Below are 67,221 nucleotides of genomic sequence, written 5' to 3'. Positions count from 1 at the left end.
GCGAACCCTGGGCTCCCAGGGCCTCGCCGATGTCGGGAGACGCGGCCTCCTCCTTGCAGCAGCGTGTGTCGCCCGGGGTGGCCCCTCTGCGCAGACGGCCTTCTCCCGGGCTCGCCGGGGCCTGGCCTCTTCCTCTCGCGTTCCGGCCGACTCGGGAAGAGGCCTGGGGCTTCCCGCGCAGAGAGGAGAGGCTCCAGGAGCACTGCGCACCGCCCGGGCCCTGGGACGGGGAGCCTGTGGGGGGACTGTCCCCGTGCCTTCCCCGGCCGCCCCTGCCACCCAGAACGCTGCCCCACCCTGGAGGGAGACGGGGGCCGACGGCCCGCTGCTCCAGGGAGTGGTTTCTGCGCTTTCAGGGGCTGGCGCCTGGGAGCCCCCCCAAGGCTGCCCCAGGGACTGCTGGCCGAGGCCCTGCTGTCGCCCTGGGCCTCGAGGCCCAGGACGGGCCTGCCTTCTGCCCAGACTGCTGGCTCAGACCGGAGCACGCGCCCCTGCCCTCATCATCCCCCCGTGTCTCCTTGGCAGCCAGGCTTCCGGCGCCGGGCCCCGTGAGTGGGTGACACTTGTCCCCACCCCCCGACCCACTCGGGCTCAGACGGCAGGCTCTCCTGCTTGGCCTCACTTGCCCCAGCGCAATGCCAACGGCTCTGCTGCCCTGCCGGGTTGGCGTGCTGCGCTCTCCCCAGACATGCTCCTGGGGACCGAGGGGACAGGCGTGTCCCTTTTCTGAAGGCCGGTCCCCCAGGCGCGACCGGGCTCCTGTCTGGGGCAGGCGGGATGTCCCGGCAAGGAGGCGTTCACTCCGGGGTAGTTTCTGCCAGAGCGCTGCTGAGCACTCGGCTGCGGCACCCAGCAGCAGCTCACAGACACGACCCTGATTCCCCAGCGAAGGCAGAGCTTTCGCCTAGGTTTTTCGCACGAAGCGGACCGCGCCTCGCTGCTGCTTCCTCGCTCCGGCTTTGGGCGTTCGCTCTCTCGCGACAGGGGAGAAGTGTTGCGGGAGAGTCGGTGCTTCTGGGGCCTCGCTTCCCGGGGCCCCGGTGCGGACCCTGGGCTCCCAGGGCCTCGCCGATGTCGGGAGACGCGGCCTCCTCCTTGCAGCAGCGTGTGTCGCCCGGGGTGGCCCCTCTGCGCTGACGGCCTTCTCCCGGGCTCGCCGGGGCCTGGCCTCTTCCTCTCGCGTTCAGGCCGACTCGGGAAGAGGCCCGCGTATTCCCGCGCAGAGAGGAGAGGCTCCAGGAGCACTGCGCACCGCCCGGGCCCTGGGACGGGGAGCCTGTGGGGGGACTGTCCCCGCGACTTCCCCGGCCGCCCCTGCCACCCATAACGCTGCCCCACCCTGGAGGGAGACGGGGGCCGACGGCCCGCTGCTCCAGGGAGCGGTTTCTGCGCGTTCAGGGGCTGGCGCCTGGGAGCCCCCCCAAGGCTGCCCCAGGGACTGGTGGCCGAGGCCCTGCTGTCGCCCTGGGCCTCGAAGCCCAGGACAGGCCGGCCTTCTGCCCAGACTGCTGGCTCAGACCGGGGCCCGTGCCCCTGCCCACGTCGTCCTCCCGTGTCTCCTTAGCAGGCAGGCTTCCGGCGCCGCGCCCCGTGAGTGGGTGACACTTGTCCCCACCCCCCGACCCACTCGGGCTCAGACGGCAGGCTCTCCTCCTTGGCCTCACTTGCCCCAGCGCAATGCCAACGGCTCGGCTGCCCTGCCGGGGCGGCGTGCTGCGCTCTCCCCGGACAGGCTCCTGGGGACCGAGGGGACAGGCGTGTCCCTTTTCTGAAGGCTGATACCCTAGGCGCGGCCGGGCTCCAGTCTGGGGCAGGCGGGATGTCCCGGCAAGGAGGCGTTCACTCCGGGGTAGTTTCTGCCAGAGCGCTGCAGAGCGCTCGGCTGCGGCAACCAGCAGCAAACACAGGCCCGACCCTGATTCCCCAGCGAAGGAAGAGCTTTCCCCGAGGTTTTCGGCACGAAGCGGACCGCGCCTCGCTGCTGCTTCCTCGCTCCGGCTTTGGGCGTTCGCTCTCTCGCGTCAGGGGAGAAGTGCTGCGGGAGAGTCGGTGCTTCTGGGGCCTCGCTTCCCGGGGCCCAGGTGCGGACCCTGGGCTCCCAGGGCCTCGCCGATGTCGGGAGACGCGGCCTCCTCCGTGCAGCAGCGTGTGTCGCCCGGGGTGGCCCCTCTGCGCAGACGGCCTTCTCCCGGGCTCGCCGGGGCCTGGCCTCTTCCTCTCGCGTTCAGGCCGACTCGGGAAGAGGCCCGCGTCTTCCCGCGCAGAGAGGAGAGGCTCCAGGAGCACTGCGCACCGCCCGGGCCCTGGGACGGGGAGCCTCTGGGGGGAATGTCCCCGCGCCTTCCCCGGCCGCCCCTGCCACCCAGAAAGCTGCCCCACCCTGGAGGGAGACGGGGGCCGACGGCCCGCTGCTCCTAGGAGCGGTTTCTGCACGTTCAGGGGCTGGCGCCTGGGAGCCCCCCCAAGGCTGCCCCAGGGACTGGTGGCCGAGGCCTTGCTGTCGCCCTGGGCCTCGAGGCCCAGGACAGGCCTGCCTTCTGCCCAGACTGCTGGCTCAGACCGGAGCACGCGCCCCTGCCCTCGTCGTCCCCCCGTGTCTCCTTAGCAGCCAGGCTTCCGGTGCCGGGCCCCGTGAGTGGGTGACACTTGTCCCCACCCCCCGACCCACTCGGGCTCAGACGGCAGGCTCTCCTGCTTGGCCTCACTTGCCCCAGTGCAATGCCAACGGCTCGGCTGCCCTGCCGGGGCGGCGTGCTGCGCTCTCCCCAGACATGCTCCTGGGGACCGAGGGGACAGGCGTGTCCCTTTTCTGAAGGCCGGTCCCCCAGGCGCGACCGGGCTCCTGTCTGGGGCAGGCGGGATGTCCCGGCAAGGAGGCGTTCACTCCGGGGTAGTTTCTGCCAGAGCGCTGCTGAGCACTCGGCTGCGGCACCCAGCAGCAGCTCACAGACATGACCCTGATTCCCCAGCGAAGGCAGAGCTTTCGCCTAGGTTTTTCGCACGAAGCGGACCGCGCCTCGCTGCTGCTTCCTCGCGCCGGCTTTGGGCGTTCGCTCTCTCGCTACAGGGGAGAAGTGTTGCGGGAGAGTCGGTGCTTCTGGGGCCTCGCTTCCCGGGGCCCAGGTGCGGACCCTGGGCTCCCAGGGCCTCGCCGATGTCGGGAGACGTGGCGTCCTCCGTGCAGCAGCGTGTGTCGCCCGGGGTGGCCCCTCTGCGCAGACGGCCTTCTCCCGGGCTCGCCGGGGCCTGGCCTCTTCCTTTCGCGTTCAGGCCGACTCGGGAAGAGGCCTGCGGCTTCCCGCGCAGCGAGGAGAGGCTCCAGGAGCACTGCGCACCGCCCGGGCCGTGGGACGGGGAGCCTGTGGGGGGACTGTCCCCGCGCCTTCCCCGGCCGCCCCTGCCACCCAGAACGCTGCCCCACCCTGGAGGGAGACGGGGGCCGACGGCCGGCTGCTCCAGGGAGCGGTTTCTGCGCGTTCAGGGGCTGGCGCCTGGGAGCCCCCCCAAGGCTGCCCCAGGGACTGCTGGCCGAGCCCTGCTGTCGCCCTGGGCCTCGAGGCCCAGGACAGGCCTGCCTTCTGCCCAGACTGCTGGCTCAGACCGGAGCACGCGCCCCTGCCCTCGTCGTCCCCCCGTGTCTCCTTAGCAGCCAGGCTTCCGGCGCCGGGCCCCGTGAGTGGGTGACACTTGTCCCCACCGCCCGACCCACTCGGGCTCAGACGGCAGGCTCTCCTGCTTGGCCTCACTTGCCCCAGCGCAATGCCAACGGCTCGGCTGCACTGCCGGGGCGGCGTGCTGCGCTCTCCCCAGACATGCTCCTGGGGACCGAGGGGACAGGCGTGTCCCTTTTCTGAAGGCCGGTCCCCCAGGCGCGACCGGGCTCCTGTCTGGGGCAGGCGGGATGTCCCGTCAAGGAGGCGTTCACTCCGGGGTAGTTTCTGCCAGAGCGCTGCAGAGCACTCGGCTGCGGCACCCAGCAGCAGCCCACAGACCCCACCCTGATTCCCCAGCGAAGGCAGAGCTTTCGCCTAGGTTTTCCGCACGAAGCGGACCGCGCCTCGCTGCTGCTTCCTCGCTCCGGCTTTGGGCGTTCGCTCTCTCGCGACAGGGGAGAAGTGTTGCGGGAGAGTCGGTGCTTCTGGGGCCTCGCTTCCCGGGGCCCAGGTGCGGACCCTGGGCTCCCAGGGCCTCGCCGATGTCGGGAGACGCGGCCTCCTCCTTGCAGCAGCGTGTGTCGCCCGGGGTGGCCCCTCTGCGCAGACGGCCTTCTCCCGGGCTCGCCGGGGCCTGGCCTCTTCCTCTCGCGTTCAGGCCGACTCGGGAAGAGGCCTGGGGCTTCCCGCGCAGAGAGGAGAGGCTCCAGGAGCACTGCGCACCGCCCGGGCCCTGGGACGGGGAGCCTGTGGGGGGACTGTCCCCGCGCCTTCCCCGGCCGCCCCTGCCACCCAGAACGCTGCCCCACCCTGGAGGGAGACGGGGGCCGACGGCCCGCTGCTCCAGGGAGTGGTTTCTGCGCTTTCAGGGGCTGGCGCCTGGGAGCCCCCCCAAGGCTGCCCCAGGGACTGCTGGCCGAGGCCCTGCTGTCGCCCTGGGCCTCGAGGCCCAGGACGGGCCTGCCTTCTGCCCAGACTGCTGGCTCAGACCGGAGCACGCGCCCCTGCCCTCATCATCCCCCCGTGTCTCCTTGGCAGCCAGGCTTCCGGCGCCGGGCCCCGTGAGTGGGTGACACTTGTCCCCACCCCCCGACCCACTCGGGCTCAGACGGCAGGCTCTCCTGCTTGGCCTCACTTGCCCCAGCGCAATGCCAACGGCTCGGCTGCCCTGCCGGGTTGGCGTGCTGCGCTCTCCCCAGACATGCTCCTGGGGACCGAGGGGACAGGCGTGTCCCTTTTCTGAAGGCCGGTCCCCCAGGCGCGACCGGGCTCCTGTCTGGGGCAGGCGGGATGTCCCGGCAAGGAGGCGTTCACTCCGGGGTAGTTTCTGCCAGAGCGCTGCTGAGCACTCGGCTGCGGCACCCAGCAGCAGCTCACAGACACGACCCTGATTCCCCAGCGAAGGCAGAGCTTTCGCCTAGGTTTTTCGCACGAAGCGGACCGCGCCTCGCTGCTGCTTCCTCGCTCCGGCTTTGGGCGTTCGCTCTCTCGCGACAGGGGAGAAGTGTTGCGGGAGAGTCGGTGCTTCTGGGGCCTCGCTTCCCGGGGCCCCGGTGCGGACCCTGGGCTCCCAGGGCCTCGCCGATGTCGGGAGACGCGGCCTCCTCCTTGCAGCAGCGTGTGTCGCCCGGGGTGGCCCCTCTGCGCAGACGGCCTTCTCCCGGGCTCGCCGGGGCCTGGCCTCTTCCTCTCGCGTTCAGGCCGACTCGGGAAGAGGCCCGCGTATTCCCGCGCAGAGAGGAGAGGCTCCAGGAGCACTGCGCACCGCCCGGGCCCTGGGACGGGGAGCCTGTGGGGGGACTGTCCCCGCGCCTTCCCCGGCCGCCCCTGCCACCCATAACGCTGCCCCACCCTGGAGGGAGACGGAGGCCGACGGCCCGCTGCTCCAGGGAGCGGTTTCTGCGCGTTCAGGGGCTGGCGCCTGGGAGCCCCCCCAAGGCTGCCCCAGGGACTGGTGGCCGAGGCCCTGCTGTCGCCCTGGGCCTCGAAGCCCAGGACAGGCCGGCCTTCGGCCCAGACTGCTGGCTCAGACCGGGGCCCGTGCCCCTGCCCACGTCGTCCTCCCGTGTCTCCTTAGCAGGCAGGCTTCCGGCGCCGCGCCCCGTGAGTGGGTGACACTTGTCCCCACCCCCCGACCCACTCGGGCTCAGACGGCAGGCTCTCCTGCTTGGCCTCACTTGCCCCAGCGCAATGCCAACAGCTCGGCTGCCCTGCCGGGGCGGCGTGCTGCGCTCTCCCCGGACAGGCTCCTGGGGACCGAGGGGACAGGCGTGTCCCTTTTCTGAAGGCTGATACCCTAGGCGCGGCCGGGCTCCAGTCTGGGGCAGGCGGGATGTCCCGGCAAGGAGGCATTCACTCCGGGGTAGTTTCTGCCAGAGCGCTGCAGAGCGCTCGGCTGCGGCAACCAGCAGCAGACCACAGGCCCGACCCTGATTCCCCAGCGAAGGAAGAGCTTTCCCGGAGGTTTTCCGCACGAAGCGGACCGCGCCTCGCTGCTGCTTCCTCGCTCCGGCTTTGGGCGTTCGCTCTCTCGCGACAGGGGAGAAGTGCTGCGGGAGAGTCGGTGCTTCTGGGGCCTCGCTTCCCGGGGCCCAGGTGCGGACCCTGGGCTCCCAGGGCCTCGCCGATGTCGGGAGACGCGGCCTCCTCCGTGCAGCAGCGTGTGTCGCCCGGGGTGGCCCCTCTGCGCAGACGGCCTTCTCCCGGGCTCGCCGGGGCCTGGCCTCTTCCTCTCGCGTTCAGGCCGACTCGGGAAGAGGCCCGCGTCTTCCCGCGCAGAGAGGAGAGGCTCCAGGAGCACTGCGCACCGCCCGGGCCCTGGGACGGGGAGCCTCTGGGGGGAATGTCCCCGCGCCTTCCCCGGCCGCCCCTGCCACCCAGAAAGCTGCCCCACCCTGGAGGGAGACGGGGGCCGACGGCCCGCTGCTCCAAGGAGCGGTTTCTGCGCGTTCAGGGGCTGGCGCCTGGGAGCCCCCCCAAGGCTGCCCCAGGGACTGGTGGCCGAGGCCTTGCTGTCGCCCTGGGCCTCGAGGCCCAGGACAGGCCTGCCTTCTGCCCAGACTGCTGGCTCAGACCGGAGCACGCGCCCCTGCCCTCGTCGTCCCCCCGTGTCTCCTTAGCAGCCAGGCTTCCGGTGCCGGGCCCCGTGAGTGGGTGACACTTGTCCCCACCGCCCGACCCACTCGGGCTCAGACGGCAGGCTCTCCTGCTTGGCCTCACTTGCCCCAGTGCAATGCCAACGGCTCGGCTGCCCTGCCGGGGCGGCGTGCTGCGCTCTCCCCAGACATGCTCCTGGGGACCGAGGGGACAGGCGTGTCCCTTTTCTGAAGGCCGGTCCCCCAGGCGCGACCGGGCTCCTGTCTGGGGCAGGCGGGATGTCCCGGCAAGGAGGCGTTCACTCCGGGGTAGTTTCTGCCAGAGCGCTGCTGAGCACTCGGCTGCGGCACCCAGCAGCAGCTCACAGACACGACCCTGATTCCCCAGCGAAGGCAGAGCTTTCGCCTAGGTTTTCCGCACGAAGCGGACCGCGCCTCGCTGCTGCTTCCTCGCTCCGGCTTTGGGCGTTCGCTCTCTCGCGACAGGGGAGAAGTGTTGCGGGAGAGTCGGTGCTTCTGGGGCCTCGCTTCCCGGGGCCCAGGTGCGGACCCTGGGCTCCCAGGGCCTCGCCGATGTCGGGAGACGCGGCCTCCTCCTTGCAGCAGCGTGTGTCGCCCGGGGTGGCCCCTCTGCGCAGACGGCCTTCTCCCGGGCTCGCCGGGGCCTGGCCTCTTCCTCTCGCGTTCAGGCCGACTCGGGAAGAGGCCTGCGGCGTCCCGCGCAGAGAGGAGAGGCTCCAGGAGCACTGCGCACCGCCCGGGCCCTGGGACGGGGAGCCTGTGGGGGGACTGTCCCCGCGCCGTCCCCGGCCGCCCCTGCCACCCAGAACGCTGCCCCACCCTGGAGGGAGACGGGGGCCGACGGCCCGCTGCTCCAGGGAGCGGTTTCTGCGCGTTCAGGCGTTGGCGCCTGGGAGCCCCCCCAAGGCTGCCCCAGGGACTGCTGGCCGAGGCCCTGCTGTCGCCCTGGGCCTCGAGGCCCAGGACGGGCCTGCCTTCTGCCCAGACTGCTGGCTCAGACCGGAGCACGCGCCCCTGCCCTCGTCGTCCCCCCGTGTCTCCTTAGCAGCCAGGCTTCCGGCGCCGGGCCCCGTGAGTGGGTGACACTTGTCCCCACCGCCCGACCACTCGGGCTCAGACGGCAGGCTCTCCTGCTTGGCCTCACTTGCCCCAGCGCAATGCCAACGGCTCGGCTGCCCTGCCGGGGCGGCGTGCTGCGCTCTCCCCGGACAGGCTCCTGGGGACCGAGGGGACAGGCGTGTCCCTTTTCTGAAGGCTGATACCCTAGGCGCGGCCGGGCTCCAGTCTGGGGCAGGCGGGATGTCCCGGCAAGGAGGCATTCACTCCGGGGTAGTTTCTGCCAGAGCGCTGCAGAGCGCTCGGCTGCGGCAACCAGCAGCAGACCACAGGCCCGACCCTGATTCCCCAGCGAAGGAAGAGCTTTCCCCGAGGTTTTCGGCACGAAGCGGACCGCGCCTCGCTGCTGCTTCCTCGCTCCGGCTTTGGGCGTTCGCTCTCTCGCGTCAGGGGAGAAGTGCTGCGGGAGAGTCGGTGCTTCTGGGGCCTCGCTTCCCGGGGCCCAGGTGCGGACCCTGGGCTCCCAGGGCCTCGCCGATGTCGGGAGACGCGGCCTCCTCCGTGCAGCAGCGTGTGTCGCCCGGGGTGGCCCCTCTGCGCAGACGGCCTTCTCCCGGGCTCGCCGGGGCCTGGCCTCTTCCTCTCGCGTTCAGGCCGACTCGGGAAGAGGCCCGCGTCTTCCCGCGCAGAGAGGAGAGGCTCCAGGAGCACTGCGCACCGCCCGGGCCCTGGGACGGGGAGCCTCTGGGGGGAATGTCCCCGCGCCTTCCCCGGCCGCCCCTGCCACCCAGAAAGCTGCCCCACCCTGGAGGGAGACGGGGGCCGACGGCCCGCTGCTCCAAGGAGCGGTTTCTGCGCGTTCAGGGGCTGGCGCCTGGGAGCCCCCCCAAGGCTGCCCCAGGGACTGCTGGCCGAGCCCTGCTGTCGCCCTGGGCCTCGAGGCCCAGGACAGGCCTGCCTTCTGCCCAGACTGCTGGCTCAGACCGGAGCACGCGCCCCTGCCCTCGTCGTCCCCCCGTGTCTCCTTAGCAGCCAGGCTTCCGGCGCCGGGCCCCGTGAGTGGGTGACACTTGTCCCCACCGCCCGACCCACTCGGGCTCAGACAGCAGGCTCTCCTGCTTGGCCTCACTTGCCCCAGCGCAATGCCAACGGCTCGGCTGCACTGCCGGGGCGGCGTGCTGCGCTCTCCCCAGACATGCTCCTGGGGACCGAGGGGACAGGCGTGTCCCTTTTCTGAAGGCCGGTCCCCCAGGCGCGACCGGGCTCCTGTCTGTGGCAGGCGGGATGTCCCGTCAAGGAGGCGTTCACTCCGGGGTAGTTTCTGCCAGAGCGCTGCAGAGCACTCGGCTGCGGCACCCAGCAGCAGCCCACAGACCCGACCCTGATTCCCCAGCGAAGGCAGAGCTTTCGCCTAGGTTTTCCGCACGAAGCGGACCGCGCCTCGCTGCTGCTTCCTCGCTCCGGCTTTGGGCGTTCGCTCTCTCGCGACAGGGGAGAAGTGTTGCGGGAGAGTCGGTGCTTCTGGGGCCTCGCTTCCCGGGGCCCAGGTGCGAACCCTGGGCTCCCAGGGCCTCGCCGATGTCGGGAGACGCGGCCTCCTCCTTGCAGCAGCGTGTGTCGCCCGGGGTGGCCCCTCTGCGCAGACGGCCTTCTCCCGGGCTCGCCGGGGCCTGGCCTCTTCCTCTCGCGTTCCGGCCGACTCGGGAAGAGGCCTGGGGCTTCCCGCGCAGAGAGGAGAGGCTCCAGGAGCACTGCGCACCGCCCGGGCCCTGGGACGGGGAGCCTGTGGGGGGACTGTCCCCGTGCCTTCCCCGGCCGCCCCTGCCACCCAGAACGCTGCCCCACCCTGGAGGGAGACGGGGGCCGACGGCCCGCTGCTCCAGGGAGTGGTTTCTGCGCTTTCAGGGGCTGGCGCCTGGGAGCCCCCCCAAGGCTGCCCCAGGGACTGCTGGCCGAGGCCCTGCTGTCGCCCTGGGCCTCGAGGCCCAGGACGGGCCTGCCTTCTGCCCAGACTGCTGGCTCAGACCGGAGCACGCGCCCCTGCCCTCATCATCCCCCCGTGTCTCCTTGGCAGCCAGGCTTCCGGCGCCGGGCCCCGTGAGTGGGTGACACTTGTCCCCACCCCCCGACCCACTCGGGCTCAGACGGCAGGCTCTCCTGCTTGGCCTCACTTGCCCCAGCGCAATGCCAACGGCTCTGCTGCCCTGCCGGGTTGGCGTGCTGCGCTCTCCCCAGACATGCTCCTGGGGACCGAGGGGACAGGCGTGTCCCTTTTCTGAAGGCCGGTCCCCCAGGCGCGACCGGGCTCCTGTCTGGGGCAGGCGGGATGTCCCGGCAAGGAGGCGTTCACTCCGGGGTAGTTTCTGCCAGAGCGCTGCTGAGCACTCGGCTGCGGCACCCAGCAGCAGCTCACAGACACGACCCTGATTCCCCAGCGAAGGCAGAGCTTTCGCCTAGGTTTTTCGCACGAAGCGGACCGCGCCTCGCTGCTGCTTCCTCGCTCCGGCTTTGGGCGTTCGCTCTCTCGCGACAGGGGAGAAGTGTTGCGGGAGAGTCGGTGCTTCTGGGGCCTCGCTTCCCGGGGCCCCGGTGCGGACCCTGGGCTCCCAGGGCCTCGCCGATGTCGGGAGACGCGGCCTCCTCCTTGCAGCAGCGTGTGTCGCCCGGGGTGGCCCCTCTGCGCTGACGGCCTTCTCCCGGGCTCGCCGGGGCCTGGCCTCTTCCTCTCGCGTTCAGGCCGACTCGGGAAGAGGCCCGCGTATTCCCGCGCAGAGAGGAGAGGCTCCAGGAGCACTGCGCACCGCCCGGGCCCTGGGACGGGGAGCCTGTGGGGGGACTGTCCCCGCGACTTCCCCGGCCGCCCCTGCCACCCATAACGCTGCCCCACCCTGGAGGGAGACGGGGGCCGACGGCCCGCTGCTCCAGGGAGCGGTTTCTGCGCGTTCAGGGGCTGGCGCCTGGGAGCCCCCCCAAGGCTGCCCCAGGGACTGGTGGCCGAGGCCCTGCTGTCGCCCTGGGCCTCGAAGCCCAGGACAGGCCGGCCTTCTGCCCAGACTGCTGGCTCAGACCGGGGCCCGTGCCCCTGCCCACGTCGTCCTCCCGTGTCTCCTTAGCAGGCAGGCTTCCGGCGCCGCGCCCCGTGAGTGGGTGACACTTGTCCCCACCCCCCGACCCACTCGGGCTCAGACGGCAGGCTCTCCTGCTTGGCCTCACTTGCCCCAGCGCAATGCCAACGGCTCGGCTGCCCTGCCGGGGCGGCGTGCTGCGCTCTCCCCGGACAGGCTCCTGGGGACCGAGGGGACAGGCGTGTCCCTTTTCTGAAGGCTGATACCCTAGGCGCGGCCGGGCTCCAGTCTGGGGCAGGCGGGATGTCCCGGCAAGGAGGCGTTCACTCCGGGGTAGTTTCTGCCAGAGCGCTGCAGAGCGCTCGGCTGCGGCAACCAGCAGCAAACACAGGCCCGACCCTGATTCCCCAGCGAAGGAAGAGCTTTCCCCGAGGTTTTCCGCACGAAGCGGACCGCGCCTCGCTGCTGCTTCCTCGCTCCGGCTTTGGGCGTTCGCTCTCTCGCGTCAGGGGAGAAGTGCTGCGGGAGAGTCGGTGCTTCTGGGGCCTCGCTTCCCGGGGCCCAGGTGCGGACCCTGGGCTCCCAGGGCCTCGCCGATGTCGGGAGACGCGGCCTCCTCCGTGCAGCAGCGTGTGTCGCCCGGGGTGGCCCCTCTGCGCAGACGGCCTTCTCCCGGGCTCGCCGGGGCCTGGCCTCTTCCTCTCGCGTTCAGGCCGACTCGGCAAGAGGCCCGCGTCTTCCCGCGCAGAGAGGAGAGGCTCCAGGAGCACTGCGCACCGCCCGGGCCCTGGGACGGGGAGCCTCTGGGGGGAATGTCCCCGCGCCTTCCCCGGCCGCCCCTGCCACCCAGAAAGCTGCCCCACCCTGGAGGGAGACGGGGGCCGACGGCCCGCTGCTCCAAGGAGCGGTTTCTGCACGTTCAGGGGCTGGCGCCTGGGAGCCCCCCCAAGGCTGCCCCAGGGACTGGTGGCCGAGGCCTTGCTGTCGCCCTGGGCCTCGAGGCCCAGGACAGGCCTGCCTTCTGCCCAGACTGCTGGCTCAGACCGGAGCACGCGCCCCTGCCCTCGTCGTCCCCCCGTGTCTCCTTAGCAGCCAGGCTTCCGGTGCCGGGCCCCGTGAGTGGGTGACACTTGTCCCCACCCCCCGACCCACTCGGGCTCAGACGGCAGGCTCTCCTGCTTGGCCTCACTTGCCCCAGTGCAATGCCAACGGCTCGGCTGCCCTGCCGGGGCGGCGTGCTGCGCTCTCCCCAGACATGCTCCTGGGGACCGAGGGGACAGGCGTGTCCCTTTTCTGAAGGCCGGTCCCCCAGGCGCGACCGGGCTCCTGTCTGGGGCAGGCGGGATGTCCCGGCAAGGAGGCGTTCACTCCGGGGTAGTTTCTGCCAGAGCGCTGCTGAGCACTCGGCTGCGGCACCCAGCAGCAGCTCACAGACACGACCCTGATTCCCCAGCGAAGGCAGAGCTTTCGCCTAGGTTTTCCGCACGAAGCGGACCGCGCCTCGCTGCTGCTTCCTCGCTCCGGCTTTGGGCGTTCGCTCTCTCGCGACAGGGGAGAAGTGTTGCGGGAGAGTCGGTGCTTCTGGGGCCTCGCTTCCCGGGGCCCAGGTGCGGACCCTGGGCTCCCAGGGCCTCGCCGATGTCGGGAGACGCGGCCTCCTCCTTGCAGCAGCGTGTGTCGCCCGGGGTGGCCCCTCTGCGCAGACGGCCTTCTCCCGGGCTCGCCGGGGCCTGGCCTCTTCCTCTCGCGTTCAGGCCGACTCGGGAAGAGGCCTGCGGCGTCCCGCGCAGAGAGGAGAGGCTCCAGGAGCACTGCGCACCGCCCGGGCCCTGGGACGGGGAGCCTGTGGGGGGACTGTCCCCGCGCCGTCCCCGGCCGCCCCTGCCACCCAGAACGCTGCCCCACCCTGGAGGGAGACGGGGGCCGACGGCCCGCTGCTCCAGGGAGCGGTTTCTGCGCGTTCAGGCGTTGGCGCCTGGGAGCCCCCCCAAGGCTGCCCCAGGGACTGCTGGCCGAGGCCCTGCTGTCGCCCTGGGCCTCGAGGCCCAGGACGGGCCTGCCTTCTGCCCAGACTGCTGGCTCAGACCGGAGCACGCGCCCCTGCCCTCGTCGTCCCCCCGTGTCTCCTTAGCAGCCAGGCTTCCGGCGCCGGGCCCCGTGAGTGGGTGACACTTGTCCCCACCCCCCGACCCACTCGGGCTCAGACGGCAGGCTCTCCTGCTTGGCCTCACTTGCCCCAGCGCAATGCCAACGGCTCGGCTGCCCTGCCGGGGCGGCGTGCTGCGCTCTCCCCGGACAGGCTCCTGGGGACCGAGGGGACAGGCGTGTCCCTTTTCTGAAGGCTGATACCCTAGGCGCGGCCGGGCTCCAGTCTGGGGCAGGCGGGATGTCCCGGCAAGGAGGCATTCACTCCGGGGTAGTTTCTGCCAGAGCGCTGCAGAGCGCTCGGCTGCGGCAACCAGCAGCAGACCACAGGCCCGACCCTGATTCCCCAGCGAAGGAAGAGCTTTCCCCGAGGTTTTCGGCACGAAGCGGACCGCGCCTCGCTGCTGCTTCCTCGCTCCGGCTTTGGGCGTTCGCTCTCTCGCGTCAGGGGAGAAGTGCTGCGGGAGAGTCGGTGCTTCTGGGGCCTCGCTTCCCGGGGCCCAGGTGCGGACCCTGGGCTCCCAGGGCCTCGCCGATGTCGGGAGACGCGGCCTCCTCCGTGCAGCAGCGTGTGTCGCCCGGGGTGGCCCCTCTGCGCAGACGGCCTTCTCCCGGGCTCGCCGGGGCCTGGCCTCTTCCTCTCGCGTGTAGGCCGACTCGGGAAGAGGCCTGGGGCTTCCCGCGCAGAGAGGAGAGGCTCCAGGAGCACTGCGCACCGCCCGGGCCCTGGGACGGGGAGCCTGTGGGGGGACTGTCCCCGCGCCTTCCCCGGCCGCCCCTGCCACCCAGAACGCTGCCCCACCCTGGAGGGAGACGGGGGCCGACGGCCCGCTGCTCCAGGGAGTGGTTTCTGCGCTTTCAGGGGCTGGCGCCTGGGAGCCCCCCCAAGGCTGCCCCAGGGACTGCTGGCCGAGGCCCTGCTGTCGCCCTGGGCCTCGAGGCCCAGGACGGGCCTGCCTTCTGCCCAGACTGCTGGCTCAGACCGGAGCACGCGCCCCTGCCCTCATCATCCCCCCGTGTCTCCTTGGCAGCCAGGCTTCCGGCGCCGGGCCCCGTGAGTGGGTGACACTTGTCCCCACCCCCCGACCCACTCGGGCTCAGACGGCAGGCTCTCCTGCTTGGCCTCACTTGCCCCAGCGCAATGCCAACGGCTCTGCTGCCCTGCCGGGTTGGCGTGCTGCGCTCTCCCCAGACATGCTCCTGGGGACCGAGGGGACAGGCGTGTCCCTTTTCTGAAGGCCGGTCCCCCAGGCGCGACCGGGCTCCTGTCTGGGGCAGGCGGGATGTCCCGGCAAGGAGGCGTTCACTCCGGGGTAGTTTCTGCCAGAGCGCTGCTGAGCACTCGGCTGCGGCACCCAGCAGCAGCTCACAGACACGACCCTGATTCCCCAGCGAAGGCAGAGCTTTCGCCTAGGTTTTTCGCACGAAGCGGACCGCGCCTCGCTGCTGCTTCCTGGCTCCGGCTTTGGGCGTTCGCTCTCTCGCAACAGGGGAGAAGTGTTGCGGGAGAGTCGGTGCTTCTGGGGCCTCGCTTCCCGGGGCCCCGGTGCGGACCCTGGGCTCCCAGGGCCTCGCCGATGTCGGGAGACGCGGCCTCCTCCTTGCAGCAGCGTGTGTCGCCCGGGGTGGCCCCTCTGCGCAGACGGCCTTCTCCCGGGCTCGCCGGGGCCTGGCCTCTTCCTCTCGCGTTCAGGCCGACTCGGGAAGAGGCCCGCGTATTCCCGCGCAGAGAGGAGAGGCTCCAGGAGCACTGCGCACCGCCCGGGCCCTGGGACGGGGAGCCTGTGGGGGGACTGTCCCCGCGACTTCCCCGGCCGCCCCTGCCACCCATAACGCTGCCCCACCCTGGAGGGAGACGGGGGCCGACGGCCCGCTGCTCCAGGGAGCGGTTTCTGCGCGTTCAGGGGCTGGCGCCTGGGAGCCCCCCCAAGGCTGCCCCAGGGACTGGTGGCCGAGGCCCTGCTGTCGCCCTGGGCCTCGAAGCCCAGGACAGGCCGGCCTTCTGCCCAGACTGCTGGCTCAGACCGGGGCCCGTGCCCCTGCCCACGTCGTCCTCCCGTGTCTCCTTAGCAGGCAGGCTTCCGGCGCCGCGCCCCGTGAGTGGGTGACACTTGTCCCCACCCCCCGACCCACTCGGGCTCAGACGGCAGGCTCTCCTGCTTGGCCTCACTTGCCCCAGCGCAATGCCAACGGCTCGGCTGCCCTGCCGGGGCGGCGTGCTGCGCTCTCCCCGGACAGGCTCCTGGGGACCGAGGGGACAGGCGTGTCCCTTTTCTGAAGGCTGATACCCTAGGCGCGGCCGGGCTCCAGTCTGGGGCAGGCGGGATGTCCCGGCAAGGAGGCGTTCACTCCGGGGTAGTTTCTGCCAGAGCGCTGCAGAGCGCTCGGCTGCGGCAACCAGCAGCAACCACAGGCCCGACCCTGATTCCCCAGCGAAGGAAGAGCTTTCCCCGAGGTTTTCCGCACGAAGCGGACCGCGCCTCGCTGCTGCTTCCTCGCTCCGGCTTTGGGCGTTCGCTCTCTCGCGTCAGGGGAGAAGTGCTGCGGGAGAGTCGGTGCTTCTGGGGCCTCGCTTCCCGGGGCCCAGGTGCGGACCCTGGGCTCCCAGGGCCTCGCCGATGTCGGGAGACGCGGCCTCCTCCGTGCAGCAGCGTGTGTCGCCCGGGGTGGCCCCTCTGCGCAGACGGCCTTCTCCCGGGCTCGCCGGGGCCTGGCCTCTTCCTTTCGCGTTCAGGCCGACTCGGGAAGAGGCCCGCGTATTCCCGCGCAGAGAGGAGAGGCTCCAGGAGCACTGCGCACCGCCCGGGCCCTGGGACGGGGAGCCTGTGGGGGGACTGTCCCCGCGACTTCCCCGGCCGCCCCTGCCACCCATAACGCTGCCCCACCCTGGAGGGAGACGGGGGCCGACGGCCCGCTGCTCCAGGGAGCGGTTTCTGCGCGTTCAGGGGCTGGCGCCTGGGAGCCCCCCCAAGGCTGCCCCAGGGACTGGTGGCCGAGGCCCTGCTGTCGCCCTGGGCCTCGAAGCCCAGGACAGGCCGGCCTTCTGCCCAGACTGCTGGCTCAGACCGGGGCCCGTGCCCCTGCCCACGTCGTCCTCCCGTGTCTCCTTAGCAGGCAGGCTTCCGGCGCCGCGCCCCGTGAGTGGGTGACACTTGTCCCCACCCCCCGACCCACTCGGGCTCAGACGGCAGGCTCTCCTGCTTGGCCTCACTTGCCCCAGCGCAATGCCAACGGCTCGGCTGCCCTGCCGGGGCGGCGTGCTGCGCTCTCCCCGGACAGGCTCCTGGGGACCGAGGGGACAGGCGTGTCCCTTTTCTGAAGGCTGATACCCTAGGCGCGGCCGGGCTCCAGTCTGGGGCAGGCGGGATGTCCCGGCAAGGAGGCGTTCACTCCGGGGTAGTTTCTGCCAGAGCGCTGCAGAGCGCTCGGCTGCGGCAACCAGCAGCAAACACAGGCCCGACCCTGATTCCCCAGCGAAGGAAGAGCTTTCCACGAGGTTTTCCGCACGAAGCGGACCGCGCCTCGCTGCTGCTTCCTCGCTCCGGCTTTGGGCGTTCGCTCTCTCGCGTCAGGGGAGAAGTGCTGCGGGAGAGTCGGTGCTTCTGGGGCCTCGCTTCCCGGGGCCCAGGTGCGGACCCTGGGCTCCCAGGGCCTCGCCGATGTCGGGAGACGCGGCCTCCTCCGTGCAGCAGCGTGTGTCGCCCGGGGTGGCCCCTCTGCGCAGACGGCCTTCTCCCGGGCTCGCCGGGGCCTGGCCTCTTCCTCTCGCGTTCAGGCCGACTCGGGAAGAGGCCCGCGTCTTCCCGCGCAGAGAGGAGAGGCTCCAGGAGCACTGCGCACCGCCCGGGCCCTGGGACGGGGAGCCTCTGGGGGGAATGTCCCCGCGCCTTCCCCGGCCGCCCCTGCCACCCAGAAAGCTGCCCCACCCTGGAGGGAGACGGGGGCCGACGGCCCGCTGCTCCAAGGAGCGGTTTCTGCACGTTCAGGGGCTGGCGCCTGGGAGCCCCCCCAAGGCTGCCCCAGGGACTGGTGGCCGAGGCCTTGCTGTCGCCCTGGGCCTCGAGGCCCAGGACAGGCCTGCCTTCTGCCCAGACTGCTGGCTCAGACCGGAGCACGCGCCCCTGCCCTCGTCGTCCCCCCGTGTCTCCTTAGCAGCCAGGCTTCCGGTGCCGGGCCCCGTGAGTGGGTGACACTTGTCCCCACCCCCCGACCCACTCGGGCTCAGACGGCAGGCTCTCCTGCTTGGCCTCACTTGCCCCAGTGCAATGCCAACGGCTCGGCTGCCCTGCCGGGGCGGCGTGCTGCGCTCTCCCCAGACATGCTCCTGGGGACCGAGGGGACAGGCGTGTCCCTTTTCTGAAGGCCGGTCCCCCAGGCGCGACCGGGCTCCTGTCTGGGGCAGGCGGGATGTCCCGGCAAGGAGGCGTTCACTCCGGGGTAGTTTCTGCCAGAGCGCTGCTGAGCACTCGGCTGCGGCACCCAGCAGCAGCTCACAGACATGACCCTGATTCCCCAGCGAAGGCAGAGCTTTCGCCTAGGTTTTTCGCACGAAGCGGACCGCGCCTCGCTGCTGCTTCCTCGCGCCGGCTTTGGGCGTTCGCTCTCTCGCTACAGGGGAGAAGTGTTGCGGGAGAGTCGGTGCTTCTGGGGCCTCGCTTCCCGGGGCCCAGGTGCGGACCCTGGGCTCCCAGGGCCTCGCCGATGTCGGGAGACGCGGCCTCCTCCTTGCAGCAGCGTGTGTCGCCCGGGGTGGCCCCTCTGCGCAGACGGCCTTCTCCCGGGCTCGCCGGGGCCTGGCCTCTTCCTCTCGCGTTCAGGCCGACTCGGGAAGAGGCCTGGGGCTTCCCGCGCAGAGAGGAGAGGCTCCAGGAGCACTGCGCACCGCCCGGGCCCTGGGACGGGGAGCCTGTGGGGGGACTGTCCCCGCGCCTTCCCCGGCCGCCCCTGCCACCCAGAACGCTGCCCCACCCTGGAGGGAGACGGGGGCCGACGGCCCGCTGCTCCAGGGAGTGGTTTCTGCGCTTTCAGGGGCTGGCGCCTGGGAGCCCCCACAAGGCTGCCCCAGGGACTGCTGGCCGAGGCCCTGCTGTCGCCCTGGGCCTCGAGGCCCAGGACGGGCCTGCCTTCTGCCCAGACTGCTGGCTCAGACCGGAGCACGCGCCCCTGCCCTCATCATCCCCCCGTGTCTCCTTGGCAGCCAGGCTTCCGGCGCCGGGCCCCGTGAGTGGGTGACACTTGTCCCCACCCCCCGACCCACTCGGGCTCAGACGGCAGGCTCTCCTGCTTGGCCTCACTTGCCCCAGCGCAATGCCAACGGCTCGGCTGCCCTGCCGGGGCGGCGTGCTGCGCTCTCCCCAGACATGCTCCTGGGGACCGAGGGGACAGGCGTGTCCCTTTTCTGAAGGCCGGTCCCCCAGGCGCGACCGGGCTCCTGTCTGGGGCAGGCGGGATGTCCCGGCAAGGAGGCGTTCACTCCGGGGTAGTTTCTGCCAGAGCGCTGCTGAGCACTCGGCTGCGGCACCCAGCAGCAGCTCACAGACACGACCCTGATTCCCCAGCGAAGGCAGAGCTTTCGCCTAGGTTTTTCGCACGAAGCGGACCGCGCCTCGCTGCTGCTTCCTCGCTCCGGCTTTGGGCGTTCGCTCTCTCGCGACAGGGGAGAAGTGTTGCGGGAGAGTCGGTGCTTCTGGGGCCTCGCTTCCCGGGGCCCCGGTGCGGACCCTGGGCTCCCAGGGCCTCGCCGATGTCGGGAGACGCGGCCTCCTCCTTGCAGCAGCGTGTGTCGCCCGGGGTGGCCCCTCTGCGCAGACGGCCTTCTCCCGGGCTCGCCGGGGCCTGGCCTCTTCCTCTCGCGTTCAGGCCGACTCGGGAAGAGGCCCGCGTATTCCCGCGCAGAGAGGAGAGGCTCCAGGAGCACTGCGCACCGCCCGGGCCCTGGGACGGGGAGCCTGTGGGGGGACTGTCCCCGCGCCTTCCCCGGCCGCCCCTGCCACCCATAACGCTGCCCCACCCTGGAGGGAGACGGGGGCCGACGGCCCGCTGCTCCAGGGAGCGGTTTCTGCGCGTTCAGGGGCTGGCGCCTGGGAGCCCCCCCAAGGCTGCCCCAGGGACTGGTGGCCGAGGCCCTGCTGTCGCCCTGGGCCTCGAAGCCCAGGACAGGCCGGCCTTCTGCCCAGACTGCTGGCTCAGACCGGGGCCCGTGCCCCTGCCCACGTCGTCCTCCCGTGTCTCCTTAGCAGGCAGGCTTCCGGCGCCGCGCCCCGTGAGTGGGTGACACTTGTCCCCACCCCCCGACCCACTCGGGCTCAGACGGCAGGCTCTCCTGCTTGGCCTCACTTGCCCCAGCGCAATGCCAACGGCTCGGCTGCCCTGCCGGGGCGGCGTGCTGCGCTCTCCCCGGACAGGCTCCTGGGGACCGAGGGGACAGGCGTGTCCCTTTTCTGAAGGCTGATACCCTAGGCGCGGCCGGGCTCCAGTCTGGGGCAGGCGGGATGTCCCGGCAAGGAGGCATTCACTCCGGGGTAGTTTCTGCCAGAGCGCTGCAGAGCGCTCGGCTGCGGCAACCAGCAGCAGACCACAGGCCCGACCCTGATTCCCCAGCGAAGGAAGAGCTTTCCCCGAGGTTTTCGGCACGAAGCGGACCGCGCCTCGCTGCTGCTTCCTCGCTCCGGCTTTGGGCGTTCGCTCTCTCGCGTCAGGGGAGAAGTGCTGCGGGAGAGTCGGTGCTTCTGGGGCCTCGCTTCCCGGGGCCCAGGTGCGGACCCTGGGCTCCCAGGGCCTCGCCGATGTCGGGAGACGCGGCCTCCTCCGTGCAGCAGCGTGTGTCGCCCGGGGTGGCCCCTCTGCGCAGACGGCCTTCTCCCGGGCTCGCCGGGGCCTGGCCTCTTCCTCTCGCGTTCAGGCCGACTCGGGAAGAGGCCCGCGTCTTCCCGCGCAGAGAGGAGAGGCTCCAGGAGCACTGCGCACCGCCCGGGCCCTGGGACGGGGAGCCTCTGGGGGGAATGTCCCCGCGCCTTCCCCGGCCGCCCCTGCCACCCAGAAAGCTGCCCCACCCTGGAGGGAGACGGGGGCCGACGGCCCGCTGCTCCAAGGAGCGGTTTCTGCACGTTCAGGGGCTGGCGCCTGGGAGCCCCCCCAAGGCTGCCCCAGGGACTGGTGGCCGAGGCCTTGCTGTCGCCCTGGGCCTCGAGGCCCAGGACAGGCCTGCCTTCTGCCCAGACTGCTGGCTCAGACCGGAGCACGCGCCCCTGCCCTCGTCGTCCCCCCGTGTCTCCTTAGCAGCCAGGCTTCCGGTGCCGGGCCCCGTGAGTGGGTGACACTTGTCCCCACCCCCCGACCCACTCGGGCTCAGACGGCAGGCTCTCCTGCTTGGCCTCACTTGCCCCAGTGCAATGCCAACGGCTCGGCTGCCCTGCCGGGGCGGCGTGCTGCGCTCTCCCCAGACATGCTCCTGGGGACCGAGGGGACAGGCGTGTCCCTTTTCTGAAGGCCGGTCCCCCAGGCGCGACCGGGCTCCTGTCTGGGGCAGGCGGGATGTCCCGGCAAGGAGGCGTTCACTCCGGGGTAGTTTCTGCCAGAGCGCTGCTGAGCACTCGGCTGCGGCACCCAGCAGCAGCTCACAGACACGACCCTGATTCCCCAGCGAAGGCAGAGCTTTCGCCTAGGTTTTCCGCACGAAGCGGACCGCGCCTCGCTGCTGCTTCCTCGCTCCGGCTTTGGGCGTTCGCTCTCTCGCGACAGGGGAGAAGTGTTGCGGGAGAGTCGGTGCTTCTGGGGCCTCGCTTCCCGGGGCCCAGGTGCGGACCCTGGGCTCCCAGGGCCTCGCCGATGTCGGGAGACGCGGCCTCCTCCTTGCAGCAGCGTGTGTCGCCCGGGGTGGCCCCTCTGCGCAGACGGCCTTCTCCCGGGCTCGCCGGGGCCTGGCCTCTTCCTCTCGCGTTCAGGCCGACTCGGGAAGAGGCCTGCGGCGTCCCGCGCAGAGAGGAGAGGCTCCAGGAGCACTGCGCACCGCCCGGGCCCTGGGACGGGGAGCCTGTGGGGGGACTGTCCCCGCGCCGTCCCCGGCCGCCCCTGCCACCCAGAACGCTGCCCCACCCTGGAGGGAGACGGGGGCCGACGGCCCGCTGCTCCAGGGAGCGGTTTCTGCGCGTTCAGGCGTTGGCGCCTGGGAGCCCCCCCAAGGCTGCCCCAGGGACTGCTGGCCGAGGCCCTGCTGTCGCCCTGGGCCTCGAGGCCCAGGACGGGCCTGCCTTCTGCCCAGACTGCTGGCTCAGACCGGAGCACGCGCCCCTGCCCTCGTCGTCCCCCCGTGTCTCCTTAGCAGCCAGGCTTCCGGCGCCGGGCCCCGTGAGTGGGTGACACTTGTCCCCACCCCCCGACCCACTCGGGCTCAGACGGCAGGCTCTCCTGCTTGGCCTCACTTGCCCCAGCGCAATGCCAACGGCTCGGCTGCCCTGCCGGGGCGGCGTGCTGCGCTCTCCCCGGACAGGCTCCTGGGGACCGAGGGGACAGGCGTGTCCCTTTTCTGAAGGCTGATACCCTAGGCGCGGCCGGGCTCCAGTCTGGGGCAGGCGGGATGTCCCGGCAAGGAGGCATTCACTCCGGGGTAGTTTCTGCCAGAGCGCTGCAGAGCGCTCGGCTGCGGCAACCAGCAGCAGACCACAGGCCCGACCCTGATTCCCCAGCGAAGGAAGAGCTTTCCCCGAGGTTTTCGGCATGAAGCGGACCGCGCCTCGCTGCTGCTTCCTCGCTCCGGCTTTGGGCGTTCGCTCTCTCGCGTCAGGGGAGAAGTGCTGCGGGAGAGTCGGTGCTTCTGGGGCCTCGCTTCCCGGGGCCCAGGTGCGGACCCTGGGCTCCCAGGGCCTCGCCGATGTCGGGAGACGCGGCCTCCTCCGTGCAGCAGCGTGTGTCGCCCGGGGTGGCCCCTCTGCGCAGACGGCCTTCTCCCGGGCTCGCCGGGGCCTGGCCTCTTCCTCTCGCGTTTAGGCCGACTCGGGAAGAGGCCTGGGGCTTCCCGCGCAGAGAGGAGAGGCTCCAGGAGCACTGCGCACCGCCCGGGCCCTGGGACGGGGAGCCTGTGGGGGGACTGTCCCCGCGCCTTCCCCGGCCGCCCCTGCCACCCAGAACGCTGCCCCACCCTGGAGGGAGACGGGGGCCGACGGCCCGCTGCTCCAGGGAGTGGTTTCTGCGCTTTCAGGGGCTGGCGCCTGGGAGCCCCCCCAAGGCTGCCCCAGGGACTGCTGGCCGAGGCCCTGCTGTCGCCCTGGGCCTCGAGGCCCAGGACGGGCCTGCCTTCTGCCCAGACTGCTGGCTCAGACCGGAGCACGCGCCCCTGCCCTCATCATCCCCCCGTGTCTCCTTGGCAGCCAGGCTTCCGGCGCCGGGCCCCGTGAGTGGGTGACACTTGTCCCCACCCCCCGACCCACTCGGGCTCAGACGGCAGGCTCTCCTGCTTGGCCTCACTTGCCCCAGCGCAATGCCAACGGCTCTGCTGCCCTGCCGGGTTGGCGTGCTGCGCTCTCCCCAGACATGCTCCTGGGGACCGAGGGGACAGGCGTGTCCCTTTTCTGAAGGCCGGTCCCCCAGGCGCGACCGGGCTCCTGTCTGGGGCAGGCGGGATGTCCCGGCAAGGAGGCGTTCACTCCGGGGTAGTTTCTGCCAGAGCGCTGCTGAGCACTCGGCTGCGGCACCCAGCAGCAGCTCACAGACACGACCCTGATTCCCCAGCGAAGGCAGAGCTTTCGCCTAGGTTTTTCGCACGAAGCGGACCGCGCCTCGCTGCTGCTTCCTGGCTCCGGCTTTGGGCGTTCGCTCTCTCGCGACAGGGGAGAAGTGTTGCGGGAGAGTCGGTGCTTCTGGGGCCTCGCTTCCCGGGGCCCCGGTGCGGACCCTGGGCTCCCAGGGCCTCGCCGATGTCGGGAGACGCGGCCTCCTCCTTGCAGCAGCGTGTGTCGCCCGGGGTGGCCCCTCTGCGCAGACGGCCTTCTCCCGGGCTCGCCGGGGCCTGGCCTCTTCCTCTCGCGTTCAGGCCGACTCGGGAAGAGGCCCGCGTATTCCCGCGCAGAGAGGAGAGGCTCCAGGAGCACTGCGCACCGCCCGGGCCCTGGGACGGGGAGCCTGTGGGGGGACTGTCCCCGCGACTTCCCCGGCCGCCCCTGCCACCCATAACGCTGCCCCACCCTGGAGGGAGACGGGGGCCGACGGCCCGCTGCTCCAGGGAGCGGTTTCTGCGCGTTCAGGGGCTGGCGCCTGGGAGCCCCCCCAAGGCTGCCCCAGGGACTGGTGGCCGAGGCCCTGCTGTCGCCCTGGGCCTCGAAGCCCAGGACAGGCCGGCCTTCTGCCCAGACTGCTGGCTCAGACCGGGGCCCGTGCCCCTGCCCACGTCGTCCTCCCGTGTCTCCTTAGCAGGCAGGCTTCCGGCGCCGCGCCCCGTGAGTGGGTGACACTTGTCCCCACCCCCCGACCCACTCGGGCTCAGACGGCAGGCTCTCCTGCTTGGCCTCACTTGCCCCAGCGCAATGCCAACGGCTCGGCTGCCCTGCCGGGGCGGCGTGCTGCGCTCTCCCCGGACAGGCTCCTGGGGACCGAGGGGACAGGCGTGTCCCTTTTCTGAAGGCCGGTCCCCCAGGCGCGACCGGGCTCCTGTCTGGGGCAGGCGGGATGTCCCGGCAAGGAGGCGTTCACTCCGGGGTAGTTTCTGCCAGAGCGCTGCTGAGCACTCGGCTGCGGCACCCAGCAGCAGCTCACAGACACGACCCTGATTCCCCAGCGAAGGCAGAGCTTTCGCCTAGGTTTTCCGCACGAAGCGGACCGCGCCTCGCTGCTGCTTCCTCGCTCCGGCTTTGGGCGTTCGCTCTCTCGCGACAGGGGAGAAGTGTTGCGGGAGAGTCGGTGCTTCTGGGGCCTCGCTTCCCGGGGCCCAGGTGCGGACCCTGGGCTCCCAGGGCCTCGCCGATGTCGGGAGACGCGGCCTCCTCCTTGCAGCAGCGTGTGTCGCCCGGGGTGGCCCCTCTGCGCAGACGGCCTTCTCCCGGGCTCGCCGGGGCCTGGCCTCTTCCTCTCGCGTTCAGGCCGACTCGGGAAGAGGCCTGCGGCGTCCCGCGCAGAGAGGAGAGGCTCCAGGAGCACTGCGCACCGCCCGGGCCCTGGGACGGGGAGCCTGTGGGGGGACTGTCCCCGCGCCGTCCCCGGCCGCCCCTGCCACCCAGAACGCTGCCCCACCCTGGAGGGAGACGGGGGCCGACGGCCCGCTGCTCCAGGGAGCGGTTTCTGCGCGTTCAGGCGTTGGCGCCTGGGAGCCCCCCCAAGGCTGCCCCAGGGACTGCTGGCCGAGGCCCTGCTGTCGCCCTGGGCCTCGAGGCCCAGGACGGGCCTGCCTTCTGCCCAGACTGCTGGCTCAGACCGGAGCACGCGCCCCTGCCCTCGTCGTCCCCCCGTGTCTCCTTAGCAGCCAGGCTTCCGGCGCCGGGCCCCGTGAGTGGGTGACACTTGTCCCCACCCCCCGACCCACTCGGGCTCAGACGGCAGGCTCTCCTGCTTGGCCTCACTTGCCCCAGCGCAATGCCAACGGCTCGGCTGCCCTGCCGGGGCGGCGTGCTGCGCTCTCCCCGGACAGGCTCCTGGGGACCGAGGGGACAGGCGTGTCCCTTTTCTGAAGGCTGATACCCTAGGCGCGGCCGGGCTCCAGTCTGGGGCAGGCGGGATGTCCCGGCAAGGAGGCATTCACTCCGGGGTAGTTTCTGCCAGAGCGCTGCAGAGCGCTCGGCTGCGGCAACCAGCAGCAGACCACAGGCCCGACCCTGATTCCCCAGCGAAGGAAGAGCTTTCCCCGAGGTTTTCCGCACGAAGCGGACCGCGCCTCGCTGCTGCTTCCTCGCTCCGGCTTTGGGCGTTCGCTCTCTCGCGTCAGGGGAGAAGTGCTGCGGGAGAGTCGGTGCTTCTGGGGCCTCGCTTCCCGGGGCCCAGGTGCGGACCCTGGGCTCCCAGGGCCTCGCCGATGTCGGGAGACGCGGCCTCCTCCGTGCAGCAGCGTGTGTCGCCCGGGGTGGCCCCTCTGCGCAGACGGCCTTCTCCCGGGCTCGCCGGGGCCTGGCCTCTTCCTCTCGCGTTCAGGCCGACTCGGGAAGAGGCCCGCGTCTTCCCGCGCAGAGAGGAGAGGCTCCAGGAGCACTGCGCACCGCCCGGGCCCTGGGACGGGGAGCCTCTGGGGGGAATGTCCCCGCGCCTTCCCCGGCCGCCCCTGCCACCCAGAAAGCTGCCCCACCCTGGAGGGAGACGGGGGCCGACGGCCCGCTGCTCCAAGGAGCGGTTTCTGCGCGTTCAGGGGCTGGCGCCTGGGAGCCCCCCCAAGGCTGCCCCAGGGACTGCTGGCCGAGCCCTGCTGTCGCCCTGGGCCTCGAGGCCCAGGACAGGCCTGCCTTCTGCCCAGACTGCTGGCTCAGACCGGAGCACGCGCCCCTGCCCTCGTCGTCCCCCCGTGTCTCCTTAGCAGCCAGGCTTCCGGCGCCGGGCCCCGTGAGTGGGTGACACTTGTCCCCACCGCCCGACCCACTCGGGCTCAGACGGCAGGCTCTCCTGCTTGGCCTCACTTGCCCCAGCGCAATGCCAACGGCTCGGCTGCACTGCCGGGGCGGCGTGCTGCGCTCTCCCCAGACATGCTCCTGGGGACCGAGGGGACAGGCGTGTCCCTTTTCTGAAGGCCGGTCCCCCAGGCGCGACCGGGCTCCTGTCTGGGGCAGGCGGGATGTCCCGTCAAGGAGGCGTTCACTCCGGGGTAGTTTCTGCCAGAGCGCTGCAGAGCACTCGGCTGCGGCACCCAGCAACAGCCCACAGACCCGACCCTGATTCCCCAGCGAAGGCAGAGCTTTCGCCTAGGTTTTCCGCACGAAGCGGACCGCGCCTCGCTGCTGCTTCCTCGCTCCGGGTTTGGGCGTTCGCTCTCTCGCGACAGGGGAGAAGTGTTGCGGGAGAGTCGGTGCTTCTGGGGCCTCGCTTCCCGGGGCCCAGGTGCGGACCCTGGGCTCCCAGGGCCTCGCCGATGTCGGAAGACGTTGCCTCCTCCGTGCAGCAGCGTGTGTCGCCCGGGGTGGCCCCTCTGCGGAGACGGCCTTCTCCCGGGCTCGCCGGGGCCTGGCCTCTTCCTCTCGCGTTCAGGCCGACTCGGGAAGAGGCCTGCGGCTTCCCGCGCAGCGAGGAGAGGCTCCAGGAGCACTGCGCACCGCCCGGGCCCTGGGACGGGGAGCCTGTGGGGGGACTGTCCCCGCGCCTTCCCCGGCCGCCCCTGCCACCCAGAACGCTGCCCCACCCTGGAGGGAGACGGGGGCCGACGGCCCGCTGCTCCAAGGAGCGGTTTCTGCGCGTTCAGGGGCTGGCGCCTGGGAGCCCCCCCAAGGCTGCCCCAGGGACTTGTGGCCGAGGCCCTGCTGTCGCCCTGGGCCTCGAGGCCCAGGACAGGCCTGCCTTCTTCCCAGACTGCTGGCTCAGACCGGGGCCCGCGCCCCTGCCCACGTCGTCCTCCCGTGTCTCCTTAGCAGCCAGGCTTCCGGCGCCGGGCCCCGTGAGTGGGTGACACTTGTCCCCACCCCCCGACCCACTCGGGCTCAGACGGCAGGCTCTCCTGCTTGGCCTCACTTGCCCCAGCGCAATGCCAACGGCTCGGCTGCCCTGCCGGGGCGGCGTGCTGCGCTCTCCCCAGACAGGCTCCTGGGGACCGAGGGGACAGGCGTGTCCCTTTTCTGAAGGCTGATCCCCTAGGCGCGGCCGGGCTCCAGTCTGGGGCAGGCGGGATGTCCCGGCAAGGAGGCGTTCACTCCGGGATAGTTTCTGCCAGAGCGCTGCAGAGCGCTCGGCTGCGGCAACCAGCAGCAGCCCACAGGCCCGACCCTGATTCCCCAGCGAAGGCAGAGCTTTCGCTGAGGTTTTCGGCACGAAGCGGACCGCGCCTCGCTGCTGCTTCCTCGCTCCGGCTTTGGGCGTTCGCTCTCTCGCGTCAGGGGAGAAGTGTGGCGGGAGAGTCGGTGCTTCTGGGGCCTCGCTTCCCGGGGCCCCGGTGCGGACCCTGGGCTCCCAGGGCCTCGCCGATGTCGGGAGACGCGGCCTCCTCCTTGCAGCAGCGTGTGTCGCCCGGGGTGGCCCCACTGCGCAGACGGCCTTCTCCCGGGCTCGCCGGGGCCTGGCCTCTTCCTCTCGCGTTCAGGCCGACTCGGGAAGAGGCCCGCGTCTTCCCGCGCAGAGAGGAGAGGCTCCAGGAGCACTGCGCACCGCCCGGGCCCTGGGACGGGGAGCGTGTGGGGGGACTGTCCCCGCGCCTTCCCCGGCCGCCCCTGCCACCCAGAAAGCTGCCCCACCCTGGAGGGAGACGGGGGCCGACGGCCCGCTGCTCCAGGGAGCGGTTTCTGCGCGTTCAGGTGCTGGCGCCTGGGAGCCCCCCCAAGGCTGCCCCAGGGACTGGTGGCCGAGGCCCTGCTGTCGCCCTGGGCCTCGAAGCCCAGGACAGGCCGGCCTTCTGCCCAGCCTGCTGGCTCAGACCGGGGCCCGCGCCCCTGCCCACGTCGTCCTCCCGTGTCTCCTTAGCAGGCAGGCTTCCGGCGCCGCGCCCCGTGAGTGGGTGACACTTGTCCCCACCCCCCGACCCACTCGGGCTCAGACGGCAGGCTCTCCTGCTTGGCCTCACTTGCCCCAGCGCAATGCCAACGGCTCGGCTGCCCTGCCGGGGCGGCGTGCTGCGCTCTCCCCGGACAGGCTCCTGGGGACCGAGGGGACAGGCGTGTCCCGTTTCTGAAGGCTGATCCCCTAGGCGTGCCGGGCTCCAGTCTGGGGCAGGCGGGATGTCCCGGCAAGGAGGCGTTCACTCCGGGGTAGTTTCTGCCAGAGCGCTGCAGAGCGCTCGGCTGCGGCAACCAGCAGCAGACCACAGGCCCGACCCTGATTCCCCAGCGAAGGAAGAGCTTTCCCGGAGGTTTTCCGCACGAAGCGGACCGCGCCTCGCTGCTGCTTCCTCGCTCCGGCTTTGGGCGTTCGCTCTCTCGCGTCAGGGGAGAAGTGCTGCGGGAGAGTCGGTGCTTCTGGGGCCTCGCTTCCCGGGGCCCAGGTGCGGACCCTGGGCTCCCAGGGTCTCGCCATGTCGGGAGACGCGGCCTCCCCCGTGCAGCAGCGTGTGTCGCCCGGGGTGGCCCCTCTGCGCAGACGGCCTTCTACCAGGCTCGCCGGGGCCTGGCCTCTTCCTCTCGCGTTCAGGCCGACTCGGGAAGAGGCCCGCGTCTTCCCGCGCAGAGAGGAGAGGCTCCAGGAGCACTGCGCACCGCCCGGGCCCTGGGACGGGGAGCCTGTGGGGGGACTGTCCCCGTGTCTTCCCCGGCCGCCCCTGCCACCCAGAATGCTGCCCCACCCTGGAGGGAGACAGGGGCCGACGGCCCGCTGCTCCAAGGAGCGGTTTCTGCGCGTTCAGGGGCTGGCGCCTGGGAGCCCCCCCAAGGCTGCCCCAGGGACTGGTGGCCGAGGCCCTGCTGTCGTCCTGGGCCTCGAGGCCCAGGACAGGCCTGCCTTCTTCCCAGACTGCTGGCTCAGACCGGGGCCCGCGCCCCTGCCCTCGTCGTCCCCCCGTGTCTCCTTAGCAGCCAGGCTTCTGGCGCCGGCCCCCGTGAGTGGGTGACACTTGTCCCCACCCCCCGACCCACTCGGGCTCAGACGGCAGGCTCTCCTGCTTGGCCTCACTTGCCCCAGCGCAATGCCAACGGCTCGGCTGCCCTGCCGGGGCGGCGTGCTGCGCTCTCCCCAGACATGCTCCTGGGGACCGAGGGGACAGGCGTGTCCCTTTTCTGAAGGCCGGTCCCCCAGGCGCGACCGGGCTCCTGTCTGGGGCAGGCGGGATGTCCCGGCAAGGAGGCGTTCACTCCGGGGTAGTTTCTGCCAGAGCGCTGCTGAGCACTCGGCTGCGGCACCCAGCAGCAGCTCACAGACACGACCCTGATTCCCCAGCGAAGGCAGAGCTTTCGCCTAGGTTTTCCGCACGAAGCGGACCGCGCCTCGCTGCTGCTTCCTCGCTCCGGCTTTGGGCGTTCGCTCTCTCGCGACAGGGGAGAAGTGTTGCGGGAGAGTCGGTGCTTCTGGGGCCTCGCTTCCCGGGGCCCAGGTGCGGACCCTGGGCTCCCAGGGCCTCGCCGATGTCGGGAGACGCGGCCTCCTCCTTGCAGCAGCGTGTGTCGCCCGGGGTGGCCCCTCTGCGCAGACGGCCTTCTCCCGGGCTCGCCGGGGCCTGGCCTCTTCCTCTCGCGTTCAGGCCGACTCGGGAAGAGGCCTGCGGCGTCCCGCGCAGAGAGGAGAGGCTCCAGGAGCACTGCGCACCGCCCGGGCCCTGGGACGGGGAGCCTGTGGGGGGACTGTCCCCGCGCCGTCCCCGGCCGCCCCTGCCACCCAGAACGCTGCCCCACCCTGGAGGGAGACGGGGGCCGACGGCCCGCTGCTCCAGGGAGCGGTTTCTGCGCGTTCAGGCGTTGGCGCCTGGGAGCCCCCCCAAGGCTGCCCCAGGGACTGCTGGCCGAGGCCCTGCTGTCGCCCTGGGCCTCGAGGCCCAGGACGGGCCTGCCTTCTGCCCACACTGCTGGCTCAGACCGGAGCACGCGCCCCTGCCCTCGTCGTCCCCCCGTGTCTCCTTAGCAGCCAGGCTTCCGGCGCCGGGCCCCGTGAGTGGGTGACACTTGTCCCCACCCCCCGACCCACTCGGGCTCAGACGGCAGGCTCTCCTGCTTGGCCTCACTTGCCCCAGCGCAATGCCAACGGCTCGGCTGCCCTGCCGGGGCGGCGTGCTGCGCTCTCCCCGGACAGGCTCCTGGGGACCGAGGGGACAGGCGTGTCCCTTTTCTGAAGGCTGATACCCTAGGCGCGGCCGGGCTCCAGTCTGGGGCAGGCGGGATGTCCCGGCAAGGAGGCATTCACTCCGGGGTAGTTTCTGCCAGAGCGCTGCAGAGCGCTCGGCTGCGGCAACCAGCAGCAGACCACAGGCCCGACCCTGATTCCCCAGCGAAGGAAGAGCTTTCCCCGAGGTTTTCGGCACGAAGCGGACCGCTCCTCGCTGCTGCTTCCTCGCTCCGGCTTTGGGCGTTCGCTCTCTCGCGTCAGGGGAGAAGTGCTGCGGGAGAGTCGGTGCTTCTGGGGCCTCGCTTCCCGGGGCCCAGGTGCGGACCCTGGGCTCCCAGGGCCTCGCCGATGTCGGGAGACGCGGCCTCCTCCGTGCAGCAGCGTGTGTCGCCCGGGGTGGCCCCTCTGCGCAGACGGCCTTCTCCCGGGCTCGCCGGGGCCTGGCCTCTTCCTCTCGCGTTCAGGCCGACTCGGGAAGAGGCCCGCGTCTTCCCGCGCAGAGAGGAGAGGCTCCAGGAGCACTGCGCACCGCCCGGGCCCTGGGACGGGGAGCGTGTGGGGGGACTGTCCCCGCGCCTTCCCCGGCCGCCCCTGCCACCCAGAAAGCTGCCCCACCCTGAAGGGAGACGGGGGCCGACGGCCCGCTGCTCCAGGGAGCGGTTTCTGCGCGTTCAGGTGCTGGCGCCTGGGAGCCCCCCCAAGGCTGCCCCAGGGACTGGTGGCCGAGGCCCTGCTGTCGCCCTGGGCCTCGAGGCCCAGGACGGGCCTGCCTTCTGCCCAGACTGCTGGCTCAGACCGGGGCACGCGCCCATGCCCTCATCATCCCCCCGTGTCTCCTTGGCAGCCAGGCTTCCGGCGCCGGGCCCCGTGAGTGGGTGACACTTGTCCCCACCCCCCGACCCACTCGGGCTCAGACGGCAGGCTCTCCTGCTTGGCCTCACTTGCCCCAGCGCAATGCCAACGGCTCTGCTGCCCTGCCGGGTTGGCGTGCTGCGCTCTCCCCAGACATGCTCCTGGGGACCGAGGGGACAGGCGTGTCCCTTTTCTCAAGGCCGGTCCCCCAGGCGCGACCGGGCTCCTGTCTGGGGCAGGCGGGATGTCCCGGCAAGGAGGCGTTCACTCCGGGGTAGTTTCTGCCAGAGCGCTGCTGAGCACTCGGCTGCGGCACCCAGCAGCAGCTCACAGACACGACCCTGATTCCCCAGCGAAGGCAGAGCTTTCGCCTAGGTTTTTCGCACGAAGCGGACCGCGCCTCGCTGCTGCTTCCTGGCTCCGGCTTTGGGCGTTCGCTCTCTCGCGACAGGGGAGAAGTGTTGCGGGAGAGTCGGTGCTTCTGGGGCCTCGCTTCCCGGGGCCCCGGTGCGGACCCTGGGCTCCCAGGGCCTCGCCGATGTCGGGAGACGCGGCCTCCTCCTTGCAGCAGCGTGTGTCGCCCGGGGTGGCCCCTCTGCGCAGACGGCCTTCTCCCGGGCTCGCCGGGGCCTGGCCTCTTCCTCTCGCGTTCAGGCCGACTCGGGAAGAGGCCCGCGTATTCCCGCGCAGAGAGGAGAGGCTCCAGGAGCACTGCGCACCGCCCGGGCCCTGGGACGGGGAGCCTGTGGGGGGACTGTCCCCGCGACTTCCCCGGCCGCCCCTGCCACCCATAACGCTGCCCCACCCTGGAGGGAGACGGGGGCCGACGGCCCGCTGCTCCAGGGAGCGGTTTCTGCGCGTTCAGGGGCTGGCGCCTGGGAGCCCCCCCAAGGCTGCCCCAGGGACTGGTGGCCGAGGCCCTGCTGTCGCCCTGGGCCTCGAAGCCCAGGACAGGCCGGCCTTCTGCCCAGACTGCTGGCTCAGACCGGGGCCCGTGCCCCTGCCCACGTCGTCCTCCCGTGTCTCCTTAGCAGGCAGGCTTCCGGCGCCGCGCCCCGTGAGTGGGTGACACTTGTCCCCACCCCCCGACCCACTCGGGCTCAGACGGCAGGCTCTCCTGCTTGGCCTCACTTGCCCCAGCGCAATGCCAACGGCTCGGCTGCCCTGCCGGGGCGGCGTGCTGCGCTCTCCCCGGACAGGCTCCTGGGGACCGAGGGGACAGGCGTGTCCCTTTTCTGAAGGCTGATACCCTAGGCGCGGCCGGGCTCCAGTCTGGGGCAGGCGGGATGTCCCGGCAAGGAGGCGTTCACTCCGGGGTAGTTTCTGCCAGAGCGCTGCAGAGCGCTCGGCTGCGGCAACCAGCAGCAAACACAGGCCCGACCCTGATTCCCCAGCGAAGGAAGAGCTTTCCACGAGGTTTTCCGCACGAAGCGGACCGCGCCTCGCTGCTGCTTCCTCGATCCGGCTTTGGGCGTTCGCTCTCTCGCGTCAGGGGAGAAGTGCTGCGGGAGAGTCGGTGCTTCTGGGGCCTCGCTTCCCGGGGCCCAGGTGCGGACCCTGGGCTCCCAGGGCCTCGCCGATGTCGGGAGACGCGGCCTCCTCCGTGCAGCAGCGTGTGTCGCCCGGGGTGGCCCCTCTGCGCAGACGGCCTTCTCCCGGGCTCGCCGGGGCCTGGCCTCTTCCTCTCGCGTTCAGGCCGACTCGGGAAGAGGCCCGCGTCTTCCCGCGCAGAGAGGAGAGGCTCCAGGAGCACTGCGCACCGCCCGGGCCCTGGGACGGGGAGCCTCTGGGGGGAATGTCCCCGCGCCTTCCCCGGCCGCCCCTGCCACCCAGAAAGCTGCCCCACCCTGGAGGGAGACGGGGGCCGACGGCCCGCTGCTCCAAGGAGCGGTTTCTGCACGTTCAGGGGCTGGCGCCTGGGAGCCCCCCCAAGGCTGCCCCAGGGACTGGTGGCCGAGGCCTTGCTGTCGCCCTGGGCCTCGAGGCCCAGGACAGGCCTGCCTTCTGCCCAGACTGCTGGCTCAGACCGGAGCACGCGCCCCTGCCCTCGTCGTCCCCCCGTGTCTCCTTAGCAGCCAGGCTTCCGGTGCCGGGCCCCGTGAGTGGGTGACACTTGTCCCCACCCCCCGACCCACTCGGGCTCAGACGGCAGGCTCTCCTGCTTGGCCTCACTTGCCCCAGTGCAATGCCAACGGCTCGGCTGCCCTGCCGGGGCGGCGTGCTGCGCTCTCCCCAGACATGCTCCTGGGGACCGAGGGGACAGGCGTGTCCCTTTTCTGAAGGCCGGTCCCCCAGGCGCGACCGGGCTCCTGTCTGGGGCAGGCGGGATGTCCCGGCAAGGAGGCGTTCACTCCGGGGTAGTTTCTGCCAGAGCGCTGCTGAGCACTCGGCTGCGGCACCCAGCAGCAGCTCACAGACATGACCCTGATTCCCCAGCGAAGGCAGAGCTTTCGCCTAGGTTTTTCGCACGAAGCGGACCGCGCCTCGCTGCTGCTTCCTCGCGCCGGCTTTGGGCGTTCGCTCTCTCGCTACAGGGGAGAAGTGTTGCGGGAGAGTCGGTGCTTCTGGGGCCTCGCTTCCCGGGGCCCAGGTGCGGACCCTGGGCTCCCAGGGCCTCGCCGATGTCGGGAGACGTGGCGTCCTCCGTGCAGCAGCGTGTGTCGCCCGGGGTGGCCCCTCTGCGCAGACGGCCTTCTCCCGGGCTCGCCGGGGCCTGGCCTCTTCCTTTCGCGTTCAGGCCGACTCGGGAAGAGGCCTGCGGCTTCCCGCGCAGCGAGGAGAGGCTCCAGGAGCACTGCGCACCGCCCGGGCCGTGGGACGGGGAGCCTGTGGGGGGACTGTCCCCGCGCCTTCCCCGGCCGCCCCTGCCACCCAGAACGCTGCCCCACCCTGGAGGGAGACGGGGGCCGACGGCCGGCTGCTCCAGGGAGCGGTTTCTGCGCGTTCAGGGGCTGGCGCCTGGGAGCCCCCCCAAGGCTGCCCCAGGGACTGCTGGCCGAGCCCTGCTGTCGCCCTGGGCCTCGAGGCCCAGGACAGGCCTGCCTTCTGCCCAGACTGCTGGCTCAGACCGGAGCACGCGCCCCTGCCCTCGTCGTCCCCCCGTGTCTCCTTAGCAGCCAGGCTTCCGGCGCCGGGCCCCGTGAGTGGGTGACACTTGTCCCCACCGCCCGACCCACTCGGGCTCAGACGGCAGGCTCTCCTGCTTGGCCTCACTTGCCCCAGCGCAATGCCAACGGCTCGGCTGCACTGCCGGGGCGGCGTGCTGCGCTCTCCCCAGACATGCTCCTGGGGACCGAGGGGACAGGCGTGTCCCTTTTCTGAAGGCCAGTCCCCCAGGCGCGACCGGGCTCCTGTCTGGGGCAGGCGGGATGTCCCGTCAAGGAGGCGTTCACTCCGGGGTAGTTTCTGCCAGAGCGCTGCAGAGCACTCGGCTGCGGCACCCAGCAGCAGCCCACAGACCCCACCCTGATTCCCCAGCGAAGGCAGAGCTTTCGCCTAGGTTTTCCGCACGAAGCGGACCGCGCCTCGCTGCTGCTTCCTCGCTCCGGCTTTGGGCGTTCGCTCTCTCGCGACAGGGGAGAAGTGTTGCGGGAGAGTCGGTGCTTCTGGGGCCTCGCTTCCCGGGGCCCCGGTGCGGACCCTGGGCTCCCAGGGCCTCGCCGATGTCGGGAGACGCGGCCTCCTCCTTGCAGCAGCGTGTGTCGCCCGGGGTGGCCCCTCTGCGCAGACGGCCTTCTCCCGGGCTCGCCGGGGCCTGGCCTCTTCCTCTCGCGTTCAGGCCGACTCGGGAAGAGGCCTGGGGCTTCCCGCGCAGAGAGGAGAGGCTCCAGGAGCACTGCGCACCGCCCGGGCCCTGGGACGGGGAGCCTGTGGGGGGACTGTCCCCGCGCCTTCCCCGGCCGCCCCTGCCACCCAGAACGCTGCCCCACCCTGGAGGGAGACGGGGGCCGACGGCCCGCTGCTCCAGGGAGTGGTTTCTGCGCTTTCAGGGGCTGGCGCCTGGGAGCCCCCACAAGGCTGCCCCAGGGACTGCTGGCCGAGGCCCTGCTGTCGCCCTGGGCCTCGAGGCCCAGGACGGGCCTGCCTTCTGCCCAGACTGCTGGCTCAGACCGGAGCACGCGCCCCTGCCCTCATCATCCCCCCGTGTCTCCTTGGCAGCCAGGCTTCCGGCGCCGGGCCCCGTGAGTGGGTGACACTTGTCCCCACCCCCCGACCCACTCGGGCTCAGACGGCAGGCTCTCCTGCTTGGCCTCACTTGCCCCAGCGCAATGCCAACGGCTCGGCTGCCCTGCCGGGGCGGCGTGCTGCGCTCTCCCCAGACATGCTCCTGGGGACCGAGGGGACAGGCGTGTCCCTTTTCTGAAGGCCGGTCCCCCAGGCGCGACCGGGCTCCTGTCTGGGGCAGGCGGGATGTCCCGGCAAGGAGGCGTTCACTCCGGGGTAGTTTCTGCCAGAGCGCTGCTGAGCACTCGGCTGCGGCACCCAGCAGCAGCTCACAGACACGACCCTGATTCCCCAGCGAAGGCAGAGCTTTCGCCTAGGTTTTTCGCACGAAGCGGACCGCGCCTCGCTGCTGCTTCCTCGCTCCGGCTTTGGGCGTTCGCTCTCTCGCGACAGGGGAGAAGTGTTGCGGGAGAGTCGGTGCTTCTGGGGCCTCGCTTCCCGGGGCCCCGGTGCGGACCCTGGGCTCCCAGGGCCTCGCCGATGTCGGGAGACGCGGCCTCCTCCTTGCAGCAGCGTGTGTCGCCCGGGGTGGCCCCTCTGCGCAGACGGCCTTCTCCCGGGCTCGCCGGGGCCTGGCCTCTTCCTCTCGCGTTCAGGCCGACTCGGGAAGAGGCCCGCGTATTCCCGCGCAGAGAGGAGAGGCTCCAGGAGCACTGCGCACCGCCCGGGCCCTGGGACGGGGAGCCTGTGGGGGGACTGTCCCCGCGCCTTCCCCGGCCGCCCCTGCCACCCATAACGCTGCCCCACCCTGGAGGGAGACGGGGGCCGACGGCCCGCTGCTCCAGGGAGCGGTTTCTGCGCGTTCAGGGGCTGGCGCCTGGGAGCCCCCCCAAGGCTGCCCCAGGGACTGGTGGCCGAGGCCCTGCTGTCGCCCTGGGCCTCGAAGCCCAGGACAGGCCGGCCTTCTGCCCAGACTGCTGGCTCAGACCGGGGCCCGTGCCCCTGCCCACGTCGTCCTCCCGTGTCTCCTTAGCAGGCAGGCTTCCGGCGCCGCGCCCCGTGAGTGGGTGACACTTGTCCCCACCCCCCGACCCACTCGGGCTCAGACGGCAGGCTCTCCTGCTTGGCCTCACTTGCCCCAGCGCAATGCCAACGGCTCGGCTGCCCTGCCGGGGCGGCGTGCTGCGCTCTCCCCGGACAGGCTCCTGGGGACCGAGGGGACAGGCGTGTCCCTTTTCTGAAGGCTGATACGCTAGGCGCGGCCGGGCTCCAGTCTGGGGCAGGCGGGATGTCCCGGCAAGGAGGCATTCACTCCGGGGTAGTTTCTGCCAGAGCGCTGCAGAGCGCTCGGCTGCGGCAACCAGCAGCAGACCACAGGCCCGACCCTGATTCCCCAGCGAAGGAAGAGCTTTCCCCGAGGTTTTCGGCACGAAGCGGACCGCGCCTCGCTGCTGCTTCCTCGCTCCGGCTTTGGGCGTTCGCTCTCTCGCGTCAGGGGAGAAGTGCTGCGGGAGAGTCGGTGCTTCTGGGGCCTCGCTTCCCGGGGCCCAGGTGCGGACCCTGGGCTCCCAGGGCCTCGCCGATGTCGGGAGACGCGGCCTCCTCCGTGCAGCAGCGTGTGTCGCCCGGGGTGGCCCCTCTGCGCAGACGGCCTTCTCCCGGGCTCGCCGGGGCCTGGCCTCTTCCTCTCGCGTTCAGGCCGACTCGGGAAGAGGCCCGCGTCTTCCCGCGCAGAGAGGAGAGGCTCCAGGAGCACTGCGCACCGCCCGGGCCCTGGGACGGGGAGCCTCTGGGGGGAATGTCCCCGCGCCTTCCCCGGCCGCCCCTGCCACCCAGAAAGCTGCCCCACCCTGGAGGGAGACGGGGGCCGACGGCCCGCTGCTCCAAGGAGCGGTTTCTGCACGTTCAGGGGCTGGCGCCTGGGAGCCCCCCCAAGGCTGCCCCAGGGACTGGTGGCCGAGGCCTTGCTGTCGCCCTGGGCCTCGAGGCCCAGGACAGGCCTGCCTTCTGCCCAGACTGCTGGCTCAGACCGGAGCACGCGCCCCTGCCCTCGTCGTCCCCCCGTGTCTCCTTAGCAGCCAGGCTTCCGGTGCCGGGCCCCGTGAGTGGGTGACACTTGTCCCCACCCCCCGACCCACTCGGGCTCAGACGGCAGGCTCTCCTGCTTGGCCTCACTTGCCCCAGTGCAATGCCAACGGCTCGGCTGCCCTGCCGGGGCGGCGTGCTGCGCTCTCCCCAGACATGCTCCTGGGGACCGAGGGGACAGGCGTGTCCCTTTTCTGAAGGCCGGTCCCCCAGGCGCGACCGGGCTCCTGTCTGGGGCAGGCGGGATGTCCCGGCAAGGAGGCGTTCACTCCGGGGTAGTTTCTGCCAGAGCGCTGCTGAGCACTCGGCTGCGGCACCCAGCAGCAGCTCACAGACACGACCCTGATTCCCCAGCGAAGGCAGAGCTTTCGCCTAGGTTTTCCGCACGAAGCGGACCGCGCCTCGCTGCTGCTTCCTCGCTCCGGCTTTGGGCGTTCGCTCTCTCGCGACAGGGGAGAAGTGTTGCGGGAGAGTCGGTGCTTCTGGGGCCTCGCTTCCCGGGGCCCAGGTGCGGACCCTGGGCTCCCAGGGCCTCGCCGATGTCGGGAGACGCGGCCTCCTCCTTGCAGCAGCGTGTGTCGCCCGGGGTGGCCCCTCTGCGCAGACGGCCTTCTCCCGGGCTCGCCGGGGCCTGGCCTCTTCCTCTCGCGTTCAGGCCGACTCGGGAAGAGGCCTGCGGCGTCCCGCGCAGAGAGGAGAGGCTCCAGGAGCACTGCGCACCGCCCGGGCCCTGGGACGGGGAGCCTGTGGGGGGACTGTCCCCGCGCCGTCCCCGGCCGCCCCTGCCACCCAGAACGCTGCCCCACCCTGGAGGGAGACGGGGGCCGACGGCCCGCTGCTCCAGGGAGCGGTTTCTGCGCGTTCAGGCGTTGGCGCCTGGGAGCCCCCCCAAGGCTGCCCCAGGGACTGCTGGCCGAGGCCCTGCTGTCGCCCTGGGCCTCGAGGCCCAGGACGGGCCTGCCTTCTGCCCAGACTGCTGGCTCAGACCGGAGCACGCGCCCCTGCCCTCGTCGTCCCCCCGTGTCTCCTTAGCAGCCAGGCTTCCGGCGCCGGGCCCCGTGAGTGGGTGACACTTGTCCCCACCCCCCGACCCACTCGGGCTCAGACGGCAGGCTCTCCTGCTTGGCCTCACTTGCCCCAGCGCAATGCCAACGGCTCGGCTGCCCTGCCGGGGCGGCGTGCTGCGCTCTCCCCGGACAGGCTCCTGGGGACCGAGGGGACAGGCGTGTCCCTTTTCTGAAGGCTGATACCCTAGGCGCGGCCGGGCTCCAGTCTGGGGCAGGCGGGATGTCCCGGCAAGGAGGCATTCACTCCGGGGTAGTTTCTGCCAGAGCGCTGCAGAGCGCTCGGCTGCGGCAACCAGCAGCAGACCACAGGCCCGACCCTGATTCCCCAGCGAAGGAAGAGCTTTCCCCGAGGTTTTCGGCATGAAGCGGACCGCGCCTCGCTGCTGCTTCCTCGCTCCGGCTTTGGGCGTTCGCTCTCTCGCGTCAGGGGAGAAGTGCTGCGGGAGAGTCGGTGCTTCTGGGGCCTCGCTTCCCGGGGCCCAGGTGCGGACCCTGGGCTCCCAGGGCCTCGCCGATGTCGGGAGACGCGGCCTCCTCCGTGCAGCAGCGTGTGTCGCCCGGGGTGGCCCCTCTGCGCAGACGGCCTTCTCCCGGGCTCGCCGGGGCCTGGCCTCTTCCTCTCGCGTTTAGGCCGACTCGGGAAGAGGCCTGGGGCTTCCCGCGCAGAGAGGAGAGGCTCCAGGAGCACTGCGCACCGCCCGGGCCCTGGGACGGGGAGCCTGTGGGGGGACTGTCCCCGCGCCTTCCCCGGCCGCCCCTGCCACCCAGAACGCTGCCCCACCCTGGAGGGAGACGGGGGCCGACGGCCCGCTGCTCCAGGGAGTGGTTTCTGCGCTTTCAGGGGCTGGCGCCTGGGAGCCCCCCCAAGGCTGCCCCAGGGACTGCTGGCCGAGGCCCTGCTGTCGCCCTGGGCCTCGAGGCCCAGGACGGGCCTGCCTTCTGCCCAGACTGCTGGCTCAGACCGGAGCACGCGCCCCTGCCCTCATCATCCCCCCGTGTCTCCTTGGCAGCCAGGCTTCCGGCGCCGGGCCCCGTGAGTGGGTGACACTTGTCCCCACCCCCCGACCCACTCGGGCTCAGACGGCAGGCTCTCCTGCTTGGCCTCACTTGCCCCAGCGCAATGCCAACGGCTCTGCTGCCCTGCCGGGTTGGCGTGCTGCGCTCTCCCCAGACATGCTCCTGGGGACCGAGGGGACAGGCGTGTCCCTTTTCTGAAGGCCGGTCCCCCAGGCGCGACCGGGCTCCTGTCTGGGGCAGGCGGGATGTCCCGGCAAGGAGGCGTTCACTCCGGGGTAGTTTCTGCCAGAGCGCTGCTGAGCACTCGGCTGCGGCACCCAGCAGCAGCTCACAGACACGACCCTGATTCCCCAGCGAAGGCAGAGCTTTCGCCTAGGTTTTTCGCACGAAGCGGACCGCGCCTCGCTGCTGCTTCCTGGCTCCGGCTTTGGGCGTTCGCTCTCTCGCGACAGGGGAGAAGTGTTGCGGGAGAGTCGGTGCTTCTGGGGCCTCGCTTCCCGGGGCCCCGGTGCGGACCCTGGGCTCCCAGGGCCTCGCCGATGTCGGGAGACGCGGCCTCCTCCTTGCAGCAGCGTGTGTCGCCCGGGGTGGCCCCTCTGCGCAGACGGCCTTCTCCCGGGCTCGCCGGGGCCTGGCCTCTTCCTCTCGCGTTCAGGCCGACTCGGGAAGAGGCCCGCGTATTCCCGCGCAGAGAGGAGAGGCTCCAGGAGCACTGCGCACCGCCCGGGCCCTGGGACGGGGAGCCTGTGGGGGGACTGTCCCCGCGACTTCCCCGGCCGCCCCTGCCACCCATAACGCTGCCCCACCCTGGAGGGAGACGGGGGCCGACGGCCCGCTGCTCCAGGGAGCGGTTTCTGCGCGTTCAGGGGCTGGCGCCTGGGAGCCCCCCCAAGGCTGCCCCAGGGACTGGTGGCCGAGGCCCTGCTGTCGCCCTGGGCCTCGAAGCCCAGGACAGGCCGGCCTTCTGCCCAGACTGCTGGCTCAGACCGGGGCCCGTGCCCCTGCCCACGTCGTCCTCCCGTGTCTCCTTAGCAGGCAGGCTTCCGGCGCCGCGCCCCGTGAGTGGGTGACACTTGTCCCCACCCCCCGACCCACTCGGGCTCAGACGGCAGGCTCTCCTGCTTGGTCTCACTTGCCCCAGCGCAATGCCAACGGCTCGGCTGCCCTGCCGGGGCGGCGTGCTGCGCTCTCCCCGGACAGGCTCCTGGGGACCGAGGGGACAGGCGTGTCCCTTTTCTGAAGGCTGATACCCTAGGCGCGGCCGGGCTCCAGTCTGGGGCAGGCGGGATGTCCCGGCAAGGAGGCGTTCACTCCGGGGTAGTTTCTGCCAGAGCGCTGCAGAGCGCTCGGCTGCGGCAACCAGCAGCAACCACAGGCCCGACCCTGATTCCCCAGCGAAGGAAGAGCTTTCCCCGAGGTTTTCCGCACGAAGCGGACCGCGCCTCGCTGCTGCTTCCTCGCTCCGGCTTTGGGCGTTCGCTCTCTCGCGTCAGGGGAGAAGTGCTGCGGGAGAGTCGGTGCTTCTGGGGCCTCGCTTCCCGGGGCCCAGGTGCGGACCCTGGGCTCCCAGGGCCTCGCCGATGTCGGGAGACGCGGCCTCCTCCGTGCAGCAGCGTGTGTCGCCCGGGGTGGCCCCTCTGCGCAGACGGCCTTCTCCCGGGCTCGCCGGGGCCTGGCCTCTTCCTCTCGCGTTCAGGCCGACTCGGGAAGAGGCCCGCGTCTTCCCGCGCAGAGAGGAGAGGCTCCAGGAGCACTGCGCACCGCCCGGGCCCTGGGACGGGGAGCCTCTGGGGGGAATGTCCCCGCGCCTTCCCCAGCCGCCCCTGCCACCCAGAAAGCTGCCCCACCCTGGAGGGAGACGGGGGCCGACGGCCCGCTGCTCCAAGGAGCGGTTTCTGCGCGTTCAGGGGCTGGCGCCTGGGAGCCCCCCCAAGGCTGCCCCAGGGACTGGTGGCCGAGGCCTTGCTGTCGCCCTGGGCCTCGAGGCCCAGGACAGGCCTGCCTTCTGCCCAGACTGCTGGCTCAGACCGGAGCACGCGCCCCTGCCCTCGTCGTCCCCCCGTGTCTCCTTAGCAGCCAGGCTTCCGGTGCCGGGCCCCGTGAGTGGGTGACACTTGTCCCCACCCCCCGACCCACTCGGGCTCAGACGGCAGGCTCTCCTGCTTGGCCTCACTTGCCCCAGTGCAATGCCAACGGCTCGGCTGCCCTGCCGGGGCGGCGTGCTGCGCTCTCCCCAGACATGCTCCTGGGGACCGAGGGGACAGGCGTGTCCCTTTTCTGAAGGCCGGTCCCCCAGGCGCGACCGGGCTCCTGTCTGGGGCAGGCGGGATGTCCCGGCAAGGAGGCGTTCACTCCGGGGTAGTTTCTGCCAGAGCGCTGCTGAGCACTCGGCTGCGGCACCCAGCAGCAGCTCACAGACACGACCCTGATTCCCCAGCGAAGGCAGAGCTTTCGCCTAGGTTTTCCGCACGAAGCGGACCGCGCCTCGCTGCTGCTTCCTCGCTCCGGCTTTGGGCGTTCGCTCTCTCGCGACAGGGGAGAAGTGTTGCGGGAGAGTCGGTGCTTCTGGGGCCTCGCTTCCCGGGGCCCAGGTGCGGACCCTGGGCTCCCAGGGCCTCGCCGATGTCGGGAGACGCGGCCTCCTCCTTGCAGCAGCGTGTGTCGCCCGGGGTGGCCCCTCTGCGCAGACGGCCTTCTCCCGGGCTCGCCGGGGCCTGGCCTCTTCCTCTCGCGTTCAGGCCGACTCGGGAAGAGGCCTGCGGCGTCCCGCGCAGAGAGGAGAGGCTCCAGGAGCACTGCGCACCGCCCGGGCCCTGGGACGGGGAGCCTGTGGGGGGACTGTCCCCGCGCCGTCCCCGGCCGCCCCTGCCACCCAGAACGCTGCCCCACCCTGGAGGGAGACGGGGGCCGACGGCCCGCTGCTCCAGGGAGCGGTTTCTGCGCGTTCAGGCGTTGGCGCCTGGGAGCCCCCCCAAGGCTGCCCCAGGGACTGCTGGCCGAGGCCCTGCTGTCGCCCTGGGCCTCGAGGCCCAGGACGGGCCTGCCTTCTGCCCAGACTGCTGGCTCAGACCGGAGCACGCGCCCCTGCCCTCGTCGTCCCCCCGTGTCTCCTTAGCAGCCAGGCTTCCGGCGCCGGGCCCCGTGAGTGGGTGACACTTGTCCCCACCCCCCGACCCACTCGGGCTCAGACGGCAGGCTCTCCTGCTTGGCCTCACTTGCCCCAGCGCAATGCCAACGGCTCGGCTGCCCTGCCGGGGCGGCGTGCTGCGCTCTCCCCGGACAGGCTCCTGGGGACCGAGGGGACAGGCGTGTCCCTTTTCTGAAGGCTGATACCCTAGGCGCGGCCGGGCTCCAGTCTGGGGCAGGCGGGATGTCCCGGCAAGGAGGCATTCACTCCGGGGTAGTTTCTGCCAGAGCGCTGCAGAGCGCTCGGCTGCGGCAACCAGCAGCAGACCACAGGCCCGACCCTGATTCCCCAGCGAAGGAAGAGCTTTCCCCGAGGTTTTCGGCACGAAGCGGACCGCGCCTCGCTGCTGCTTCCTCGCTCCGGCTTTGGGCGTTCGCTCTCTCGCGTCAGGGGAGAAGTGCTGCGGGAGAGTCGGTGCTTCTGGGGCCTCGCTTCCCGGGGCCCAGGTGCGGACCCTGGGCTCCCAGGGCCTCGCCGATGTCGGGAGACGCGGCCTCCTCCGTGCAGCAGCGTGTGTCGCCCGGGGTGGCCCCTCTGCGCAGACGGCCTTCTCCCGGGCTCGCCGGGGCCTGGCCTCTTCCTCTCGCGTTCAGGCCGACTCGGGAAGAGGCCCGCGTCTTCCCGCGCAGAGAGGAGAGGCTCCAGGAGCACTGCGCACCGCCCGGGCCCTGGGACGGGGAGCCTCTGGGGGGAATGTCCCCGCGCCTTCCCCGGCCGCCCCTGCCACCCAGAAAGCTGCCCCACCCTGGAGGGAGACGGGGGCCGACGGCCCGCTGCTCCAAGGAGCGGTTTCTGCGCGTTCAGGGGCTGGCGCCTGGGAGCCCCCCCAAGGCTGCCCCAGGGACTGCTGGCCGAGCCCTGCTGTCGCCCTGGGCCTCGAGGCCCAGGACAGGCCTGCCTTCTGCCCAGACTGCTGGCTCAGACCGGAGCACGCGCCCCTGCCCTCGTCGTCCCCCCGTGTCTCCTTAGCAGCCAGGCTTCCGGCGCCGGGCCCCGTGAGTGGGTGACACTTGTCCCCACCGCCCGACCCACTCGGGCTCAGACGGCAGGCTCTCCTGCTTGGCCTCACTTGCCCCAGCGCAATGCCAACGGCTCGGCTGCACTGCCGGGGCGGCGTGCTGCGCTCTCCCCAGACATGCTCCTGGGGACCGAGGGGACAGGCGTGTCCCTTTTCTGAAGGCCGGTCCCCCAGGCGCGACCGGGCTCCTGTCTGGGGCAGGCGGGATGTCCCGTCAAGGAGGCGTTCACTCCGGGGTAGTTTCTGCCAGAGCGCTGCAGAGCACTCGGCTGCGGCACCCAGCAACAGCCCACAGACCCGACCCTGATTCCCCAGCGAAGGCAGAGCTTTCGCCTAGGTTTTCCGCACGAAGCGGACCGCGCCTCGCTGCTGCTTCCTCGCTCCGGGTTTGGGCGTTCGCTCTCTCGCGACAGGGGAGAAGTGTTGCGGGAGAGTCGGTGCTTCTGGGGCCTCGCTTCCCGGGGCCCAGGTGCGGACCCTGGGCTCCCAGGGCCTCGCCGATGTCGGAAGACGTTGCCTCCTCCGTGCAGCAGCGTGTGTCGCCCGGGGTGGCCCCTCTGCGGAGACGGCCTTCTCCCGGGCTCGCCGGGGCCTGGCCTCTTCCTCTCGCGTTCAGGCCGACTCGGGAAGAGGCCTGCGGCTTCCCGCGCAGCGAGGAGAGGCTCCAGGAGCACTGCGCACCGCCCGGGCCCTGGGACGGGGAGCCTGTGGGGGGACTGTCCCCGCGCCTTCCCCGGCCGCCCCTGCCACCCAGAACGCTGCCCCACCCTGGAGGGAGACGGGGGCCGACGGCCCGCTGCTCCAAGGAGCGGTTTCTGCGCGTTCAGGGGCTGGCGCCTGGGAGCCCCCCCAAGGCTGCCCCAGGGACTTGTGGCCGAGGCCCTGCTGTCGCCCTGGGCCTCGAGGCCCAGGACAGGCCTGCCTTCTTCCCAGACTGCTGGCTCAGACCGGGGCCCGCGCCCCTGCCCACGTCGTCCTCCCGTGTCTCCTTAGCAGCCAGGCTTCCGGCGCCGGGCCCCGTGAGTGGGTGACACTTGTCCCCACCCCCCGACCCACTCGGGCTCAGACGGCAGGCTCTCCTGCTTGGCCTCACTTGCCCCAGCGCAATGCCAACGGCTCGGCTGCCCTGCCGGGGCGGCGTGCTGCGCTCTCCCCAGACAGGCTCCTGGGGACCGAGGGGACAGGCGTGTCCCTTTTCTGAAGGCTGATCCCCTAGGCGCGGCCGGGCTCCAGTCTGGGGCAGGCGGGATGTCCCGGCAAGGAGGCGTTCACTCCGGGATAGTTTCTGCCAGAGCGCTGCAGAGCGCTCGGCTGCGGCAACCAGCAGCAGCCCACAGGCCCGACCCTGATTCCCCAGCGAAGGCAGAGCTTTCGCTGAGGTTTTCGGCACGAAGCGGACCGCGCCTCGCTGCTGCTTCCTCGCTCCGGCTTTGGGCGTTCGCTCTCTCGCGTCAGGGGAGAAGTGCTGCGGGAGAGTCGGTGCTTCTGGGGCCTCGCTTCCCGGGGCCCAGGTGCGGACCCTGGGCTCCCAGGGCCTCGCCGATGTCGGGAGACGCGGCCTCCTCCGTGCAGCAGCGTGTGTCGCCCGGGGTGGCCCCTCTGCGCAGACGGCCTTCTCCCGGGCTCGCCGGGGCCTGGCCTCTTCCTCTCGCGTTCAGGCCGACTCGGGAAGAGGCCCGCGTCTTCCCGCGCAGAGAGGAGAGGCTCCAGGAGCACTGCGCACCGCCCGGGCCCTGGGACGGGGAGCGTGTGGGGGGACTGTCCCCGCGCCTTCCCCGGCCGCCCCTGCCACCCAGAAAGCTGCCCCACCCTGAAGGGAGACGGGGGCCGACGGCCCGCTGCTCCAGGGAGCGGTTTCTGCGCGTTCAGGTGCTGGCGCCTGGGAGCCCCCCCAAGGCTGCCCCAGGGACTGGTGGCCGAGGCCCTGCTGTCGCCCTGGGCCTCGAGGCCCAGGACGGGCCTGCCTTCTGCCCAGACTGCTGGCTCAGACCGGGGCACGCGCCCATGCCCTCATCATCCCCCCGTGTCTCCTTGGCAGCCAGGCTTCCGGCGCCGGGCCCCGTGAGTGGGTGACACTTGTCCCCACCCCCCGACCCACTCGGGCTCAGACGGCAGGCTCTCCTGCTTGGCCTCACTTGCTCCAGCGCAATGCCAACGGCTCTGCTGCCCTGCCGGGTTGGCGTGCTGCGCTCTCCCCAGACATGCTCCTGGGGACCGAGGGGACAGGCGTGTCCCTTTTCTGAAGGCCGGTCCCCCAGGCGCGACCGGGCTCCTGTCTGGGGCAGGCGGGATGTCCCGGCAAGGAGGCGTTCACTCCGGGGTAGTTTCTGCCAGAGCGCTGCTGAGCACTCGGCTGCGGCACCCAGCAGCAGCTCACAGACACGACCCTGATTCCCCAGCGAAGGCAGAGCTTTCGCCTAGGTTTTTCGCACGAAGCGGACCGCGCCTCGCTGCTGCTTCCTGGCTCCGGCTTTGGGCGTTCGCTCTCTCGCGACAGGGGAGAAGTGTTGCGGGAGAGTCGGTGCTTCTGGGGCCTCGCTTCCCGGGGCCCCGGTGCGGACCCTGGGCTCCCAGGGCCTCGCCGATGTCGGGAGACGCGGCCTCCTCCTTGCAGCAGCGTGTGTCGCCCGGGGTGGCCCCTCTGCGCAGACGGCCTTCTCCCGGGCTCGCCGGGGCCTGGCCTCTTCCTCTCGCGTTCAGGCCGACTCGGGAAGAGGCCCGCGTATTCCCGCGCAGAGAGGAGAGGCTCCAGGAGCACTGCGCACCGCCCGGGCCCTGGGACGGGGAGCCTGTGGGGGGACTGTCCCCGCGACTTCCCCGGCCGCCCCTGCCACCCATAACGCTGCCCCACCCTGGAGGGAGACGGGGGCCGACGGCCCGCTGCTCCAGGGAGCGGTTTCTGCGCGTTCAGGGGCTGGCGCCTGGGAGCCCCCCCAAGGCTGCCCCAGGGACTGGTGGCCGAGGCCCTGCTGTCGCCCTGGGCCTCGAAGCCCAGGACAGGCCGGCCTTCTGCCCAGACTGCTGGCTCAGACCGGGGCCCGTGCCCCTGCCCACGTCGTCCTCCCGTGTCTCCTTAGCAGGCAGGCTTCCGGCGCCGCGCCCCGTGAGTGGGTGACACTTGTCCCCACCCCCCGACCCACTCGGGCTCAGACGGCAGGCTCTCCTGCTTGGCCTCACTTGCCCCAGCGCAATGCCAACGGCTCGGCTGCCCTGCCGGGGCGGCGTGCTGCGCTCTCCCCGGACAGGCTCCTGGGGACCGAGGGGACAGGCGTGTCCCTTTTCTGAAGGCTGATACCCTAGGCGCGGCCGGGCTCCAGTCTGGGGCAGGCGGGATGTCCCGGCAAGGAGGCGTTCACTCCGGGGTAGTTTCTGCCAGAGCGCTGCAGAGCGCTCGGCTGCGGCATCCAGCAGCAACCACAGGCCCGACCCTGATTCCCTAGCGAAGGAAGAGCTTTCCCCGAGGTTTTCCGCACGAAGCGGACCGCGCCTCGCTGCTGCTTCCTCGCTCCGGCTTTGGGCGTTCGCTCTCTCGCGTCAGGGGAGAAGTGCTGCGGGAGAGTCGGTGCTTCTGGGGCCTCGCTTCCCGGGGCCCAGGTGCGGACCCTGGGCTCCCAGGGCCTCGCCGATGTCGGGAGACGCGGCCTCCTCCGTGCAGCAGCGTGTGTCGCCCGGGGTGGCCCCTCTGCGCAGACGGCCTTCTCCCGGGCTCGCCGGGGCCTGGCCTCTTCCTCTCGCGTTCAGGCCGACTCGGGAAGAGGCCCGCGTCTTCCCGCGCAGAGAGGAGAGGCTCCAGGAGCACTGCGCACCGCCCGGGCCCTGGGACGGGGATCCTGTGGGGGGACTGTCCCCGCGCCTTCCCCGGCCGCCCCTGCCACCCAGAAAGCTGCCCCACCCTGGAGGGAGACGGGGGCCGACGGCCCGCTGCTCCAAGGAGCGGTTTCTGCGCGTTCAGGGGCTGGCCCCTGGGAGCCCCCCCAAGGCTGCCCCAGGGACTGGTGGCCGAGGCCTTGCTGTCCCCCTGGGCCTCGAGGCCCAGGACAGGCCTGCCTTCTGCCCAGACTGCTGGCTCAGACCGGAGCACGCGCCCCTGCCCTCGTCGTCCCCCCGTGTCTCCTTAGCAGCCAGGCTTCCGGTGCCGGGCCCCGTGAGTGGGTGACACTTGTCCCCACCCCCCGACCCACTCGGGCTCAGACGGCAGGCTCTCCTGCTTGGCCTCACTTGCCCCAGTGCAATGCCAACGGCTCGGCTGCCCTGCCGGGGCGGCGTGCTGCGCTCTCCCCAGACATGCTCCTGGGGACCGAGGGGACAGGCGTGTCCCTTTTCTGAAGGCCGGTCCCCCAGGCGCGACCGGGCTCCTGTCTGGGGCAGGCGGGATGTCCCGGCAAGGAGGCGTTCACTCCGGGGTAGTTTCTGCCAGAGCGCTGCTGAGCACTCGGCTGCGGCACCCAGCAGCAGCTCACAGACACGACCCTGATTCCCCAGCGAAGGCAGAGCTTTCGCCTAGGTTTTCCGCACGAAGCGGACCGCGCCTCGCTGCTGCTTCCTCGCTCCGGCTTTGGGCGTTCGCTCTCTCGCGACAGGGGAGAAGTGTTGCGGGAGAGTCGGTGCTTCTGGGGCCTCGCTTCCCGGGGCCCAGGTGCGGACCCTGGGCTCCCAGGGCCTCGCCGATGTCGGGAGACGCGGCCTCCTCCTTGCAGCAGCGTGTGTCGCCCGGGGTGGCCCCTCTGCGCAGACGGCCTTCTCCCGGGCTCGCCGGGGCCTGGCCTCTTCCTCTCGCGTTCAGGCCGACTCGGGAAGAGGCCTGCGGCGTCCCGCGCAGAGAGGAGAGGCTCCAGGAGCACTGCGCACCGCCCGGGCCCTGGGACGGGGAGCCTGTGGGGGGACTGTCCCCGCGCCGTCCCCGGCCGCCCCTGCCACCCAGAACGCTGCCCCACCCTGGAGGGAGACGGGGGCCGACGGCCCGCTGCTCCAGGGAGCGGTTTCTGCGCGTTCAGGCGTTGGCGCCTGGGAGCCCCCCCAAGGCTGCCCCAGGGACTGCTGGCCGAGGCCCTGCTGTCGCCCTGGGCCTCGAGGCCCAGGACGGGCCTGCCTTCTGCCCAGACTGCTGGCTCAGACCGGAGCACGCGCCCCTGCCCTCGTCGTCCCCCCGTGTCTCCTTAGCAGCCAGGCTTCCGGCGCCGGGCCCCGTGAGTGGGTGACACTTGTCCCCACCCCCCGACCCACTCGGGCTCAGACGGCAGGCTCTCCTGCTTGGCCTCACTTGCCCCAGCGCAATGCCAACGGCTCGGCTGCCCTGCCGGGGCGGCGTGCTGCGCTCTCCCCGGACAGGCTCCTGGGGACCGAGGGGACAGGCGTGTCCCTTTTCTGAAGGCTGATACCCTAGGCGCGGCCGGGCTCCAGTCTGGGGCAGGCGGGATGTCCCGGCAAGGAGGCATTCACTCCGGGGTAGTTTCTGCCAGAGCGCTGCAGAGCGCTCGGCTGCGGCAACCAGCAGCAGACCACAGGCCCGACCCTGATTCCCCAGCGAAGGAAGAGCTTTCCCCGAGGTTTTCGGCACGAAGCGGACCGCGCCTCGCTGCTGCTTCCTCGCTCCGGCTTTGGGCGTTCGCTCTCTCGCGTCAGGGGAGAAGTGCTGCGGGAGAGTCGGTGCTTCTGGGGCCTCGCTTCCCGGGGCCCAGGTGCGGACCCTGGGCTCCCAGGGCCTCGCCGATGTCGGGAGACGCGGCCTCCTCCGTGCAGCAGCGTGTGTCGCCCGGGGTGGCCCCTCTGCGCAGACGGCCTTCTCCCGGGCTCGCCGGGGCCTGGCCTCTTCCTCTCGCGTTCAGGCCGACTCGGGAAGAGGCCCGCGTCTTCCCGCGCAGAGAGGAGAGGCTCCAGGAGCACTGCGCACCGCCCGGGCCCTGGGACGGGGAGCCTCTGGGGGGAATGTCCCCGCGCCTTCCCCGGCCGCCCCTGCCACCCAGAAAGCTGCCCCACCCTGGAGGGAGACGGGGGCCGACGGCCCGCTGCTCCAAGGAGCGGTTTCTGCGCGTTCAGGGGCTGGCGCCTGGGAGCCCCCCCAAGGCTGCCCCAGGGACTGCTGGCCGAGCCCTGCTGTCGCCCTGGGCCTCGAGGCCCAGGACAGGCCTGCCTTCTGCCCAGACTGCTGGCTCAGACCGGAGCACGCGCCCCTGCCCTCGTCGTCCCCCCGTGTCTCCTTAGCAGCCAGGCTTCCGGCGCCGGGCCCCGTGAGTGGGTGACACTTGTCCCCACCGCCCGACCCACTCGGGCTCAGACAGCAGGCTCTCCTGCTTGGCCTCACTTGCCCCAGCGCAATGCCAACGGCTCGGCTGCACTGCCGGGGCGGCGTGCTGCGCTCTCCCCAGACATGCTCCTGGGGACCGAGGGGACAGGCGTGTCCCTTTTCTGAAGGCCGGTCCCCCAGGCGCGACCGGGCTCCTGTCTGTGGCAGGCGGGATGTCCCGTCAAGGAGGCGTTCACTCCGGGGTAGTTTCTGCCAGAGCGCTGCAGAGCACTCGGCTGCGGCACCCAGCAGCAGCCCACAGACCCGACCCTGATTCCCCAGCGAAGGCAGAGCTTTCGCCTAGGTTTTCCGCACGAAGCGGACCGCGCCTCGCTGCTGCTTCCTCGCTCCGGCTTTGGGCGTTCGCTCTCTCGCGACAGGGGAGAAGTGTTGCGGGAGAGTCGGTGCTTCTGGGGCCTCGCTTCCCGGGGCCCAGGTGCGAACCCTGGGCTCCCAGGGCCTCGCCGATGTCGGGAGACGCGGCCTCCTCCTTGCAGCAGCGTGTGTCGCCCGGGGTGGCCCCTCTGCGCAGACGGCCTTCTCCCGGGCTCGCCGGGGCCTGGCCTCTTCCTCTCGCGTTCCGGCCGACTCGGGAAGAGGCCTGGGGCTTCCCGCGCAGAGAGGAGAGGCTCCAGGAGCACTGCGCACCGCCCGGGCCCTGGGACGGGGAGCCTGTGGGGGGACTGTCCCCGTGCCTTCCCCGGCCGCCCCTGCCACCCAGAACGCTGCCCCACCCTGGAGGGAGACGGGGGCCGACGGCCCGCTGCTCCAGGGAGTGGTTTCTGCGCTTTCAGGGGCTGGCGCCTGGGAGCCCCCCCAAGGCTGCCCCAGGGACTGCTGGCCGAGGCCCTGCTGTCGCCCTGGGCCTCGAGGCCCAGGACGGGCCTGCCTTCTGCCCAGACTGCTGGCTCAGACCGGAGCACGCGCCCCTGCCCTCATCATCCCCCCGTGTCTCCTTGGCAGCCAGGCTTCCGGCGCCGGGCCCCGTGAGTGGGTGACACTTGTCCCCACCCCCCGACCCACTCGGGCTCAGACGGCAGGCTCTCCTGCTTGGCCTCACTTGCCCCAGCGCAATGCCAACGGCTCTGCTGCCCTGCCGGGTTGGCGTGCTGCGCTCTCCCCAGACATGCTCCTGGGGACCGAGGGGACAGGCGTGTCCCTTTTCTGAAGGCCGGTCCCCCAGGCGCGACCGGGCTCCTGTCTGGGGCAGGCGGGATGTCCCGGCAAGGAGGCGTTCACTCCGGGGTAGTTTCTGCCAGAGCGCTGCTGAGCACTCGGCTGCGGCACCCAGCAGCAGCTCACAGACACGACCCTGATTCCCCAGCGAAGGCAGAGCTTTCGCCTAGGTTTTTCGCACGAAGCGGACCGCGCCTCGCTGCTGCTTCCTCGCTCCGGCTTTGGGCGTTCGCTCTCTCGCGACAGGGGAGAAGTGTTGCGGGAGAGTCGGTGCTTCTGGGGCCTCGCTTCCCGGGGCCCCGGTGCGGACCCTGGGCTCCCAGGGCCTCGCCGATGTCGGGAGACGCGGCCTCCTCCTTGCAGCAGCGTGTGTCGCCCGGGGTGGCCCCTCTGCGCTGACGGCCTTCTCCCGGGCTCGCCGGGGCCTGGCCTCTTCCTCTCGCGTTCAGGCCGACTCGGGAAGAGGCCCGCGTATTCCCGCGCAGAGAGGAGAGGCTCCAGGAGCACTGCGCACCGCCCGGGCCCTGGGACGGGGAGCCTGTGGGGGGACTGTCCCCGCGACTTCCCCGGCCGCCCCTGCCACCCATAACGCTGCCCCACCCTGGAGGGAGACGGGGGCCGACGGCCCGCTGCTCCAGGGAGCGGTTTCTGCGCGTTCAGGGGCTGGCGCCTGGGAGCCCCCCCAAGGCTGCCCCAGGGACTGGTGGCCGAGGCCCTGCTGTCGCCCTGGGCCTCGAAGCCCAGGACAGGCCGGCCTTCTGCCCAGACTGCTGGCTCAGACCGGGGCCCGTGCCCCTGCCCACGTCGTCCTCCCGTGTCTCCTTAGCAGGCAGGCTTCCGGCGCCGCGCCCCGTGAGTGGGTGACACTTGTCCCCACCCCCCGACCCACTCGGGCTCAGACGGCAGGCTCTCCTGCTTGGCCTCACTTGCCCCAGCGCAATGCCAACGGCTCGGCTGCCCTGCCGGGGCGGCGTGCTGCGCTCTCCCCGGACAGGCTCCTGGGGACCGAGGGGACAGGCGTGTCCCTTTTCTGAAGGCTGATACCCTAGGCGCGGCCGGGCTCCAGTCTGGGGCAGGCGGGATGTCCCGGCAAGGAGGCGTTCACTCCGGGGTAGTTTCTGCCAGAGCGCTGCAGAGCGCTCGGCTGCGGCAACCAGCAGCAAACACAGGCCCGACCCTGATTCCCCAGCGAAGGAAGAGCTTTCCCCGAGGTTTTCGGCACGAAGCGGACCGCGCCTCGCTGCTGCTTCCTCGCTCCGGCTTTGGGCGTTCGCTCTCTCGCGTCAGGGGAGAAGTGCTGCGGGAGAGTCGGTGCTTCTGGGGCCTCGCTTCCCGGGGCCCAGGTGCGGACCCTGGGCTCCCAGGGCCTCGCCGATGTCGGGAGACGCGGCCTCCTCCGTGCAGCAGCGTGTGTCGCCCGGGGTGGCCCCTCTGCGCAGACGGCCTTCTCCCGGGCTCGCCGGGGCCTGGCCTCTTCCTCTCGCGTTCAGGCCGACTCGGGAAGAGGCCCGCGTCTTCCCGCGCAGAGAGGAGAGGCTCCAGGAGCACTGCGCACCGCCCGGGCCCTGGGACGGGGAGCCTCTGGGGGGAATGTCCCCGCGCCTTCCCCGGCCGCCCCTGCCACCCAGAAAGCTGCCCCACCCTGGAGGGAGACGGGGGCCGACGGCCCGCTGCTCCAAGGAGCGGTTTCTGCACGTTCAGGGGCTGGCGCCTGGGAGCCCCCCCAAGGCTGCCCCAGGGACTGGTGGCCGAGGCCTTGCTGTCGCCCTGGGCCTCGAGGCCCAGGACAGGCCTGCCTTCTGCCCAGACTGCTGGCTCAGACCGGAGCACGCGCCCCTGCCCTCGTCGTCCCCCCGTGTCTCCTTAGCAGCCAGGCTTCCGGTGCCGGGCCCCGTGAGTGGGTGACACTTGTCCCCACCCCCCGACCCACTCGGGCTCAGACGGCAGGCTCTCCTGCTTGGCCTCACTTGCCCCAGTGCAATGCCAACGGCTCGGCTGCCCTGCCGGGGCGGCGTGCTGCGCTCTCCCCAGACATGCTCCTGGGGACCGAGGGGACAGGCGTGTCCCTTTTCTGAAGGCCGGTCCCCCAGGCGCGACCGGGCTCCTGTCTGGGGCAGGCGGGATGTCCCGGCAAGGAGGCGTTCACTCCGGGGTAGTTTCTGCCAGAGCGCTGCTGAGCACTCGGCTGCGGCACCCAGCAGCAGCTCACAGACATGACCCTGATTCCCCAGCGAAGGCAGAGCTTTCGCCTAGGTTTTTCGCACGAAGCGGACCGCGCCTCGCTGCTGCTTCCTCGCGCCGGCTTTGGGCGTTCGCTCTCTCGCTACAGGGGAGAAGTGTTGCGGGAGAGTCGGTGCTTCTGGGGCCTCGCTTCCCGGGGCCCAGGTGCGGACCCTGGGCTCCCAGGGCCTCGCCGATGTCGGGAGACGTGGCGTCCTCCGTGCAGCAGCGTGTGTCGCCCGGGGTGGCCCCTCTGCGCAGACGGCCTTCTCCCGGGCTCGCCGGGGCCTGGCCTCTTCCTTTCGCGTTCAGGCCGACTCGGGAAGAGGCCTGCGGCTTCCCGCGCAGCGAGGAGAGGCTCCAGGAGCACTGCGCACCGCCCGGGCCGTGGGACAGGGAGCCTGTGGGGGGACTGTCCCCGCGCCTTCCCCGGCCGCCCCTGCCACCCAGAACGCTGCCCCACCCTGGAGGGAGACGGGGGCCGACAGCCGGCTGCTCCAGGGAGCGGTTTCTGCGCGTTCAGGGGCTGGCGCCTGGGAGCCCCCCCAAGGCTGCCCCAGGGACTGCTGGCCGAGCCCTGCTGTCGCCCTGGGCCTCGAGGCCCAGGACAGGCCTGCCTTCTGCCCAGACTGCTGGCTCAGACCGGAGCACGCGCCCCTGCCCTCGTCGTCCCCCCGTGTCTCCTTAGCAGCCAGGCTTCCGGCGCCGGGCCCCGTGAGTGGGTGACACTTGTCCCCACCGCCCGACCCACTCGGGCTCAGACGGCAGGCTCTCCTGCTTGGCCTCACTTGCCCCAGCGCAATGCCAACGGCTCGGCTGCACTGCCGGGGCGGCGTGCTGCGCTCTCCCCAGACATGCTCCTGGGGACCGAGGGGACAGGCGTGTCCCTTTTCTGAAGGCCGGTCCCCCAGGCGCGACCGGGCTCCTGTCTGGGGCAGGCGGGATGTCCCGGCAAGGAGGCGTTCACTCCGGGGTAGTTTCTGCCAGAGCGCTGCTGAGCACTCGGCTGCGGCACCCAGCAGCAGCTCACAGACACGACCCTGATTCCCCAGCGAAGGCAGAGCTTTCGCCTAGGTTTTCCGCACGAAGCGGACCGCGCCTCGCTGCTGCTTCCTCGCTCCGGCTTTGGGCGTTCGCTCTCTCGCGACAGGGGAGAAGTGTTGCGGGAGAGTCGGTGCTTCTGGGGCCTCGCTTCCCGGGGCCCAGGTGCGGACCCTGGGCTCCCAGGGCCTCGCCGATGTCGGGAGACGCGGCCTCCTCCTTGCAGCAGCGTGTGTCGCCCGGGGTGGCCCCTCTGCGCAGACGGCCTTCTCCCGGGCTCGCCGGGGCCTGGCCTCTTCCTCTCGCGTTCAGGCCGACTCGGGAAGAGGCCTGGGGCTTCCCGCGCAGAGAGGAGAGGCTCCAGGAGCACTGCGCACCGCCCGGGCCCTGGGACGGGGAGCCTGTGGGGGGACTGTCCCCGCGCCGTCCCCGGCCGCCCCTGCCACCCAGAACGCTGCCCCACCCTGGAGGGAGACGGGGGCCGACGGCCCGCTGCTCCAGGGAGCGGTTTCTGCGCGTTCAGGCGTTGGCGCCTGGGAGCCCCCCCAAGGCTGCCCCAGGGACTGCTGGCCGAGGCCCTGCTGTCGCCCTGGGCCTCGAGGCCCAGGACGGGCCTGCCTTCTGCCCAGACTGCTGGCTCAGACCGGAGCACGCGCCCCTGCCCTCGTCGTCCCCCCGTGTCTCCTTAGCAGCCAGGCTTCCGGCGCCGGGCCCCGTGAGTGGGTGACACTTGTCCCCACCCCCCGACCCACTCGGGCTCAGACGGCAGGCTCTCCTGCTTGGCCTCACTTGCCCCAGCGCAATGCCAACGGCTCGGCTGCCCTGCCGGGGCGGCGTGCTGCGCTCTCCCCGGACAGGCTCCTGGGGACCGAGGGGACAGGCGTGTCCCTTTTCTGAAGGCTGATACCCTAGGCGCGGCCGGGCTCCAGTCTGGGGCAGGCGGGATGTCCCGGCAAGGAGGCATTCACTCCGGGGTAGTTTCTGCCAGAGCGCTGCAGAGCGCTCGGCTGCGGCAACCAGCAGCAGACCACAGGCCCGACCCTGATTCCCCAGCGAAGGAAGAGCTTTCCCCGAGGTTTTCGGCACGAAGCGGACCGCTCCTCGCTGCTGCTTCCTCGCTCCGGCTTTGGGCGTTCGCTCTCTCGCGTCAGGGGAGAAGTGCTGCGGGAGAGTCGGTGCTTCTGGGGCCTCGCTTCCCGGGGCCCAGGTGCGGACCCTGGGCTCCCAGGGCCTCGCCGATGTCGGGAGACGCGGCCTCCTCCGTGCAGCAGCGTGTGTCGCCCGGGGTGGCCCCTCTGCGCAGACGGCCTTCTCCCGGGCTCGCCGGGGCCTGGCCTCTTCCTCTCGCGTTCAGGCCGACTCGGGAAGAGGCCCGCGTCTTCCCGCGCAGAGAGGAGAGGCTCCAGGAGCACTGCGCACCGCCCGGGCCCTGGGACGGGGAGCGTGTGGGGGGACTGTCCCCGCGCCTTCCCCGGCCGCCCCTGCCACCCAGAAAGCTGCCCCACCCTGAAGGGAGACGGGGGCCGACGGCCCGCTGCTCCAGGGAGCGGTTTCTGCGCGTTCAGGTGCTGGCGCCTGGGAGCCCCCCCAAGGCTGCCCCAGGGACTGGTGGCCGAGGCCCTGCTGTCGCCCTGGGCCTCGAGGCCCAGGACGGGCCTGCCTTCTGCCCAGACTGCTGGCTCAGACCGGGGCACGCGCCCATGCCCTCATCATCCCCCCGTGTCTCCTTGGCAGCCAGGCTTCCGGCGCCGGGCCCCGTGAGTGGGTGACACTTGTCCCCACCCCCCGACCCACTCGGGCTCAGACGGCAGGCTCTCCTGCTTGGCCTCACTTGCTCCAGCGCAATGCCAACGGCTCGGCTGCCCTGCCGGGTTGGCGTGCTGCGCTCTCCCCAGACATGCTCCTGGGGACCGAGGGGACAGGCGTGTCCCTTTTCTGAAGGCCGGTCCCCCAGGCGCGACCGGGCTCCTGTCTGGGGCAGGCGGGATGTCCCGGCAAGGAGGCGTTCACTCCGGGGTAGTTTCTGCCAGAGCGCTGCTGAGCACTCGGCTGCGGCACCCAGCAGCAGCTCACAGACACGACCCTGATTCCCCAGCGAAGGCAGAGCTTTCGCCTAGGTTTTTCGCACGAAGCGGACCGCGCCTCGCTGCTGCTTCCTGGCTCCGGCTTTGGGCGTTCGCTCTCTCGCGACAGGGGAGAAGTGTTGCGGGAGAGTCGGTGCTTCTGGGGCCTCGCTTCCCGGGGCCCCGGTGCGGACCCTGGGCTCCCAGGGCCTCGCCGATGTCGGGAGACGCGGCCTCCTCCTTGCAGCAGCGTGTGTCGCCCGGGGTGGCCCCTCTGCGCAGACGGCCTTCTCCCGGGCTCGCCGGGGCCTGGCCTCTTCCTCTCGCGTTCAGGCCGACTCGGGAAGAGGCCCGCGTATTCCCGCGCAGAGAGGAGAGGCTCCAGGAGCACTGCGCACCGCCCGGGCCCTGGGACGGGGAGCCTGTGGGGGGACTGTCCCCGCGACTTCCCCGACCGCCCCTGCCACCCATAACGCTGCCCCACCCTGGAGGGAGACGGGGGCCGACGGCCCGCTGCTCCAGGGAGCGGTTTCTGCGCGTTCAGGGGCTGGCGCCTGGGAGCCCCCCCAAGGCTGCCCCAGGGACTGGTGGCCGAGGCCCTGCTGTCGCCCTGGGCCTCGAAGCCCAGGACAGGCCGGCCTTCTGCCCAGACTGCTGGCTCAGACCGGGGCCCGTGCCCCTGCCCACGTCGTCCTCCCGTGTCTCCTTAGCAGGCAGGCTTCCGGCGCCGCGCCCCGTGAGTGGGTGACACTTGTCCCCACCCCCCGACCCACTCGGGCTCAGACGGCAGGCTCTCCTGCTTGGCCTCACTTGCCCCAGCGCAATGCCAACGGCTCGGCTGCCCTGCCGGGGCGGCGTGCTGCGCTCTCCCCGGACAGGCTCCTGGGGACCGAGGGGACAGGCGTGTCCCTTTTCTGAAGGCTGATACCCTAGGCGCGGCCGGGCTCCAGTCTGGGGCAGGCGGGATGTCCCGGCAAGGAGGCGTTCACTCCGGGGTAGTTTCTGCCAGAGCGCTGCAGAGCGCTCGGCTGCGGCATCCAGCAGCAACCACAGGCCCGACCCTGATTCCCTAGCGAAGGAAGAGCTTTCCCCGAGGTTTTCCGCACGAAGCGGACCGCGCCTCGCTGCTGCTTCCTCGCTCCGGCTTTGGGCGTTCGCTCTCTCGCGTCAGGGGAGAAGTGCTGCGGGAGAGTCGGTGCTTCTGGGGCCTCGCTTCCCGGGGCCCAGGTGCGGACCCTGGGCTCCCAGGGCCTCGCCGATGTCGGGAGACGCGGCCTCCTCCGTGCAGCAGCGTGTGTCGCCCGGGGTGGCCCCTCTGCGCAGACGGCCTTCTCCCGGGCTCGCCGGGGCCTGGCCTCTTCCTCTCGCGTTCAGGCCGACTCGGGAAGAGGCCCGCGTCTTCCCGCGCAGAGAGGAGAGGCTCCAGGAGCACTGCGCACCGCCCGGGCCCTGGGACGGGGAGCCTCTGGGGGGAATGTCCCCGCGCCTTCCCCGGCCGCCCCTGCCACCCAGAAAGCTGCCCCACCCTGGAGGGAGACGGGGGCCGACGGCCCGCTGCTCCAAGGAGCGGTTTCTGCGCGTTCAGGGGCTGGCCCCTGGGAGCCCCCCCAAGGCTGCCCCAGGGACTGGTGGCCGAGGCCTTGCTGTCCCCCTGGGCCTCGAGGCCCAGGACAGGCCTGCCTTCTGCCCAGACTGCTGGCTCAGACCGGAGCACGCGCCCCTGCCCTCGTCGTCCCCCCGTGTCTCCTTAGCAGCCAGGCTTCCGGTGCCGGGCCCCGTGAGTGGGTGACACTTGTCCCCACCCCCCGACCCACTCGGGCTCAGACGGCAGGCTCTCCTGCTTGGCCTCACTTGCCCCAGTGCAATGCCAACGGCTCGGCTGCCCTGCCGGGGCGGCGTGCTGCGCTCTCCCCAGACATGCTCCTGGGGACCGAGGGGACAGGCGTGTCCCTTTTCTGAAGGCCGGTCCCCCAGGCGCGACCGGGCTCCTGTCTGGGGCAGGCGGGATGTCCCGGCAAGGAGGCGTTCACTCCGGGGTAGTTTCTGCCAGAGCGCTGCTGAGCACTCGGCTGCGGCACCCAGCAGCAGCTCACAGACACGACCCTGATTCCCCAGCGAAGGCAGAGCTTTCGCCTAGGTTTTCCGCACGAAGCGGACCGCGCCTCGCTGCTGCTTCCTCGCTCCGGCTTTGGGCGTTCGCTCTCTCGCGACAGGGGAGAAGTGTTGCGGGAGAGTCGGTGCTTCTGGGGCCTCGCTTCCCGGGGCCCAGGTGCGGACCCTGGGCTCCCAGGGCCTCGCCGATGTCGGGAGACGCGGCCTCCTCCTTGCAGCAGCGTGTGTCGCCCGGGGTGGCCCCTCTGCGCAGACGGCCTTCTCCCGGGCTCGCCGGGGCCTGGCCTCTTCCTCTCGCGTTCAGGCCGACTCGGGAAGAGGCCTGCGGCGTCCCGCGCAGAGAGGAGAGGCTCCAGGAGCACTGCGCACCGCCCGGGCCCTGGGACGGGGAGCCTGTGGGGGGACTGTCCCCGCGCCGTCCCCGGCCGCCCCTGCCACCCAGAACGCTGCCCCACCCTGGAGGGAGACGGGGGCCGACGGCCCGCTGCTCCAGGGAGCGGTTTCTGCGCGTTCAGGCGTTGGCGCCTGGGAGCCCCCCCAAGGCTGCCCCAGGGACTGCTGGCCGAGGCCCTGCTGTCGCCCTGGGCCTCGAGGCCCAGGACGGGCCTGCCTTCTGCCCAGACTGCTGGCTCAGACCGGAGCACGCGCCCCTGCCCTCGTCGTCCCCCCGTGTCTCCTTAGCAGCCAGGCTTCCGGCGCCGGGCCCCGTGAGTGGGTGACACTTGTCCCCACCCCCCGACCCACTCGGGCTCAGACGGCAGGCTCTCCTGCTTGGCCTCACTTGCCCCAGCGCAATGCCAACGGCTCGGCTGCCCTGCCGGGGCGGCGTGCTGCGCTCTCCCCGGACAGGCTCCTGGGGACCGAGGGGACAGGCGTGTCCCTTTTCTGAAGGCTGATACCCTAGGCGCGGCCGGGCTCCAGTCTGGGGCAGGCGGGATGTCCCGGCAAGGAGGCATTCACTCCGGGGTAGTTTCTGCCAGAGCGCTGCAGAGCGCTCGGCTGCGGCAACCAGCAGCAGACCACAGGCCCGACCCTGATTCCCCAGCGAAGGAAGAGCTTTCCCCGAGGTTTTCGGCACGAAGCGGACCGCGCCTCGCTGCTGCTTCCTCGCTCCGGCTTTGGGCGTTCGCTCTCTCGCGTCAGGGGAGAAGTGCTGCGGGAGAGTCGGTGCTTCTGGGGCCTCGCTTCCCGGGGCCCAGGTGCGGACCCTGGGCTCCCAGGGCCTCGCCGATGTCGGGAGACGCGGCCTCCTCCGTGCAGCAGCGTGTGTCGCCCGGGGTGGCCCCTCTGCGCAGACGGCCTTCTCCCGGGCTCGCCGGGGCCTGGCCTCTTCCTCTCGCGTTCAGGCCGACTCGGGAAGAGGCCCGCGTCTTCCCGCGCAGAGAGGAGAGGCTCCAGGAGCACTGCGCACCGCCCGGGCCCTGGGACGGGGAGCCTCTGGGGGGAATGTCCCCGCGCCTTCCCCGGCCGCCCCTGCCACCCAGAAAGCTGCCCCACCCTGGAGGGAGACGGGGGCCGACGGCCCGCTGCTCCAAGGAGCGGTTTCTGCGCGTTCAGGGGCTGGCGCCTGGGAGCCCCCCCAAGGCTGCCCCAGGGACTGCTGGCCGAGCCCTGCTGTCGCCCTGGGCCTCGAGGCCCAGGACAGGCCTGCCTTCTGCCCAGACTGCTGGCTCAGACCGGAGCACGCGCCCCTGCCCTCGTCGTCCCCCCGTGTCTCCTTAGCAGCCAGGCTTCCGGCGCCGGGCCCCGTGAGTGGGTGACACTTGTCCCCACCGCCCGACCCACTCGGGCTCAGACAGCAGGCTCTCCTGCTTGGCCTCACTTGCCCCAGCGCAATGCCAACGGCTCGGCTGCACTGCCGGGGCGGCGTGCTGCGCTCTCCCCAGACATGCTCCTGGGGACCGAGGGGACAGGCGTGTCCCTTTTCTGAAGGCCGGTCCCCCAGGCGCGACCGGGCTCCTGTCTGTGGCAGGCGGGATGTCCCGTCAAGGAGGCGTTCACTCCGGGGTAGTTTCTGCCAGAGCGCTGCAGAGCACTCGGCTGCGGCACCCAGCAGCAGCCCACAGACCCGACCCTGATTCCCCAGCGAAGGCAGAGCTTTCGCCTAGGTTTTCCGCACGAAGCGGACCGCGCCTCGCTGCTGCTTCCTCGCTCCGGCTTTGGGCGTTCGCTCTCTCGCGACAGGGGAGAAGTGTTGCGGGAGAGTCGGTGCTTCTGGGGCCTCGCTTCCCGGGGCCCAGGTGCGAACCCTGGGCTCCCAGGGCCTCGCCGATGTCGGGAGACGCGGCCTCCTCCTTGCAGCAGCGTGTGTCGCCCGGGGTGGCCCCTCTGCGCAGACGGCCTTCTCCCGGGCTCGCCGGGGCCTGGCCTCTTCCTCTCGCGTTCCGGCCGACTCGGGAAGAGGCCTGGGGCTTCCCGCGCAGAGAGGAGAGGCTCCAGGAGCACTGCGCACCGCCCGGGCCCTGGGACGGGGAGCCTGTGGGGGGACTGTCCCCGTGCCTTCCCCGGCCGCCCCTGCCACCCAGAACGCTGCCCCACCCTGGAGGGAGACGGGGGCCGACGGCCCGCTGCTCCAGGGAGTGGTTTCTGCGCTTTCAGGGGCTGGCGCCTGGGAGCCCCCCCAAGGCTGCCCCAGGGACTGCTGGCCGAGGCCCTGCTGTCGCCCTGGGCCTCGAGGCCCAGGACGGGCCTGCCTTCTGCCCAGACTGCTGGCTCAGACCGGAGCACGCGCCCCTGCCCTCATCATCCCCCCGTGTCTCCTTGGCAGCCAGGCTTCCGGCGCCGGGCCCCGTGAGTGGGTGACACTTGTCCCCACCCCCCGACCCACTCGGGCTCAGACGGCAGGCTCTCCTGCTTGGCCTCACTTGCCCCAGCGCAATGCCAACGGCTCTGCTGCCCTGCCGGGTTGGCGTGCTGCGCTCTCCCCAGACATGCTCCTGGGGACCGAGGGGACAGGCGTGTCCCTTTTCTGAAGGCCGGTCCCCCAGGCGCGACCGGGCTCCTGTCTGGGGCAGGCGGGATGTCCCGGCAAGGAGGCGTTCACTCCGGGGTAGTTTCTGCCAGAGCGCTGCTGAGCACTCGGCTGCGGCACCCAGCAGCAGCTCACAGACACGACCCTGATTCCCCAGCGAAGGCAGAGCTTTCGCCTAGGTTTTTCGCACGAAGCGGACCGCGCCTCGCTGCTGCTTCCTCGCTCCGGCTTTGGGCGTTCGCTCTCTCGCGACAGGGGAGAAGTGTTGCGGGAGAGTCGGTGCTTCTGGGGCCTCGCTTCCCGGGGCCCCGGTGCGGACCCTGGGCTCCCAGGGCCTCGCCGATGTCGGGAGACGCGGCCTCCTCCTTGCAGCAGCGTGTGTCGCCCGGGGTGGCCCCTCTGCGCTGACGGCCTTCTCCCGGGCTCGCCGGGGCCTGGCCTCTTCCTCTCGCGTTCAGGCCGACTCGGGAAGAGGCCCGCGTATTCCCGCGCAGAGAGGAGAGGCTCCAGGAGCACTGCGCACCGCCCGGGCCCTGGGACGGGGAGCCTGTGGGGGGACTGTCCCCGCGACTTCCCCGGCCGCCCCTGCCACCCATAACGCTGCCCCACCCTGGAGGGAGACGGGGGCCGACGGCCCGCTGCTCCAGGGAGCGGTTTCTGCGCGTTCAGGGGCTGGCGCCTGGGAGCCCCCCCAAGGCTGCCCCAGGGACTGGTGGCCGAGGCCCTGCTGTCGCCCTGGGCCTCGAAGCCCAGGACAGGCCGGCCTTCTGCCCAGACTGCTGGCTCAGACCGGGGCCCGTGCCCCTGCCCACGTCGTCCTCCCGTGTCTCCTTAGCAGGCAGGCTTCCGGCGCCGCGCCCCGTGAGTGGGTGACACTTGTCCCCACCCCCCGACCCACTCGGGCTCAGACGGCAGGCTCTCCTGCTTGGCCTCACTTGCCCCAGCGCAATGCCAACGGCTCGGCTGCCCTGCCGGGGCGGCGTGCTGCGCTCTCCCCGGACAGGCTCCTGGGGACCGAGGGGACAGGCGTGTCCCTTTTCTGAAGGCTGATACCCTAGGCGCGGCCGGGCTCCAGTCTGGGGCAGGCGGGATGTCCCGGCAAGGAGGCGTTCACTCCGGGGTAGTTTCTGCCAGAGCGCTGCAGAGCGCTCGGCTGCGGCAACCAGCAGCAAACACAGGCCCGACCCTGATTCCCCAGCGAAGGAAGAGCTTTCCCCGAGGTTTTCCGCACGAAGCGGACCGCGCCTCGCTGCTGCTTCCTCGCTCCGGCTTTGGGCGTTCGCTCTCTCGCGTCAGGGGAGAAGTGCTGCGGGAGAGTCGGTGCTTCTGGGGCCTCGCTTCCCGGGGCCCAGGTGCGGACCCTGGGCTCCCAGGGCCTCGCCGATGTCGGGAGACGCGGCCTCCTCCGTGCAGCAGCGTGTGTCGCCCGGGGTGGCCCCTCTGCGCAGACGGCCTTCTCCCGGGCTCGCCGGGGCCTGGCCTCTTCCTCTCGCGTTCAGGCCGACTCGGGAAGAGGCCCGCGTCTTCCCGCGCAGAGAGGAGAGGCTCCAGGAGCACTGCGCACCGCCCGGGCCCTGGGACGGGGAGCCTCTGGGGGGAATGTCCCCGCGCCTTCCCCGGCCGCCCCTGCCACCCAGAAAGCTGCCCCACCCTGGAGGGAGACGGGGGCCGACGGCCCGCTGCTCCAAGGAGCGGTTTCTGCACGTTCAGGGGCTGGCGCCTGGGAGCCCCCCCAAGGCTGGCCCAGGGACTGGTGGCCGAGGCCTTGCTGTCGCCCTGGGCCTCGAGGCCCAGGACAGGCCTGCCTTCTGCCCAGACTGCTGGCTCAGACCGGAGCACGCGCCCCTGCCCTCGTCGTCCCCCCGTGTCTCCTTAGCAGCCAGGCTTCCGGTGCCGGGCCCCGTGAGTGGGTGACACTTGTCCCCACCCCCCGACCCACTCGGGCTCAGACGGCAGGCTCTCCTGCTTGGCCTCACTTGCCCCAGTGCAATGCCAACGGCTCGGCTGCCCTGCCGGGGCGGCGTGCTGCGCTCTCCCCAGACATGCTCCTGGGGACCGAGGGGACAGGCGTGTCCCTTTTCTGAAGGCCGGTCCCCCAGGCGCGACCGGGCTCCTGTCTGGGGCAGGCGGGATGTCCCGGCAAGGAGGCGTTCACTCCGGGGTAGTTTCTGCCAGAGCGCTGCTGAGCACTCGGCTGCGGCACCCAGCAGCAGCTCACAGACATGACCCTGATTCCCCAGCGAAGGCAGAGCTTTCGCCTAGGTTTTTCGCACGAAGCGGACCGCGCCTCGCTGCTGCTTCCTCGCGCCGGCTTTGGGCGTTCGCTCTCTCGCTACAGGGGAGAAGTGTTGCGGGAGAGTCGGTGCTTCTGGGGCCTCGCTTCCCGGGGCCCAGGTGCGGACCCTGGGCTCCCAGGGCCTCGCCGATGTCGGGAGACGTGGCGTCCTCCGTGCAGCAGCGTGTGTCGCCCGGGGTGGCCCCTCTGCGCAGACGGCCTTCTCCCGGGCTCGCCGGGGCCTGGCCTCTTCCTTTCGCGTTCAGGCCGACTCGGGAAGAGGCCTGCGGCTTCCCGCGCAGCGAGGAGAGGCTCCAGGAGCACTGCGCACCGCCCGGGCCGTGGGACGGGGAGCCTGTGGGGGGACTGTCCCCGCGCCTTCCCCGGCCGCCCCTGCCACCCAGAACGCTGCCCCACCCTGGAGGGAGACGGGGGCCGACGGCCGGCTGCTCCAGGGAGCGGTTTCTGCGCGTTCAGGGGCTGGCGCCTGGGAGCCCCCCCAAGGCTGCCCCAGGGACTGCTGGCCGAGCCCTGCTGTCGCCCTGGGCCTCGAGGCCCAGGACAGGCCTGCCTTCTGCCCAGACTGCTGGCTCAGACCGGAGCACGCGCCCCTGCCCTCGTCGTCCCCCCGTGTCTCCTTAGCAGCCAGGCTTCCGGCGCCGGGCCCCGTGAGTGGGTGACACTTGTCCCCACCGCCCGACCCACTCGGGCTCAGACGGCAGGCTCTCCTGCTTGGCCTCACTTGCCCCAGCGCAATGCCAACGGCTCGGCTGCACTGCCGGGGCGGCGTGCTGCGCTCTCCCCAGACATGCTCCTGGGGACCGAGGGGACAGGCGTGTCCCTTTTCTGAAGGCCGGTCCCCCAGGCGCGACCGGGCTCCTGTCTGGGGCAGGCGGGATGTCCCGTCAAGGAGGCGTTCACTCCGGGGTAGTTTCTGCCAGAGCGCTGCAGAGCACTCGGCTGCGGCACCCAGCAGCAGCCCACAGACCCCACCCTGATTCCCCAGCGAAGGCAGAGCTTTCGCCTAGGTTTTCCGCACGAAGCGGACCGCGCCTCGCTGCTGCTTCCTCGCTCCGGCTTTGGGCGTTCGCTCTCTCGCGACAGGGGAGAAGTGTTGCGGGAGAGTCGGTGCTTCTGGGGCCTCGCTTCCCGGGGCCCAGGTGCGGACCCTGGGCTCCCAGGGCCTCGCCGATGTCGGGAGACGCGGCCTCCTCCTTGCAGCAGCGTGTGTCGCCCGGGGTGGCCCCTCTGCGCAGACGGCCTTCTCCCGGGCTCGCCGGGGCCTGGCCTCTTCCTCTCGCGTTCAGGCCGACTCGGGAAGAGGCCTGGGGCTTCCCGCGCAGAGAGGAGAGGCTCCAGGAGCACTGCGCACCGCCCGGGCCCTGGGACGGGGAGCCTGTGGGGGGACTGTCCCCGCGCCTTCCCCGGCCGCCCCTGCCACCCAGAACGCTGCCCCACCCTGGAGGGAGACGGGGGCCGACGGCCCGCTGCTCCAGGGAGTGGTTTCTGCGCTTTCAGGGGCTGGCGCCTGGGAGCCCCCCCAAGGCTGCCCCAGGGACTGCTGGCCGAGGCCCTGCTGTCGCCCTGGGCCTCGAGGCCCAGGACGGGCCTGCCTTCTGCCCAGACTGCTGGCTCAGACCGGAGCACGCGCCCCTGCCCTCATCATCCCCCCGTGTCTCCTTGGCAGCCAGGCTTCCGGCGCCGGGCCCCGTGAGTGGGTGACACTTGTCCCCACCCCCCGACCCACTCGGGCTCAGACGGCAGGCTCTCCTGCTTGGCCTCACTTGCCCCAGCGCAATGCCAACGGCTCGGCTGCCCTGCCGGGTTGGCGTGCTGCGCTCTCCCCAGACATGCTCCTGGGGACCGAGGGGACAGGCGTGTCCCTTTTCTGAAGGCCGGTCCCCCAGGCGCGACCGGGCTCCTGTCTGGGGCAGGCGGGATGTCCCGGCAAGGAGGCGTTCACTCCGGGGTAGTTTCTGCCAGAGCGCTGCTGAGCACTCGGCTGCGGCACCCAGCAGCAGCTCACAGACACGACCCTGATTCCCCAGCGAAGGCAGAGCTTTCGCCTAGGTTTTTCGCACGAAGCGGACCGCGCCTCGCTGCTGCTTCCTCGCTCCGGCTTTGGGCGTTCGCTCTCTCGCGACAGGGGAGAAGTGTTGCGGGAGAGTCGGTGCTTCTGGGGCCTCGCTTCCCGGGGCCCCGGTGCGGACCCTGGGCTCCCAGGGCCTCGCCGATGTCGGGAGACGCGGCCTCCTCCTTGCAGCAGCGTGTGTCGCCCGGGGTGGCCCCTCTGCGCAGACGGCCTTCTCCCGGGCTCGCCGGGGCCTGGCCTCTTCCTCTCGCGTTCAGGCCGACTCGGGAAGAGGCCCGCGTATTCCCGCGCAGAGAGGAGAGGCTCCAGGAGCACTGCGCACCGCCCGGGCCCTGGGACGGGGAGCCTGTGGGGGGACTGTCCCCGCGCCTTCCCCGGCCGCCCCTGCCACCCATAACGCTGCCCCACCCTGGAGGGAGACGGAGGCCGACGGCCCGCTGCTCCAGGGAGCGGTTTCTGCGCGTTCAGGGGCTGGCGCCTGGGAGCCCCCCCAAGGCTGCCCCAGGGACTGGTGGCCGAGGCCCTGCTGTCGCCCTGGGCCTCGAAGCCCAGGACAGGCCGGCCTTCGGCCCAGACTGCTGGCTCAGACCGGGGCCCGTGCCCCTGCCCACGTCGTCCTCCCGTGTCTCCTTAGCAGGCAGGCTTCCGGCGCCGCGCCCCGTGAGTGGGTGACACTTGTCCCCACCCCCCGACCCACTCGGGCTCAGACGGCAGGCTCTCCTGCTTGGCCTCACTTGCCCCAGCGCAATGCCAACAGCTCGGCTGCCCTGCCGGGGCGGCGTGCTGCGCTCTCCCCGGACAGGCTCCTGGGGACCGAGGGGACAGGCGTGTCCCTTTTCTGAAGGCTGATACCCTAGGCGCGGCCGGGCTCCAGTCTGGGGCAGGCGGGATGTCCCGGCAAGGAGACGTTCACTCCGGGGTAGTTTCTGCCAGAGCGCTGCAGAGCGCTCGGCTGCGGCAACCAGCAGCAGACCACAGGCCCGACCCTGATTCCCCAGCGAAGGAAGAGCTTTCCCGGAGGTTTTCCGCACGAAGCGGACCGCGCCTCGCTGCTGCTTCCTCGCTCCGGCTTTGGGCGTTCGCTCTCTCGCGTCAGGGGAGAAGTGCTGCGGGAGAGTCGGTGCTTCTGGGGCCTCGCTTCCCGGGGCCCAGGTGCGGACCCTGGGCTCCCAGGGCCTCGCCGATGTCGGGAGACGCGGCCTCCTCCGTGCAGCAGCGTGTGTCGCCCGGGGTGGCCCCTCTGCGCAGACGGCCTTCTCCCGGGCTCGCCGGGGCCTGGCCTCTTCCTCTCGCGTTCAGGCCGACTCGGGAAGAGGCCCGCGTCTTCCCGCGCAGAGAGGAGAGGCTCCAGGAGCACTGCGCACCGCCCGGGCCCTGGGACGGGGAGCCTCTGGGGGGAATGTCCCCGCGCCTTCCCCGGCCGCCCCTGCCACCCAGAAAGCTGCCCCACCCTGGAGGGAGACGGGGGCCGACGGCCCGCTGCTCCAAGGAGCGGTTTCTGCGCGTTCAGGGGCTGGCGCCTGGGAGCCCCCCCAAGGCTGCCCCAGGGACTGGTGGCCGAGGCCTTGCTGTCGCCCTGGGCCTCGAGGCCCAGGACAGGCCTGCCTTCTGCCCAGACTGCTGGCTCAGACCGGAGCACGCGCCCCTGCCCTCGTCGTCCCCCCGTGTCTCCTTAGCAGCCAGGCTTCCGGTGCCGGGCCCCGTGAGTG

The sequence above is a fragment of the Martes martes genome (genome assembly GCF_963455335.1).
Source record: "Martes martes genome assembly, chromosome: 11".
Lineage (NCBI taxonomy): Eukaryota > Metazoa > Chordata > Mammalia > Carnivora > Mustelidae > Martes > Martes martes.
Note: the sequence above shows the minus strand (reverse complement) of the source record.